This window comes from Nicotiana tabacum, chromosome 21 (genome assembly GCF_000715075.1).
Source record: "Nicotiana tabacum cultivar K326 chromosome 21, ASM71507v2, whole genome shotgun sequence".
Lineage (NCBI taxonomy): Eukaryota > Viridiplantae > Streptophyta > Magnoliopsida > Solanales > Solanaceae > Nicotiana > Nicotiana tabacum.
The window spans coordinates 57,116,977-57,189,065 of NC_134100.1; the positions used below are offsets into that span (position 1 = coordinate 57,116,977).

The 72,089-nt window shown below is 38.7% G+C and overlaps 2 long non-coding RNA genes across 3 annotated transcripts; both read left to right on the forward strand.

The window, feature by feature from the left end:
• Positions 1 to 32,684: 32,684 nt before the first annotated feature.
• On the forward strand, positions 32,685 to 36,967 carry LOC107781667 (uncharacterized). 2 transcript variants are annotated; one of them, XR_012704660.1, is made up of 3 exons: positions 32,685 to 33,383; positions 34,273 to 34,775; positions 34,870 to 36,967. It is a non-coding gene; the product is annotated as an uncharacterized LOC107781667 (long non-coding RNA). The 2 variants fall into 2 exon arrangements; XR_001647055.2 differs by having other exon boundaries at positions 34,273 to 34,523; positions 34,608 to 36,967.
• Positions 36,968 to 37,204: 237 nt separating this feature from the next.
• LOC107781672 (uncharacterized) lies at positions 37,205 to 39,198 on the forward strand. The gene is made up of 2 exons (XR_001647056.2): positions 37,205 to 37,526; positions 38,601 to 39,198. It is a non-coding gene; the product is annotated as an uncharacterized LOC107781672 (long non-coding RNA).
• The last annotated feature ends 32,891 nt before the right edge of the window (positions 39,199 to 72,089 follow it).

The following is a 72,089-nucleotide window of genomic DNA, read 5'->3' on the forward strand; positions in this document are numbered from 1 at the left end:
AAGTTTGTATTTGTTTTATTGTTTTAACTGGGCCTGTAATAATTTGTAAACAACAGTCGGGGTATTAATGGATAGGGGGTTGGGGTATTCTAATGTAACACCCCAGAAAATTTTGAAGTATTTCAGTGTATAGCCCCATAAATTTCACAAATGAATTAAAGGTTTCGTGGTGCCAGAGTAGGCTTACGTGTTTGAGAATGGTATAAAATCTTCGCGGCGAGCTTGTGAGCCGCGGTTCGGACCTTTTGGGTTGAACAATGCATCGGAAAGTAAAGGAAAATTTTTGGCAGAAAAGCGCGTTTATGAGGTCCATTATGCAACCGCATAATCACTCTGCGGGTCGCCTAACGGCCGCAGAAGTGAGCAGGAGAAGGGCCAGTCTGGGGGTAATTATGCGATCGGCTATGCGACCGCATAACTGTTATGCGGTGCATTATGCGATCGCATAACAGTTATGTGGACCGCATAGTGACCGCATACACAGACAAATTTTTGATCATTTTGGTCTGTAATTATGCGACTGATATGCGGTCCGAATATCTATTATGCGGTCGCATATACGACCGAAGAACCTGTTTCGGACTCTATTTTGGGTTTTTAAAACCCGACCCTACTTCGTTAAATACACGCTTTGGGTCATTTTTGAGCAAAATATTTGATGTTTTAGAGAGAAGGGAGAGTGTTTTAGAGAGAGAGGAAAATCATAGGCTAATTATTCATCAAGTCTTGCTCAAAGCTTGGAAGATTAACAAGGAAAACCCACAAGTTCTTCATCTAAGAGGTAAGGTTCCATACCCTAATTTTCAATTTCGAATTTGCATAGAAGATGGTTGTTTAGGAGTATGATTCATGGGTATGAGATTATTATTTATACATGCTTGTACTAATAAGGTTTGTGGGAAGATTGTTGAGCTCAAATAAGTAAAGATTGTGTTGTGGAGTGAAGGAAATCTTGTAGAAGAACCTTGTAGTTAGATTTGCACACCTAGTGTTTGATAAAATGCTCAAATGAGCTGAGATCATGAATATCTTCCTAATAATGCTTCAATTTTTGTTATGTCTCAAAATAGATTGGGATTGCTAGAATTTTCGGAACGTTGTAGTAATTTAAGGAAAAGCTCGATTGAGGTATGTTGGCTAAACTTTCTCTCTTGGAATTGAATTCCATAATGTTTCCGTAAGTTTCAAAGTATGGGTTGCGTATTAAAAGGTTATGGCTTTGAGTCGTGTTTCAATGAAAGATAGTATGCCAAATTGTGTGAGAAAATCTCAATATTCTTAAGACTCTTAATTGCTCATATGTGTACCTAAAGTCTTGATTTGGAAATGTCTTTTTGTTGATAATCTATAAAGATGGTTGGAAGTGAAATAAGTTAATTGGGGATATAGAGTGTGGCCAACGTGCCAAGAATTTAAGTTATGATTGTGTCTAGTAGTGCAAATGATTTGAGAAGATGCGATAAATAATGTGAAATGAGCCTCGACTCAATTGTTTAAAAATGACTTCGAAGATAGAATTGTCTAAAAGCTTTTGTACTAAATTCATGCCCATTAGTGGCTGCTTTAACTAATGCTTTGATTTATAAATATATCTAGTGTGATTCGAGTTCTATATACTCATGTGTTGAAATTGTACATTTTTATTTCTGGGGAAGAGTATTGCAAGAGTAAATGGTGTATTGATTGTTTATGATTTTTCATGTGTGTTTCTATTGTTTGTTGGTATGCCTTATTCTTTGGGAAGAAACCATTTGTGTTTGAAGTTTCCATTTCAAATGGATTTGAAGTATATGATTTCTGAAATATCTTATATGTTGATACTTGATGGTGATCTTTGAAATTAAAAGAGGTGAAAGTGTGGAATATGAAACACGACCATCGTGCTAGAAATAAAGAATCTTGTGAATGGCCTAATGAGCCAAGGAAATATTGTCGTTGTGAATGACTGAAAATACTAATGAGAATTCATACAATGTGAAAGATGTTGAGGTGAGTACAATTGTATTTATGATATTTCTGTTTGCAAATCAAATCAAAACTATTTTTGGGAGCATCATTAGCAATACCGAGGAAGGGTGGATCATAAGGCCCACACCTAAAACTACACGTGCCGGTGTAGGGGTGGATTGGAATTATTCCCCTTATTTGGGATAAAATTGGAACCTTTGGAAATTGTGATATTATTCCCCTTAATTGGGATGAAACTGGAACCTTTGTGGATTGGAAATGTCAACCCACACGGCATATGTGGGAAGGCGGTCTAGCTGATCGGGTGGAGATCAGACGCCATATTGCGCATATGGTGGTACTACTCTTGGTAACAACTTTCTTTCGCATCACATGTCAAACAACATTGTTCGTGGGGAGATGGCCTAGCCGATCGGGCGTGATCAGACTCCGTGCTAACAAAGACGGTGGTATATCGGTGCTAATAATCTCCCAACCAAAATTATATATGAAGTTCGTATTTTGAAAATTATTATGTTTATCTGGACGTTTGGATATTGTAGATTGTGACTTGTTGTTTCTATGTGTTTCCTTTTCTTATATGAGCATTCTATTTTGAAAGAGGATTTTTAGCTATACATACTAGTGCTATTCGACAGTACTAACGTCCATTTTGCCGGGGACGCTGCATCTTTAATGGATGCAAGTGGTTCCACAGCAGGAGGCATTGATCAGTGATAGCAGTACACTCTTTTCAGCTGATTTGGTGAGCCTCACTTCATTTCGGGGTCATGTATCTTTTGTTTCTCATGTACTGTGTTTTGAGGTATAGCCGGGGCCTTGTTGCCGGCATTTCAATATTACTCTTCTATTGTACTTAGAGGCTCCGTAGACAGGTTATGGGTTATGGTTGATGTTGGAAATTGAACTAGAAATGTTGGTACTTGGAAATTACGTTTTTCATTAATTCTATAAACTCGTAATGTTTTGAAAATTATGAATGGAGCTGCTAATGGGAATGATAAGGAAGTTGTTAATAAAATCTTTTCAGTGGTTGATTAATGGAGTACATCTCCTCTTTATTCATGGATGAGTTTGGGTAGAAGGAAGTCTAATAGGCTTGCTCGACCAGGTTCTCTCGGTTGAGCGCCGGTCGCGCTCCCTGAGTTTGGGGCGTGACATCTAATACTTGCATGAATGGGTAGAAAATATTCCTATAGGGTCTGCATGATCTATTTGCTATTTTATTCAATATGCCTATATGTTATTTTGTTTCATATGTCGTACACTGATAGAAATCATGTCTATAGGGGTCACGCACGCTGCGCTTAATTTGTCTGACACGGATACTTTTTTCAAAGCATGTTAGTTTAAGTAATTGCTGCATGTATTCCCGTATCTACTACTGAATGCTCCAGACAACATAGTGATCACACGCTTTGCTTAATAGACAACATGCATGTAGGACACTATAAAACATGCCTTTGGTATACTCATCTAGATACCATGACTATAGCCTATAAGGCTAACTAATTAATCAGCTACTTCTATTATTTTCCTTTATACTGCCTCATTTAGATGACATGCCTATAAGGATAAAGTGTTACAAAATCAAGTCGAATTGTCAACTATTAGAAATCCTATTTATAGGATACTGTAACCGCCTAGAAAGCATGCCTATAGGGATAAATCGTTTAAAATCAAGCCTACTTGTCAATCGTTAGAAAACCTGCCCATAGGATATTTATCGACGACTTCACTGCCTATTTACACAAACGATTAGATATCATGTCTATAGGACCTGTAACACTCTAATTTGCCTATACGTCAGAAATTACAGCACTGCCTATATAATACTGGAATCCAGAATCATAGAAATCATGCCTATAGGACTTAACAATTCCAACACGTCTTAATGCCATATACTGCCTAACCAGAAATCTGTCTGCGTGCTTTTCTTGCTTATGTGCGGTGGTTACTTGAGCCCCTTTTATTGTAATTATGTACAGTCCTATATGTTTTGATTGTCGCCAAGTTTTATCATTTTGAGCAGCTGAGTAGATTCTAGAACTACCAAATAGTAGGTCCAAAGCCTCCTGGACCCTAGGCATGGGATAAGTAACGCACGCATAGGGCACGACTTAGAATTGAATTAGAATGCTTTTAAGTAAACAACTTCAACATCGTGATCGGGTAGCAGGAGATGATAGTCTGTGCCCGCTGAATAATATTTGAGCAACTCCTACCTAAAGGAAGTTGCGAAGTATTATTTATGTTGCACTAGGTGATCTTTTAGGCTAAAAACTTAGGACCCTCCCCCCCCCCCCCTTTCCCTTATATGCTTGCTAAAGGATTTAGTCATTAAACATAGACTTACGCAGTTGTAATCCTTGTGATCTTTAAAACTTGTATCAATTATTCGTGTAGTTTAATGATATTTTTCCTTACACTGCTTTATGTCATAATAGGACTTTCAAATTTCATATCTTTCTTTACTTATATGCCTGCCTAGTTTAATCATATAATCCACATAGCGTAAAATTCGGCAGGGAACCACAATTTTGGATCTCGAAGAGTGCCTAACACCTTTTCTTTGAGGTAATTTGAGCCCTTACCCGATCTTTGGTGGCGTTGAGTAGTCAAATAGAGTTATTTTCAAATAGGCGCCCTAACTCACCTTAAAAATCATTAGGTGGCGACTCTTCTCTTTTAACACTCTCATTTAAAAGAGTTGTCACACGTCGAAACCCGTTTTCGCGAGAAAACGGGGCGCGACAATCATGACCACGATTTTTGCCGTCTATAACTTCTCTACTACTCATCAGTTTTACTTATTCACTTTCACTATTTTCACATCTCTTTCTCCTTCTCTGAATTTATTTAGAACTTTTCTACAACATTCAACTTTCTTAGTAAAAACTTCTTCATTGATCTTTATCACCATGTCTTCTTACAATGCTATCTTCGAAAACACTGTTCTTCTCTTCGGTGGAGGCCCGAAGAAAAACAAAACTAAAGAGGTTGACACCGAGTCTGAACCTCCAACCATAAATACCATCATTCCACTTCACCTTAGTACCGCGTCTGATCTCCAGGAGCAAAAAGCAGCTGCAAATCCCACAAGCAGGAGGTTTTGGCATGTTCGTAGGTACCCCTCCTTCATTCATACTTCTAGCATCCCCGTTGTGAGGAAGGACTGTAACTGCAAAAATATTGAAATCTTTGCCCCAAATGGGGTAGAACGAGTTACATACTCCAGAGCGGGATTCATGGATGTTTATACATACCCCTTCACTTTGGGGTCGGGTGAAGAAATTTACCCAATAATTTTAGAGTTCTACAGCCGGTACCAGTTCAGATGGCACAGGTAGGACCATCTATATAGAGTACAGTGGCTTGCCTTCGTCAGTTGAGCTTTGAGACCGGGGAAACTCTGACTCTTGCGCACATGATGAATCTTTACTCCCTTAAAAGTTTCTGCGGGGGTGTGCTGAAATTCAGCAAGCGTGATCACCACACCCTTCTCACTAGTGTTGATGACGACAACGACCGTGGGTGGATGGAATAGTTCGTCGTCATAGCTACCAGAGACATTATCTCGGCCACAACGCTAGCTGTTCCCGAATCATGGAACCTTTTTCTTATGTCTTTGTATATTCATTTTCTTTTCTTCGTGCAAAAACATTCTCCTTAACTAACATTTTATTTTCTTCGTTCCAGCTACCCATTGAGAACCACCATGGGTTGAGGGACTGGACCAATGTGTCCAAAAAATATTGGATATCATTACTCCAGAAACCCGGCGATGGAAAGAAATGGCTCCCAAATACGGGTGGAGAGCCAAGAACTATGGTAAGAAAAATTCTTCTTTTTTCGGGACCCATCGAATGCTTTCACGTTCATGCTCCCCATCCGTATTTTCGGTATACCTATGCCCAATATTTTCATAGTAGTCAAAGGGCATATGTTCAGACTCGGACCCACATCAATCAAAACTTGAGTAATGAACTTATCTTCATATTGTGCAGTGATGTGTAATGCTTTGTTATGACTCAACCCTTCCGGCGGCAACTCCTCTTCATGGAAAGTGATCTTGTGACTTTCAAGTACCCGTCCTACCATGGTTGCCATCTCTCCACTAGTGATACTTACATGTACATAAGCTTCACTTAACACCTTCATCAAGGTGTTCTTATGTGCATCCGAGTTTTTTAACAATAACAAGATGGAAATTTGAGCGGGAGTTTTGTTTAGGTGATCAACAAAAAAATACTCCCTCACATGTACCTTCCTCCAAAGGTCATCAATACCTGTCTCCACAACAAATAGTTTTGGTGAGGTCTCTTTACTTGTTCCCCCAAGGTTTTCTGACGTGTAGACTCTGCCTGTTCTAGTCATTCCCTGGGCGGCACATGTCTCTTCCATCTTGGATTTTCCTTTACTTCTTGTCTCTGCTACAAAATCTCACAGAACAACGTCATGTCTGTAAGATGGCGATGGAGATACCATCACAGTGAATGGCGGCCTGGGTGTGGCTACTTCAGCCTCTAATGGTGCCTTAGTTTGCACCACAATCGGCGAAAGTGTGACAGGAGATGTCATAGAAGTGTCTCCCTCTCAGATAAGATCGATGGATCCTTCCTGGTCCCATTCTTCATCAGTCTCGATCATATTTACTCCCTCACCCTTGTGATCAAGAAGGGGGTTATTGCGGATATTTGTCTTTCAAGATACGGCACTCCTCGATAGTGTGGCCCTTCATACCTGAATGATAGGTACAAATCTTGTTGGGATTGACTCACTTAGAAGGATTTTCAATAGCAGATGCAGGAATAGGAGTGACATAACCGACAACCTTCAGTCTCTCGTATAATTGGGATATGGGTTTAGTAATAGGGGTGTATTATCTAGGAGTTCTGTGGTCGAAGTTTGGTCGGGGTTTTGGATAGTTCTGATGGGAAGGTGGAGATGAGTGGTAGTATATTGGCTGGGTATTGTAGGTGTGGTAGTGGTGGCGGGGTAATGGTACTTTGGGGGTGAAGGCTGATATGCTGGTGGAGGTGTTTGATAGATGAGGGAAGACTTCGGATCTTGCGCTACCATCGCGACACCCACTTCCTTCTTTTTTGAAATACATCCGGACTATAAGGCTTTATTGGTAGCTTGCAGCGCTTCAAAGTTGGTAACCATACCACTCTTGATGCCCCCATCTATTCTTTCTCCCAACTTGATGATGTCAGAGAACTTGTGATTCTCTATAACCATCAATCTCTCTTAGTACCGTAGATCCTGAGCTCTAACGAAAAACTTATTCATTTGTTCCTCTTCTAGCGGCGGCCTCACCTTGGGCAGCCTTTGATCTCCAGCGGGTGGCATATTTACGGAATGTCTTTGTGGGCTTCTTCTTGAGGTTCTGGATATAGAAAAGATACGGTGCATTTTCTGTGTTGAACCCGAATCAGTCCATAAAGTCAGACGCCATACTTACCCAATTAGGCCACTTCTTGGGGTTCTGACTGATGTACTAGGATAAAGCATTTCCAGTGAGACTTCCCATGAACAGCTTCATGTGGATTTGCTCGTTCTTGCCTACTCTCATGAGTTATCACCGTAGGTCCTCAAATGCACCTTGGGGTCACCGGTGCCATCAAACATCTCAAACTTTAGAGGTTTGTAACCCTCCGGTAGCTCCACATCTGGCTGGATACACAAGTCTTCATAATTCAAACCTTTGAAACCTTTTCCTCCCTCAACGCTTTGGACTCTTCTAGAAAACTTTTTTAATTCTTCAGCCATATTCCGGATGAGCAGGTCTTTCTCGGTTGGTTCGGGTAGGTACAGTTGTTGTTGTAGGGTGTGTGGTAATGTTTCCACGTATATGGGGTTGCCTTGGTGTGTTCTTGGGATTTGAGTGTATGGATGATCATTGATTGAGGTCTGGGGTGGATCGGGTGTAGGTTGGGGCATGTTTTGGGGGGTGTGATAGGTGGTGATTTCCGGATACTAGGTCGTATTATACTGGTTATGAGGAGTTTATATTGGTGGAGGGTTAAGGTTTTTTTTTTGGGGGGGGGGGTGTGGTATTGATATGTTGCAGGGAGGTTTTGTGGAGCTGGGGGTGGCGGATTTTGAGGTTGTGGGTTCTGGGGTGATGTCCGATTTTGAGTGGTAGCATTCTGATGATTGATGTCACGAACATTCAAAGTAAGGGAGAGGTTGGTGAGATTTCGGACTTGCTCGAGTTCACCTTGTAACTCCAAAATCTTCTGCTATAACCGCGAAAACAATTCGTTTTCTGCGTTTGCCAGTAAGCTGTTTTAATTTCATGATTAAATCATGTTTTTTTAATTACTTGATTAGACCCTAAAAACTAAAATTGATTATAATATATAGTATAACCTTTCGTGATGGCTAGGTTTGTTTCTTAAGGCAATTTTATGGATCTGTTTACAAAGTAGACTATTTTACTCTCAGGCATGGATTCATAATGGTATGCGTCTTAAAGCCTCGGGTAACACTCTTTTTCATTTAGGGTGTCACAAAAAATATTTGTCGGAGGGTAATTAAAAACGGGGGAACGGTTGTGGGTCATTTTTCATTTGAGATCAACAACCAGGAATAGAGGAAAAGCAGGGCGGGTCGAAAAATTGGTCCCGACCGGGTTATGATTAAAAGGGGTCGTTTGGTTTGGGCCAGGGGAGATTGGGCTAAGGGTTTGGGATATCTAGGCCAGTGATTTGGGCCTATTTGGTCCGACAATTTGCTCAAAATTGGGCTGGAATTAAAAATAAATATAATTAAGGAAAAATAAATTAATAAAATAGCTAGATAAATATAAAAAATACCATTTATGCAATTTAATACTTTGAAATAGTGGCTCATGATTGTAAAAATACAAAAATACTATTTTGATATAAATAATATAGTAAATGCAATTATTATGAGAATATAAGCTATTATTGCAAATGATGTAAATAACGGGTAAAAATGCAAATATAAATATATATAAGGAAGTAAAATATTATAGAGTATGCATATGAGTATAAATAATTAACTTAAATCACTCAAAATAATTTGAAGGTATAATTAGTAAGTATTTGATAATTTAGAAAAATGCAAGAAATCAATTTTAAAAACTTTAAAAATCATAGAAATCACATGTATGACTTCTATAAATTGGGTAATAATGCAAAATAATATTTTGAAAGTATATGGAATACTTTATAAAAATATGAGAGCAAAATTGAGTATCAACAACGTTCTCCCCACCATGGGAACTTGGGAAATAATTACTCGGTGACTTTCCAAGATCCTCATGGAAGGCGAAGCGCTATTCTTTCGGTTTTGAAGGAGTGCCATATTCTCTCCAAGCCGGTGGAGTTTGCCAATTACCTAAAGCCAGCGAAAGATCGGAAGAAGATGGACTTCCTTTCGGGGGAGTGTCTCACTAATAACAACATGCATTGCTTGGCACAGGTAACAATCTCACAGTTTTTCACCTTCTTTCAATTTACGTTTCGAAGTCATAACCTTGGTTTTATCCCTTCTTCAGACCAACTTTCTTGCCTCTGAGGGCCTGCGGAGGTTGATTCTGGACAAGCAAGAGCTTGCTTCAGAACCAACTTTTGGCTGAAAGGAACCAGCTTGCTGAGCGCCTCCCGGTACTGGAGCCAAAGTTTCTCAAATGGATGAGCTCAAGGCCCCACTACATCAGTCCAAGCAAGACAGGATGACTCATAGTCAAGAAGCCGCTCAGCTACACGAAAACCTCAAGGAAGCGAAGACTAAATGGGCCGAGCTTCACGATATTGTGACTGTCGCTGTCGAGCGTGAGTCTGCCTTCATGGAATAAGTTAACAACTTGGAAGCTGGAATACATGCCAAAACCGAGGAGGCCACTGCTGCCAAGGAGATGTGGGTCAAAATGGAAGAGAGGCTTAAGAGAGTCACGGAGCAAAACCGGCTTCACTCAACCACCAATGTTGAGCTTGATTTCAGACTCACCACAATGAAGGCTGAAAATGAAGAGCTCTAGGCCAAAATTGACAAACTCCGAGCAAAACTCTAGAACCAAGAAGTCTCTCTTGTCTTCGAGAAAACCTACGCCATGTATGATATAAAGAGGAAGACTTTGGATGAGGCCAAAGAAGGTATTGCCAATATCGATGGCTGCATTGCCTAGGTCCGGGGACTGGAGTTGACTGCTCATGAGAATCTTCCTGCTTGTCCCACTGCAAGTGTCTCCTTGAATACTAGTTCTGAGTATTCGGGAATCGAAGGGGAGACCGAAGAGGATAAAGGCCCTGAACCGGCAGCGGAACAACCTTCTTCCTGTAATGACCTAACCGGTCGTTTTGAGCTTTAGTGTTCCATTCAGTAGTATGAGATTTGAGTAGCTTCATATTATGTATTATGCCTTGTGTGTATGGTTGGTTTCGATTTTCGAGAGGTTCGGGATTGATTTGGAAGAATGATTCTCGTTTTAGAAGCTTTAAGTTGGAAGAGTTGACCAAGGTTTGACTTTTGGGTAAACGGACTCAGAATCAAGTTTTGATTATTTCGATAGGTTCGTATGATGATTTTGGATCTATATGTATGTTAGGATTTTCTTTCGGAGGTTCCTAGAAAAATTCGACACTATTTGTCGAAAGTTGGCAATTTAAAAAACTTAAGAGTTCATAAGTTTGACCAAGAGTTGACTTTGATGTTATTAGAATCCAATTCGTGTTCCGAGACTTTGGATAGGTCTATATTATTGAATTGAACTTGTATGTAAAGTTTGAAAGTAATTCGAAGTGTTTAAATGTGATTCAGACACTCTTTTGAAAGAATGAAGATTTAACAACTAAAGAGAAATTCTATTTCGCTTGAGCCTCGATTCTTTATTGTGATTTGGATGATGTATTTGTACTTATTGGTATGATTGGATGAGGTCCCGAGAGGCTCGAATGTGTTTTGGATCATTGGTTGAGAAACTACTTAAGTTAAAGATTTGAAGTTTGACCATGGTCAATATCGGATCATGATGACCTCTTTTCGGTATTTTGAGTACGCGAGCAGGTTCGTAGAATGTTTTATGATTGAAATGTATATATGGTTTGTGTTCGGGAGGTTCCGAATGAGTTTTGGGTGCTAAAACGAAGATTTTCTTATTGCTGGATTTTTTTTTTCCTGGTGTAAGTAATTACAAAATTGCTATTCATATCCCTGGAATTTTTAGATTTCTATTAAAACTTCAAAACATCATATCTCCCTTATTTTAAGGTCAAATTAGGTGATTCAAGAGGCTATCTTGGGTGTAATCTCGCAAGGAGGATGATGAACCTATCAAACGTGAATTTCGTGCTCATCCAAGACCTGATTCGATCTGGGACAACTGCTGTAGTTTTTTGTTATTTCGGAATTTAGTTACTTTTTCTCACAAGGTTTTGGAGCTCGGTTTTGGGCGATTTTGGAGGAAATTTTTACTACTTGAATTGGGATATGTATTTTTGACTCGTATTTGTTATTATTTCATGATTCCAACCTTGATTTTAGTGTTTGATTAATGAATTAAATTGGAGAAATTGAGGATTTTAGTAAAAACTAACTAAAACATAAATTGATGGTTTGAAGGCCGATTTGAGATCGGAATTGAATGATTTTGTTATGGTTGGACTCGTATCAGAATGGGTGTTCGAAATTTGTGAGTTTTGTCGAGTTTTGAGGTGCGAGCCCGGGGTTGACTTTTTGATTTTAGTTAAAGAACAAATCTTTATTATCCGAAATTATTTCCCTTGACGTTTATTTATGATATTAAGTTATTTTGGCTGTATTCGAGCAGTCCGGAAGTGGATTTGCATGGGAAGGGCTTATTAGTAGATTGATTTAGCTTGTTTGAGGTAAGTATCTTGCCTAACTTTGTGTGGGAGAAACTCTCCCTTAGGATTCGGTTTGATTGAGCTATTTGATTATGTGAAAGACGTGTACATGAGGTGACGAGCGTGTATACGGGCTTATATGTGAAAATTGACTGAATGTAGACTCTTAGGTTATTTATAAGCATTTAATTGAAGTTGTTATTAATTGTTCTATATTTCGCTGTCAAGTTTATTCTTACGTGTTTTAATTGAAGTTGTTATTACATGGTCTAGTTTCCATTGTCGAGTTTTCCTTTATATGCATTGATTAATAGTTGTTGTTACATGCTATTATTTCCATAGTTGAGTTATTCTCATGCAATTGGTTGTAGTTTCTATTTCATGCTATCTCTTTCATTGTTAAGCTTATGTTATACATTAGAATTTGAAGTTTCTATTTCATGGAAATATCTTCCTTGTTGATCTATTGAGGTTGTGGTTGTTGAAGAGCTATTAACATGTTTGTGGTCGAAATTGTTGGTTATTGGAATAAATTTCCTTGTTGAGTTATTTCTCCTTCATTTGGTTGTTATTGAGATTATTTTACATATCGTGGTTGAGTCGTGGGCTATGTGTTGTGGTGATATTGGTATTGTTGATTTGGGCAATGTTGTGGCATATAGACACGTGTGATGTGAGTTGATTATTGTGTTGTGGTGCGAGTTGATTATTGTATTGTGGTATTAATACACATGCGGTGGTATAAGGGTGGGTATTGAAATGCATGCAGCGAGATAAGATGGGACTTATACGCGTGTTGCTAGTAAGGGAATTACTTGAAGCCATGCGGTGAGATAAGGGGGCTAAAACGCGAGTAGCTATTTCGGAAAAAATATTTTAAAAAAATAAATGCAAGGATCACGCGGTGATATAAGGAAGATTGTGATTTGTGAAATGTTAAAATGAGGTGTGGTACCTCGGTGTGATTTTGTTGTACATTCTATATTGGAAAGGCTTGTTGATTTGAATGGTTATTATTTTTTCGTGAATCATCTCACTTGTATTTTGATTGTATTTGGTTATTTATTTTTATTTTGTGTTGGAACGATTGTGACTTCTTATGTGAGTCATGCATTCTACATGATTTAATGTGATACTTTAATGTGCTAACATGTGCCTCCGTGTTACTTGGTGAATTGATTTTCAAGATAAATTTACTTGCGTGGAGTTATTATCTCATACTCTGATGAGTTGTTGGTAACATAACGGTTCTAAATAAAAGAATTATTAAGGTGATTTATTTATGTGACTTTCAAGATAAAACGCATACCTCATTCGGTGCTTTACTATTTTCTTCAATGGTTATCATACTTTGCATTAATTGATTCTCAAATTAAACTCATTACCTTATTGATTTTTTTACTTTACTTATAATTGATATCACGTTTTACTTTGACTAATTCTATATTTAATCCGTTAACTTATCTGATGCTTTATTTTATTAAAAAAAAATATTTTACTTTACCCTATTGATTTCTAAACTAAACTCATTTGATACTCTGTTTTGTATAAATTATATTTTATTTTACTTTATTTGGTTTTTAAAATAAACTCAGTTTCTCATTTGACGCCTTACTTTATTCAAGATTGTTATTATTCCTTATTATATTTACATAAATCTCATGAATATTTTATTTGGCATTTGACACGGATACAATGTACATGGTAGCACGTGGACTCTGCCATGTGAAGGTGATTGATAATATGGGCACGGGTGCCATGCGTGTAAGATTTGGAATTGTGGCATATGATTTGTGGTTATGAGGTGTGGTGCCTCGGGGTAATTTGTGTTGTAAGTCATGCGTTGGGAACGATTTGATTACTTGAATTGTCATCTGTTTCCTAATTTGAGTTCATTCATATTTCATATGTGTTCTTATTATGTTGCTACTTTATTACTCGTTTACTTCTTGTTGCCACTTGTGTTTCTATTAAACCTTCATTGGTTTTATATTAATAATCTTTACGTTGTTAGCCTTACATTGATGTTATTTCCATTGCTAGATTTATGTTAATATCTTGCACAGGTTTTATGTTTAGTGAGTGTCTCGACTTACCTCATCACTAATCCACCAAGGTTAGTCTTGACACTTACTAGGTACCACTATGGTGTACTCATGCTACGCTTCTGTATATTTTTGTATAGATCCAGGTACTTCTAGTCGTGTTGGTCTTGAGAGTTGTGTCTGCGCGGCTGGACACTTCAAGGTATACCTGCTTGACGTTCGCAGGCCTCGGAGTCACCTTCAGATGTTATATTTATTGCTGTTTATTTTTATTTCAAAACAGTATTATATTTAGAAATTCTAGTGCATGTCAGTAGAGCTTATAACTTTGTACTACCGTCTGGGGATTGTATAACATTTATTTAGTTTTATTTACGTTATTTCATTTATCAGTTTAAGTTTATATAGTTAAGTTGGTTATCTCTCATAGATCTCTTCATGTGTTAGGCTTATCTAGTCTTAGAGACTAGGTGTCATCACGATTCCTAAGGTGGGATTTTGGGTCGTGACAATTTCACCAGGGAGAATGAAGACCCTTCTCTCCCTTCGGATTCTGGCAGCTAAGAATAATGTATAAATTTTTCTTTTACCTTTTGTAATTATGCCAAAAAGTTTTACTAAGTTTGACACTTTAATAAAAGAACTTTTTGCTTAGTGTTTTCTTTTTACGTTTACTTGATAAAGCTTGAGAAACTCTTTTGCATCCGATAGCTTTTGATTCTGGGCATAAACACTTCCGAAATCTACCCTTTACTATGAGGATTTCATAAGAGAGGGCCCTTATGTTTACGGTGCTCTTGAAGAGGACGTTTCTTGTTCATTACGGCACAAGCATTTGAAGTTTTTGTTAACTCTCAAATGATAAAATAAATTAACTTATCATTTGGACAAGAAATAAGATAAGAATAAAAGAACTTTGATTTATTTCCTCTATCTTTAAAAGTACATTTACATAAACATTCATTTGCTTGAGTATATAAATCTGCCAATACATGTGGCTAACTTGTACAACTTATTTCTATGGGGCTGATAATGCAGTCCCCGGTCCTGATAAAATGTGAATCCCAATTCTAATAGTCTCTGGTCTGGGTGGCACTATTGGTGTCGTAAAATATATTACTTCCCCCCAATGTTCGAATGTTAAATATGAGAATTCGAACACTGGAAGTCTTGCATTCATCGAAGGCTTTTTCCTTCGTTTTATACTTTATACTACTGCTTCATCGGTGGAGACAATTTGTGAATAATTAAATAATCTATTTAAGTTTTGGGAGGCGAGGTTCACCATCGAACCAAAGATTATTTAACCATCCACAATTTGTTTACCACATGAGCTCATGGTCATCGATCCCATCGGTGGAAGAACTCTAGTGCTATGATATTTAAGGTCTTGCCTTTGCTGATGATCCTTCCTTTGTAGTATGCTTTACATTGCTTCTTTGTTAAAAACCTTGCCAGAAAAATCTGATTGGGACAAAAACTGGTCGAAGAAAAAAAAGTGCAGCACATGCATTCAGTACCAACAAGGATCTTCAGCAATAGTACCTTTTGAGGTCAGTAACATTCCAATTGCTCGGCAATTTGACTCCGTCTTGATTTTCTAATTCGTATGAGCCTTTACCGGTTATAACTGAAACCCGGTAAGGTCCTTCCCATGTTGGTCGCAGCTTCCTGGAGTTGACTTCTCTAGTGCTTTGAGTAACTTTTCTTAGAACCAGATCTCCAACTTTGAAATATCGGAGGTTTACCCTGCGATTGTAATACCTTTCCATCCTTTACTTTTGGGCTATCATCCTCATATATCCCAGATCCTGGTGTTCTTCAAGCAAGTCTAGCTTCACCAGCAACGCTTCATTGTTTGCTTCTTCGCTCGCCCAGGAAAACCTCAAGGTCAGATCCCCCACTTCCACCGGTATCAGTACCTTCGAGCCGTATACGAGCGAAAAGGGTGTTTCACCCGTGATCAACTTCGTAATTGTCCGGTATGCCCATTAAACTCCCAGTAGCTCATCCGGCCACTTGCCATTAGCATTTTCTAACTTCTTTTTAAGGTTTTGAATAATTACCTTGTTGGTTGACTCCGCCTGTCCATTATCACCCGGGTGGTATGGTGAAGACGTAATTTATTTGATCTTCAGCCCTTCCAAAAACTTTGTGACTCTTGAACCTACGAACTGTAGCCCGTTGTGACAAACAATCTCCTTTGGTATGCCGATTTGGCAAATTATATGGTCCAATATGAAGTCAACCACTTCACGTTCTCCAATAATTTGGTAAGCTTCAACCCATTTAGAAAAATAGTCAGTTAAAATTAAAAGAAATCTTACCTTTCCAGGCCCTTGTGGTAAAAGACCGACTATGTCCATCCCCCACTTCATAAACGGCTACGGTGACTCTACCGAATGTTGAAGTTCCACTGGTTGGTGCACTAATTGTGCATGGCGCTGACACTTATCGCACTTTTGAACGAATGTTGTTGCGTCATGTTCCATCCGGGGACAATAATAGCCAGCCCTGACTAACTTGAGAACTAACGAGTCTGCGCTAGAGTGGTTTCCACAGATTCCTTCGTGGATTTCTCTTATCACGTAGTTCGTCTCCAAGGCCCCTAGACACCGAGCCAGTGGTCCTTGGAACAATCTCCTGTATAACTATCTATCAACAAGACAGTAGCGAGTTGCTTTTGTCCGTAGTGCCGGGACACTTTTGGGTCTTTGAGTGATTTATTATGTCTATTATATTCAATAAACTCGTTCCTCCAGTCCCAAATTAAGGTTGTTGAATTTACTTCGCAGTAGCCGTCCACATCCAACACCGAATGCAACAATATGACGACCATACCGGAATCAAATAATTTCATCTCTATGGATGATCCCAAATTAGCCAATGCGTCTGCCTCCACATTTTCCTCCCTCGGAATATAGACTATTGACCCTTCTCTGAATCGTGCGAGTAATGTCTGAACCTTGTTCAAGTATTATTGCATGCGCTCCTCCTTGCTGTCGAAAATTTCGTATACTTGGTTTACCACTAGCTGGGAGTTGCACTTTATCTCGATGACCTCGGAACCTAGTCCTCGAGCTAGTTCAAGTCCTGCAACCAAAGCCTCATATGTCGCTTCATTATTAGTTAACGGTACAATTCTAGTGGCCTGTCTTAGGATTTCCCCCAAGGGCGTGATTAGAACTACCCCGAGACTGGACCCTTTTACGTTGGAGGCTCCATCCGTAAACAAGGTCCAAACTCCCGATGTCGTTCCCGACACCAGCACTGCTTTCTTAGCAGCCAAAGGCATTAATCCCAGACTGAAATCGGCCATGAAGTCGGCCAAAACTTGTGACTTGATTGCAGTTCTTGGTTTGTCCTCAATGTCGAACTCGCTCACTTCGACTGCCCATTTAGCAAACGACCCTAAAACTTAGGCTTATGAAGGACATTCCTTAAGAGAAAGGTTGTCCCCACGGCTATAGGGTGACACTAAAAATAAGGCCTAAGTTTTCGAGAGGCAACTACGAGAGCTAAGGTTAGCTTTTTGAGGTGCGGATAACGTGTCTTCGCTCCTCATAATATTTTACTAACATAATAAATAGGAAATTACGTACCTTCTTCTTCTCAGACCAAACGGCACTTATCACTACTTCCGACACTGCTAGATAAATTAGCAGTTGCTCGCCTTCCCCTAATTTTGACAACAACGGAGGGCTAGATATGTACCTTTTTAGGTCTTTCAGTGCCTGTATACATTTCAGAGTCCATGTGAAGTCGTTCTTCTTTTTTAGAAGTGAAAAGAAGTGGTGGCTTTTTTTCGAGGATCTTAAGATGAACTTGCTTAGAGCCGCCAATCTACTGGTCAACCTTTGTACTTCCTTTACACTAGTTAGCTGGTCTGGGATGTCTTCGATGGCTTTGATTTTGTCAGGATTTACCTCGATCCCTCTTTGCGAGACCAGAAATCCCAAGAGTTTACCGGAGCCAACCCCGAAGGCACACTTCTCCGGGTTAAGCTTCATGTTGTACTTTATCAGGATGTCGAACATCTCTTGGAGATGTTTCAGATGATCTCCTGTATTTAAGGACTTAACTAGCATGTCATTAATATATACTTCCATCGTCTTACCTATCTTCTTTTCAAACAACTTATTCATGAGCCTCTGATAAGTGGCTCCGGTGTTTTTTAAGCCCAAAAGGCATCACATCATAGATATATGTGCAGAAGTTCGTGATAAAAAAAGTTTTTTTCTTGATCTTCCGGGTTCATTCTGATAAAAAAAGTTTTTTTCTTGATCTTCTAGGTTCATTCTAGTTTGATTATACCCGGAATAAGCATCAAGAAAACTCATTAACTCGTGCCCGACAGTAGCATCAATCATTTGATCAATGTCCGGCAACGGGAATAAGTCTTTAGGGCATGCCATATTCAGATCTTTATAATCCACGCACATCCTAAATTTTTTATTCTTTTAGGCACTACTACTACATTAACTAACCATTACAGGTACTTTACCTCTCAGATCAAACCGATGTAAAGTAGTCGGGTTACCTCTTCCTTGATAAACTTGTTCATGACCTCTACTATCGGGCGTTTCTTTTGTCTTACCTGTAGGAAGTTTGGATCCAGACTTAGTTTGTGGACCGCTACCTCCAATCGAATACATGTCATATCCGAGTGCGATCGCGCAAAGCAGTCAACGTTAACTTTAAGAAAAATTTTAAATTCTAACCTAATTTCGAGTTTTAACCCCGTTCCCAAATAAAATTTCCTTTCCAAAATTTCCTTGAATAGGGCCACTTCGAGCTCTTCCACGGTTGATTTGGTCGCATATGTCTCCAACGATACCTGAAAATATCTTGGTACCTGATATAATTCCGACAACTCCTCCTTTTTGTCATCTTCGAGTGGGATGGGAGAAGGTATTGGTTCCTATAATTGTTATTTGTTGGATTCTCTATTCTTGCTACTGGAAATGGTTACAACGTTTATCTCCTTTGCCGCCGGTTGGTCTCCTATCTATTTGATCCCTTTCAGTGTCAGAAATTTCAACAATTGGTGATAGGTCGAGGGCACAACCTTCATCTAGTGTATCCACGGCCTTCCGAGGATCACGTTATAGCACATGTTGCCATCTACCGCTTCGAACAAAGTAGTCTTCGTTACTCATTCGGCATGCCTGTGCAGCAAAATTTTTCCTCGGGTTGTCACACATATTAGATTGAAGCCAACTAGAAGATTTATCGCCGGAATGATATTCCCGGTTAATTTAGCTTGCTCCAGAACTCTCCATTGTATGATGTTAGCTAAAGTTCCTGGATCGACCAAAACATGCTTAATTTGAAAATCTAAAACATTGAGAGAGATTACCAAAGTATCATTGTGTGGAAGAAGAAGTCCGTCAACATCCTCCTTCGTGAAGGTGATGTCATATTCCGAGACTTCTCGGACCCTCTTGCGGTGAGTCACCGATATATTTGTTTTATTTGTTGTTGTAAAGGCTACCCCATTGACCTTGCTCCCTCCAAAGATCATGTTGATTGTCATCCAAGGTGACCATGCTGCTGTCTTTGATGGCTTCATGTTGTCCCGGCTTCTACCATAATTGTTTTTGGTATGGTCACTTAAGAACTCTCTAAGATGGCCATTATTTAAAAACGTCGCCACCTCCTTGTGTAGATGTCGGCAGTCCCTAGTTCGATGACCGTGAGTCCCATGGAATTCACACCACAAATTATGATCCCTTTGGCTAGGATCCGATCGGATTAGTTTCGGAAACCGTGCTTCTTTGATATTCCATATTGCCAATACTAATTCTATCAGGCTGATGTTAAAGTTGTAATCTGATAACCTGGGATATACGGGATCTCGGGATCCTGGCACCTCCTTTTCTTGCAACGATCTATTATTTCGTCCACGATCCGTCCTTCTATTGAAAGCAAACCTATCCGATGACTGGAACCCTTTACTGCTATTCCCATTGGTCCTCTCATATGGTAGAAAATGACCCCTAGAAAACCTTTGATCTGCATCAAAGTCAATTTAAACTTTTCCTTATTTTTATCGCAACCTTGTCCCTTGAATGACACTGAAGAACCAAGTTGATCATCCTCTATCCTTATCTTCGACTCGTAGCGATTATGGACATCTTCCCATATGGTTGCCTAGAACTCAAGCAAGTTCTCCTTCAGTTTTCGGGAGGCAGCATCTGAACTTAGTTGATTTAGACCCTTCGTAAATGTCTCCACTGCCCACTCATTCGGAACCGCTGGTAGAAACAATCTTTCTTTCTAGAACCGGATTACGAATTCCCGCAATAGCTCCGATTCTCCTTGATAAATTCTGAATATATCTACCTTTCCGGCCTGGACCTTTCTTTCTCTAGAATGGGCAGAATGGGTTTTGATGAACGAATCTGCAAGCATTTCAAAGAATCGATTTAATGCTCAGGTAAAAGGGAATACCATGTTAGGTCCCCCTTCGTGAAGGTTTTGCCAAACTTCTTCAACAATACCGACTCGATCTCATGTTGAGCCAAGTCATTTCCTTTTACTTTCATGGTATAGGTGGTGATGTGCTCATGCGGATTCGAAGTTCCATCATACTTTGGTATGTCCGGCATCTTGAATCTCTTTGGGATTAACTCTGGTACCACACTAGGTTTAAACAGCAATTGCGTGTACTTTTTTGAATCTGGATCCTCTAACACCGGCGGCGCACCCGGAATCTAATCCATCCGAGCATGAAACTCCTTTGCATTCTGGCCCATTCATTCATTCATCTCTCTCATGAATTTATGGGCTCGGTTTTGAAAGGATCATTCAAGTTGTTGTTCTCCGATCCACTACCGGTCCCTCCGACTTCGTCGAAACCGACGTCATACTTTGGGATGTTGTTATCGGTTCTCTGAGACGTTTGATTTACGGGAACACTGGGAGGAATCGGGGCCCTTTCGTTGGCATTATTGGAAGCACCCGATAATGCTTGTTTTAACTCCGTCATCACCCGATCTTGCCATGAGAGGTGATTCATAATTGCTCTTTGCTGTTCTCTCAAGAGTTTGACAATTTCAACAACGTGTTCATCTTTCGCATCATTAGGAATTGGGCCCCGCACATGCTAAGGGTACTGGCCTTCACGAACGGGGATTGTTTCATCCCCTTCGTTGTGGGTCTCGCTGATCGAGTTATCACGCTGGGACACCTCTTTCCGTTCATCGCGTGGTCCAATGATGTGGGCGTTGTTGATATCATTAGCTTCCATATATGCCTTTTATTAAGGAAAAAGTTGAAACTTATTAGTAACAAACGAATAGATCAAAGCAATTACGCAGTTGTCTATGTCCCACGGTAGGCACCAAACTGTTTACTCATAAAACGGTACAGTTAAATTTGTAACGTGGTTTATAGACAAGCGAATCGATTTGATCCAAAAAATTATAAATAAATAGAAACGAAAATTAGATTAACGACTGAAATTAAAGGAGATAACAAGCTTCACTAAGGACTTAGCCTTTCCGATGACAAGAGCGATAATATTTCAAGTGTTTCAATTCAGTGTAATAAGAGAATAGATTATAGTTTTTGTGTGCAGAATGTCTTATGTCCTTATAATGGTCGTTAATCCTACTATTTATAGCCCTACGTAGGGAGACAAGATTCTAAAATCAAGCTCCTCTTGAATGAGAATAAAACGTCATTGATGGGTGCATAACAGCTGGCTTTGAATACAGATATTCTCTGTAACAGCTGCTCATTAAATGTTATCCGTTGTCAAACCTTTGAATCTTTATTATCGGCTATGTTTCCTTCGGGATCCATCCTGTACCGGTTACACACTATACACCCGGTGCTAGTTATTTGCTGACTCATCTTTTACCTGTTTTCGGTTCCACATGTCATCTAGCCATTCGACCATCTGTTATCAACCAATTTCACCCCATACAAAACTAGCACAACCTTATAAGGTGATCAATTTATGTTGAAGGAGTATAAAATTTTGTCAAATTCGGCATAGCTAGCATATATAATGTTTGGTTAGTTTCTTTCCTATTTTTTGTATATAATACCGTATAAGTTAATGAGAAAATTTCTATATTATTTTATGTAGGGTAAAATATGAAATAAGAATACACATATTAAATAATATCTGACTTAGAATAAAAAAATAAAAATAAAAATACCCTTTTCACTTTAAGATTAAAATCTCTTTCCTTTGTAAAATCATCTTACAATTTAATTTGTTGAGTGTAAGTTACATATTATGGTCGACCATACAGTAGAGATCACTTGACATGTTGTACTCCTAGGCATAGTAATCTGAACTATGTTTTTATCCCCATTACTATCAATACACAATAGACAGAAGTTAATTAGATTTGTGTGACATTGAATTTTTTTTATGAAAACTGTTCTTTGCAGACAAAATTATTCTAGAGAAGACTAACAAAATGCACAACTGACTACTAGGTTGCATATATATCGTGCCATTACTGCCTACCTAGTAATCTTTGAATGATTGCATGGTTATCAGGTCATACACTATTTTACTAACTTAATTCCTGCATAAATAAAAAATTTAAATAACTAATAGGTATATGCATAACTAATCTCTGTATTGTTTTTTGAATTTAATAACAATATAGTTCTTTGTACGTGGCAGTTAACTTCATTTACTTTTTTTCTTTTTTCTTTTTTCTTTTATGAATTCAACGATTATTTAGTAATAGTAGTGTATAGTGGTCAACTTAATTTATTTTTTTCTTTTGCAAATCCCTCTCTCAAAAACCCTAAACTCAACTTCTATCCGCCTCCATGATTAGAAAAAATGCAAACTCTTGTGCATGTAACATTCACTTCGGCAAAGTTATCGGAATCCGTCGACTGGGGACATAACCTATTTTAAAGATACTGATGCGCGCGATGCGCTCAATTCCTAGGCCTGCATCTGCTAATACCTGCAAAGATTAATCCTTGTATGACTTATCTCCAAATCAAACGATCTATCACAATTTTAAGCTTTATATATTAAGCTTTTCCATTTTGTTTCAAAGGTTTCATGGTATCGTGATAATATAACCTGACATATAATATTAGAATTAAATACAAAATAGATCATGAATCAAATATAGATTTATGGTCAATATTTGGTTCTAGTATGAAAATATACATGATATACAGACATTACCTTTACTATTGCCCGATAATTTGTTGTGCTGTGTTGCACATTTTAAAAAAAGAAAAAAGCTCAAATTTATCTTTGTACTAATTAAAATTGTTTAGCTTTACTCTCTTTTACACTTGGGTCTAATCATATTCTTATCGTTAGCAAATTTTCTCGTAATTTGTTATTACCGTAAAATTAATGGGCTCCACATATCCAAATTCTTCAAAGAAAAGGTCTAAATTTACCCCTTAATATTTTTACTCTAGTTTAAAATTACCAACATATTAGAGCTCTACTGGGGGTCAAGGGCAAAAAACGAGATTGTTTCCTAAAGGCGGAGGTTATAACAAACAAAAATTTTAATGGATGATTTATTTTCTTTTCAATTTAAATAATACAAGGGCAAATTTGACCCTTTCCATTTGAAAATAATTACTTATTGCGTGAAAAGGCAACTTTTAGGCCTTATTTGATATATATACAAAGGGGATTCACAACTTGTAATAAAATGCGAAAGAGTTTTGTTCTCCTATCTAAAAATATTATATGCGTTAACAACAATTTACACATTTTGACAATATTATTGAATTTTTTTCTTTTGAAAAAAGAAGTGCTAAAATCCAAAGTAATTGATGACATTGTTATGGAATAATATGAAATAAAGTAAAACAAGAGGGATTTAGAGAGAGATAATACTAGATCTTTTCTTGATGATGTTATACAAATGAGTAGAGAAGTCTCCTATTTATAAGAAAGTTAACAAATCTTGGTGACCAAGTAACTAGACTAGTGTATGACTAACTATCTTGTTCCAAGTAATTTTATAATATATGGACATTCACTCTTAATATTATTTATAACACTCCTCCTTGAATGTCCATTAGTAGATAATGTGACTCGTTAAAACCTGAAAAAACCCAGTAGAAAAAAGTTCTAGTGAAGAAAAAAGAGTACACATGTTTAATAATACACCTTTTGGTTGCCTCGTTAAAAATCTTACAAGAAAAACCCATTGGAAAAAAATCTTGTAAGGAAAAAAGAGTACAACGCGTATTAACTCCCCCCGATGAGAGCATCAATTCACATCTTTGAGCCTTCTCATCTCAATCTTGTACACTAGCTTCTTGAAAGTTGACGTCGGTAGAGATTTGGTGAACAAATCATCCATATTATCACTTGAACGAATCTGTTACACATTGATATCACCATTCTTTTGAAGCTCATGTGTGAAAAATAACTTTGATGAAATGTGTTTTGTCATATCTCCATTTATGAATCCTCATTTCAATTGGGCTATGCACGCTGCATTGTCTTCATACAAAATCGTGGGTAGTTTGTCACACTTCAAACCACATTTTTCTCGAATAAGATGTATTATAGACCTCAACCACATACATTCTCAACTTGCTTCATGAGTAGCAATTATCTCAACATGATTTATGAAGTAGCCACGATTGATTCCTTAGTCGATCGCCAAGATATGGCAGTACTTCCACATGTAAGCACATGGCATATTGAGATCGAGCCTTGTTTGGGTCAGATAAATACCCAGCATCAGCATAACCGACAAGATCGAGACTGCAATCATTGACATAAAATAAGCCCATATCGGTACTCCATTTTAGATACCTTAATATGTGTTTGATTCCATTCCAATATCTCCTTGTAGGAGCAGAGCTATATCTTGCTAAGACATTAGCTGAAAAAGTTATGCCACGCCTTGTAGTATTAGCAAGATACATTGGTGCACCAATTGCAGTAAGATATGGTACTTCAGGACCAAGAAACTCGTCATTTTTTTTTCTTGAGGTCGGAATAGATCCTTATTCATATCAAGTGATGGAACAACCATTGGAGTACTTAATGGATGTGCTCCATCCATGTAAAACTGTTTCAATACCTTTTCTATGTAGGCATATTGATGAACAAAAATCTCGTTTGCCGAATATTTAGTTTGCAAACCTAGACATAATTTTGTCTTTTCAAGATCTTTCATCTCGAATTCTTTATTTAAATAATCAATTGCCTTTTGGAGTTCTGTAGGAGTTCCAATAAGGTTTATGTCATCAACATATACGGCAAGTACAACAAACTCCGGTGTTATTTTTTTATTTATAAAAATACATGAACAAATGGCATCATTTATATAACCTTTCTTTAATAAATACTCACTAAGGTGGTTATACCACATTCGGCCTGATTGCTTTAGACCCTACAAAGATCTTTGTAATTTGATTGAAAATATTTCTCGGGACTTTGAATTATGTGCATCAGGCATTTTAAATCCTTCATGTATATCTCATTATCAAGTGAGCCATAAAGGTAGACTGTAATCACATCCATTAAATGCATGTCAAACTTTTCATGGATAGTAAAGCTAATGAGATAACGAAACGTTATTGCATCCATAACAGGTGAATATGTCTCTTCATAATCGACACCAGGCCTTTGTAGAAATTCTTGTGCAACAAGGCGTGCCTTATATCTTTGTACCTCAGTTTTCTCATTCTGCTTACGTACAAAGATCCATTTATAGCCAACAGGCTTAATACCACTAGGTGTTTGAACTACAGGCCTAAAAACTTCTCGTTTCACAAGTGAACTCAACTCTGATTGAATTGCTTCTTGCCATTTTAGCCAATCACGTCTTTGTTGACACTCTCCAATAGATTGAGGTTCAAAACCCTCACTATCTTGTATAATGCTTGATGCAACATTATATGCAAAGACATAATCCACCACTATATCCAATCAATTCAAATTTGTCTTAATATCGATTGGATTTATTGATAGTTCCCTATTTTCTTGAGTCTCAGGCTCAGTAATTTCCTTATGAGTCTCAAGATTGGTTAAATCATGAATTTCTTTATGAGACTCTTTCGTAGTTTCATCTTGATCATTTATTTTTTTCTAGGATTTCGATCCTTAGAACCCAATGGTCTGCCACGCTTTAGGCGTGCTTTTGACTCACTAGCTATGACACTACAAGATTGTCCAACAGGGACATCAATTTGGATTGGAATATTTTCTGCAGGGATATGTGATTTTTTTATCCTTTTCAGATCCATAAATGCATCTGGCATTTGATTTTCTATTTTCTGCAAATGATTAATTTTTTGCACCTCTTTTTTACAAATAGAGGCACATGGATCAAGATGAGACAATGATGGATTTTTTCACAAAATTTCCCATTTGGTTTCACCATTTTCTCCCTCTAATTTTGAGAAAAATGCCTCATCAAATCGACAATCTACAAATCGAGCAGTGAATAAATCTTTCATTAATGTTTTGAGGTAGCGAATAATGGAAGGTGATTCAAACCCAATATATATGCCTAACCTTCTTTGGGGGACCCATCTTGGTGCGATATGGGTGTACTACAAGCACATATACTGTGCATCCAAAAATTCTTAAATGGGATATATTAGGTTCATGACCCAAAATTAATTACAACGGAGAATATTTATGATAATTTATCGGTCTAAGATGAACTAGCATTGCTGCATGCAAAATGTCCTGACCCCAAATAGAAGTGGGCAACCTCGTTTACATGAGTAGCGATCTTGCTATCAATTGCAGACTTTTTATCAAAAGCTCTACAAGGCCATTTTGAGTGTGAACATGAGCTATAGGATGTTCCACTTTTATCCCAATTGATAAGCAATAATTATTAAATGCTTGAAATGAAAACTGAGCCGCATTATCAAGTCGAATAGACTTAATTGGATTATCGGAAAACTGTGCCTGTAATCGAATTATTTGTGCCGTTAATTTTGCAAATGCCAGGTTGCGAGATGACTATAGGCACACATGAGACCATATAGAAGATGCATCTATTAAGACCATAAAATATCTAAACGACCCACTAGGTGGGTAAATAGGTCCACAAATATCCCTTTGTATACGTTCCAAAAACACAGGGGAGTCAATCCCAACCTTTGTTGGTGATGGTCTAATAATCAACTTGCCTTGATAATAAGAAGTGCGAGAAATTTCATTATATAAAAGAATATTTAAATTCTTTAATGGATACCCATTTGAGTTTTCTATAATTTATCTCATCAAAATTGATCCAGGATATCCCAATTGATCATTTCAAAGTACAAAAATATTAGAATTAGTAACCTTTTGGATTACGATAGAATATGCCTCAATTTCACAAATTCTTGTCCAATACATGCCACAAGACAAAGATGTGAGCTTCTCAATAACCCTTTTCTGGCCAGAGACATTCTTAGTAACGATGAGATATTCAAGGTTATTCTTATCTATTATCTCAATATGATATCCATTTCGGCGGATATCTTTAAAACTTAACAAGTTCCTCCTAGACTTGGAGGAGAATATTACATTATCTATGATAAGTATTGTTCCCCTAGACAGGGTTATAGTAGCTCTTCCAGAGCCTTCAATTAAATTACTACTACCAAAAATTATAGTAACATATGCCTTACACATACTTAAATGAGAGAAATATTTCTTCTCTTTGAATGTTGTATGTGTCGTACATAAATCAATTAAATAAATATTTTACAATTGAACTTTGATCCAAGTTTGCTTTGTGAGATATTCATATTTGCTTAGTCTTCTCAAAGAGCTTCTTGAGATGGTATAGTCTCGTACTGATAACGTGTTATAAGATTAAATAAAGTAAAACAAGATGGATTTAGAGAGAGATAATACTAGATCTTTTCTTGAAGATGTTATACAAATGAGTAGAGAAGTCTCTTATTTATAAGAAAGTTGCTTGGTGACTAAGTAAAAAGTCTTGGTGGCCAAGTAACAAATATTGGTGACCAAGTAACCAATCTTAGTGACCAAATAACTAGACTGGTTCGTGGCTAACTGTAATGCTCCCAAGTAATTTTATAATACATGGACATACACTCTTAAAATTATTTATAACAGATCTTTTGTTTTTGAAAATTTGACAATAACTAGCTCATTTTGGTAGTCAATTTTAAGGTCAAAGGAAGGTTAATTTATCCTATTAAAAAGGTGAAAGGAATATAGTTTTTTCAATGCTCAAGCTTAATAAGTGAAATTTGCTCCATAAAATCGTTTAAAGTATTAGCAGGAGCAAAGCTTCAAGAGTTATTGCAATCCCAGATGGTTCCTCTAACGACCCGACCGGTCGTTTTGAACTCTAGCACGTCGTTCGACAGTTTGAGGCCTTGAGTAGCTTCACTTCATGTATTATGACTTGTACGTGTGGTCGGAATTGGATTTTGGGAAGTTCAGAGTTGATTTGGAAGGAAAATTCTAATTTCGAAACTTTAAATTGGAAGAATGGACTAAGGTTTGACTTTTGAGTAAATGACATCGGAATCGGGATTTGAAGGTTCCAAAAAGTTCATATGATGATTTCAGACTTGGGCTTATGTTCGGGTTGAGTATCGGGTGGTCCAGAAGTATTTCGGCGTTTATTATGAAAGATTGGCATTTTGAAGGTTTAAGAATTTTCTAGGTTTGGTTTGAAGTAGGATTTAGTGTTATCGATATTCGTTTGGGTTTTTTAGCCTTAGAATAGGTTCGTATCGTGATTTGTGACATGTACACAAAGTTTGGCGTCATTCCAGAATGTTTTGATATGATTCGGACGCATTCGTCAAAGTTTGGAAGTTTGAAAGTTGAAAGAAAAATTTTGATCGTCGATTCATGATTTTGATGATATTTGTGGCGGTTCGAGCCTTTGGATAAGTTTTTATAAGGTATTGTGACTTGTTGGTGTGATTTTATGGGGTCCAGGGTGCGAATCAGATTGAAAACGGATCGAGTTTGTACTTGGGAGAAGTGCTGAGGCAGCTGGGATCTAGTGCAATCGCACCTGCGTAAAAAAGGCCATAGGTGCGAGCCCGCAGGTGCGACGTTGTGGTCACAGAAGCGACATTTAGATTGAGCTGGGATGGCCGCAGATGCGAGGATATTTCTGCATCTTCAATCCCGCAGATGCGAAGAATGCTCTGCAGAGGCGGACAACGAGCTGGGCAGCTGGGGTCGCAGAAGCGGAAGGTCTCCGCACGTGCAAGAGTGCAAGAGCGTGGGGTGGACCGCAGAAGTGGTCGCGCAGGAGCAGAATTGGGTCCGTAGAACCGAATTTGCCTGGCTTGGAGAGAACCGCACCTGCGATGGTTTTTTCCACAGGTGCGGCAAGTGGTTTGCTGGTGCGAAGGTTGCTAGGCAGTGGTGCTTTTAAATCGAGACTTAGCTCTCATTTCTCTCATTTGTTTCTTGGGTTGGCCGAAGTTGAGGAGCTATTTTGAGGGGTTTTCATCGAGCAACATGAGGTAAGTGATTCCCATCTATTACAAGTTAAATACTTGGATTATATATGGATATTTACATGGAAATTCATGGAAATTGTGGGATTTTAACAGGAAAACCTAGAATTGATAATTTTGGATTTTGACCATGATTTTGAAAATGGAATTAGGAATAAATTGTATATTTGTGTTTATGGTGTTATGTGTAAAGTTTATCTTTGAAAATTTTCGAAATCCGAGCACGTGGGCCCGATAGTTGACTTTATTGACTTTTCGAGCGGAGTTGAGAATCATTATAAATTTTTAAATTTTAAGCATTGGAGTATATTTTGATTGATTTACACATTGTTTGACTAGTTTCAGGACGTTTGGCTTTGAGCCGAGGTGTTCGAGAGGCGTTGGAGCCGGTTATGAAATTTCAGAGCGAGGTAAGTCTCCTGTCTAACTTTGTGAGGGGGAAACTACCCCCTAGGTGATGTAATTGTTATTTGCTATTGTTGTGGGTGCTGCGTACGCACGAGATGACGAGAGTCCATACGTAGCTAAAGCATGTTTATGTTCGGGTAGACTTAGGACTTTATCATGTAATATTTGAAATATTTGAATTCACTCTGCTCGCTTAATTAATTGAAATTATAATTGAACTTGACCTAGAAATATTTACATATATATTAGGCTGAGCCTTAATACCTCGAGTTGTTGGCAAGTTATTTGAGAAACGGTAAAAGTTATACCCACCTTGTGTTTATATAATGTATTGTAAACTCGTGTCTCGTAATTCGATAATTCCTCTCATTTCTTGTGGAGCGGGCCGAATGCCTCGGCAAGATTATGTACCATACTCTCATGGGAGCGGGCCGTTCACCTCGGTAGTATAATAGATGCATCTATGGTTCGTACCGCTCAACCCTCGACAGTGTACACATTATGATGGGATTGGGCCGATCGCCTCGGCAGTATCATATTCTTTCTGAGATCTGGCCATATGACCTCGGCATAATCGTGCGTTATATCGCTATCAGTCTGAATATTCACGGAGTTCTTCCTTCCACTGATGCCTTGCATCTTATATGGTACTTCCTTATCCGTTTGATATTGGCACTTGATATTTCTGAGCAGTTGAAATAGAATACGAGATTGAGAAATTGATATTGTTAAAAGAAATTTTGGAAGATTGTGTTAGTTAAAGTTTTACCTTACTACTACTGTTGTGCTTCTTATCTGTTTATGATTTACCATGTTGATTTATTAGACCACTAGTAAGTGTCAACGTTGACCCCTTGTTACTTCTTCTCCGTGGTTAGGCTAGATACTTAGTGGGTACGCGTTGATTTACGTACTCATGCTGCACTTCTGCACTAAATATGTAGGATCTGACAGGTTCATTTAGTGATCATCTTGGCGCGTAGGCGCAGCTGTTGCGGAGACTTTATGTGAGCTGCATTCCAGGCTACGCATCGCAGTCCACAGAATCTCAATCGTACTATTTATTTTATCCTGTCTCATTTACATTCTAGACAGATGTTGTATTATGATTGTATTCCTTAGTAAATGTTCATGCACTTATGACATCGGGTTTTGGGATATACTAGTTGATGCTTACGGTTCTGTATATTATCATCGCCTTTTCATTTCTCTTATAAACTACAAATTTTGCACGTTACCGTGAATTTAAAAGTATAAATTTCCTTCCTTATTAAAAATTGATAATTTCAAAAGTAATAAAATGAGTAATTAAATTGATCAATCACCATTGGTTTGCCTGACGGCGGCGTTAGGCGCCATCACGACCTATAGTGGATTTTGGGTCGTGATTGTTCCTACTTTGGTTTCCAAAATGATGAACTATATCAATGCCATTTCTTTCTCTTAGAAAAAAATGAAAAATAAAAATGAAGCATTTGGCAAGGAGGGATCCTTTGAACTGGTAACTGTAAACTACAAGTAATAGTCCTACGTATGGGTGTACAAACCGAACTAAAAATTCGTACCAAACCGAAAAGTCAAACCAAACCGATTAAAAAATTCGATTAGGTTTGGTTTGATGCGGTTTGGTATTAAGTAAAAAAATTCGAACCAACCCGACATATAATTTTTATTTTATTTTTTTACTTTTAAGACTTTTTATAGAATTTTCTTTAAAAAATGTCTAAAAATATTTGCGATTCTTTTATGGGATGTAATATTTAGTTAAATATGAAGTGCTCCATATTTACTAACTTTAAATAATGGGTTGTATGATCACTTTCTTATCAAGTGTTAGTGAAATGCGTCAATCTCTTCGTTCTTCCATATTCATATGTCAAGATCTATTAAATTTTTATATCTTTTTCGAAATTTAAATAATATTGTGATAATTTAGAATTAAATAGTACATTTCATTATATAGGTTCATATTTATTTTTATGTTTAATTATTAAATTTGGTTAACTTTGAAAGTGTATATCAACGTAAACTTATTATTAGACGATATAAAAATAGCTATCATGTGTTACTAAGAAAATTCTTCCATAAGAATATTTTAATAGATCATATATTTGTCAATTATTTTAATTTTTACTAAACATATATTTACTTTCAAAAAATTTAACAAAGTAAGATTTAAATAATATTCATATAACAAAAAATCCGAAAAACCCGACAAAAGCGAACCAATCTAAACCAATATAGTTGGTTTGGTTTAATTTTGATAAAAATCGAACAAACCCGGTCCATGTACACCCCCACATATGAACTATTCGATGAAAAGAAAAATTCCTAAATATGAACTACACTAATTATTAAATTTGTATTAATAATGTACTCTACTTAAAAAAAACTAATTATAAATTTGAATTTTGTTATTAATTTTAGTTTAATAATGCCGACTCTTTTAACCTTGTATTACTTGATCGGTAGTAAATAATGTGATATATTATAATATTTTATTTCCGGTTTCAGTTAAATATTATAAGTACGTCTTGGATACGGCCTAACGTCTGTTATACTATTTGTCTATGCTAATAGGAGCAGATTTTTGTTGATTACGGTGGCTTGAATTACTAATTGAATATGAAAACCAATCTGGTAATTAAGTCCAAAATTGATCGTCGGATGCCGGTCACGGTCTTTTATTTTGGGATCGCAACAAAAATTAAGTAGTGGTTTATGATTCTTACTCAACTCTTCATTATTTTTCCCTTATCCAGGATCACCAAAAAAATAAAAAATGCTGGGAATATTTGGTTTAGAAGGATAAATAAGTTAGTTGAGCAATCAGCGTCATTTGGAAACAAGGAAGCGATCGAGTACTAGGACTAAAACTAGAGGTACAAGGAAGCAGCACATTCTTAGTATTAGTGAGCTCATGTCCAATCTTGGCCTATATATATTGGTTGAATACATACACAAGCTCCTTAAATGTTTTTCACTTAGACACATCACATACACGTGTCTTGTTCAAATTGTGTCAATTGGACACATATTTTACTACTATTCTAAACTAAGTTTAGATGCGTACGTGACTGCCACGCACTTGTCAAAGCAAAAAATAACCACGTCATAGATGAAAAAATCAAAGAAGATCTCCGGCGTAAAAAAAAACACTACCGGCCGGAATACATTTTCTTTGTTACCAAATTAATGGGAGCTATACTTATATTTATCTTTCTTGACATTTCATCTATCGATTGCAAACTAAAACTTAGCTGACCCGAAACTTTGTCCAAAAGTGGGTTAAAAATCGGATTTGGGTTGAAAGAAGAAAAAGGATGCATGACCGGCCATTGTCCAAAGAATGGCAGCTGTACTGCCGAAACGAATAAAAAGAAGCAACTCTACCTTGATTTTGGAGAAGGAGAGGCGACGGTGGTCGGATCTGAAAAAAAGATGGATGCAAAAAATTTATCACCGGAAAAATATTTTTATTTTTCGGTGAGACACGCTATGTTTAAAGTTTGATACATCGTTCAGGTGTTCAACAAGAACAAGCCTCAATATAAGTGTTTAAATTAAGAATCGAACAATTTTAAAAGGCCACATTCCTACTATATAGAAGAGCGCAGAAGCAGCTCTCCGTCGGCATCCCTGCTTGCCGACGGATGGCAATTTGGTATTTGCAATGCTCCTATATTAGGTAAAATTACTGTTGTGTCTATGCACTAGCTGATTTGTGTTATTTAGATAAAGACTATTTACGTAATTTTTCACCACTTAGTTTTGCTCTCTTTTACCACAATACGGTAATTTTGCTCTACTTCACCCTCTTGCTTTCTGCAAATTTCGCGCATTTTCCCTTCTTCGTCGCTTAGTGCTTTTTGCTTTCATGCACTTAATATCAATTTCTGAAATATAAAGTGACATTTTAACATGAGATTGAGGTTTTTGTTGAGTTTTTTGCGATTCACACTTACTCCACTAAGATAATCACATGGTTGAAAGATTAGTTTTGCTGTTCTATTTCTTCTCCTTTATATGGGTGACTTTAATTATTTTTTTTCACGGTTTTTGTTGGTTTTTTGTTCTAGTTTTTGTTGTTTGTGAAACTCAAATAAAAGCTTGAAAAGAAACTAGGGTTTCCGCCAATTTTCCATCTTTATTTGTATTTGAATGTTTTGTCATTTTCTAAATTGGAGATTTCAGAATGGATGAACCTTCTGATTTTCTCGTATTTGAGCCACAATTCTAAATATGCTTTTGATTTATTTCAATTTGTTTCTTTGCGTTTACATGGATAGAAGTGAAGATGTTTTTTCCAGCTCACTTCATCTTAATAATGTCTAAGGGGTCGTTTTGGTTGAAGTATTGGAATAATTAATCGCAACAGAAATTTTTGCATAAGATAATACAATGTTTGGCCTCAGAACAAAAAAATAATTGGCGCGTACCTATGATGCAATATTTTGTTTGCGTCATTAAATAATACACATATCAAATTTTGTGGGAATTTATGTATTATTTTATGCGGAATTGAATGTAAAATAACAAACTACATTTGGTGACTAATTGTATATCTTTTCTGGCAGAATCTTGTTCACATTGTGGACTTTTGAGCCATGATTGCTGAAAGAAGTGAGATGGAGGAGAAATGAGCGACGTCTAAGCTATATCAGACACCGCTAATGGTGCAACAATTATTAAAAAGACGATATTGCATCAACAAAGGATTTGACCTTAGTAGATGCACTGTCTCTTTTTTAACAATGGTTATATGCTATCAAAGAATTGGTTTATCTGCTGATCAGTATTGTTTAAATAATGTTGAATTTAATATATGGTTTGTGTGTTCTAAACTTTGGTTTTCAATAGTGATAATGCTCCAGAGATAATGCATTTAATATTTTTATTTTATCAATTTCAGATGTTAAGCTTACAAGAGTTGGCGGATTAATTGACGCTAGAACTGTACGTTGTTGAACTTTGTAATGTGTAGTCCACTCATACAAGTCACTTGCTTCAAAACGTACTCTTTCCCAAGGGCACTTTTTAGCTATAACAAGTACATAGTTGAGTTTGATGAATTTGTGAGGTTGTGGTGCATTGTCTTTGGTAGATATGATCTGACTTTAGAATATCATTGATATATGACAAGACACTCAATTGCTATAAACTACTCTTTGCAGATAAGCAGGTCGATTAAAGCTTTCCAGGCGCTGGTCTGGCTAAGATATTGATTTGTTATATTTTCAGGTGTAGACGAGTTGATGTACAACTGTCGAATTGGTGTGGCAGCAAAGGATAACCCAATTTGGAACTTAAGAATAAAAAAGTTGAAATATGCTCTTGAGCTACTTGTAAAATTATTTTGCTTAAAAGATTTTGTGCTTTTCTTAGCTTGAGTTTTATGAGTACATTAGTAGTATGTGAAATATCTAGCTTTTTAATAGTACAACAATAGAAGTCATTTATTGTGCAGCCACGACACTATTTGCTCTCAAATCTAGCTGGAATAACTTGCCACCAAATTGGGAGGGTTCAGATCCTTGCGGTAGAAGCTGGGAAGGAATTGTCTGTAAAGATTCACACATAACCTCAATGAATATCCTTGATATTTGAAATTTCTGACTGTTCTGTAGTTGGCTCTACCTTCCGTTCCTCATTATTTTCTTTAATTTTTCATCCATATATAGTTATCAGGCATGGGCTTGAAAGGCAACCAGTTTAGACATCTTTCATCACTAACTACATTGGAAATTTTGTATGTTTTTGTTTATATTTTTTCTATCTTGACTCTTCAGATATTGATGATAAGATTCTGAAATCATCTTTAGTTTACCTATAATTCTTTCTCCAACCCTCATCTGAGGCACAATTGTAGTTTCAAATAAAAATCATTAAGAATGCCGTAAACAGTGCTAAAAAATAAACAAGTTCAATATTCATGTCTTTCTCTTTGCTATTGTTTAATTCTGGCCTCATCCGTTCCTCATCCCAAACTGATTTTTAGAAGTATTTTTAAGGAGTATACACATCATCATATATGAAAGATAAATCTTTTTTCTCAACTAAAAGGAATAAGTTCTGTCATTTGGATTAGAAGATATCCGCTGCTTGAACATCTTTAATTAGTTTCTAACACTCCTCTTACCCAAAGTTATATATTCAAACGGTTTATCACTTTACTTTATTTTATTGTAACGAATTTGGAGTAGGGATTTCTCGAATAATGTTGGACCGAAAGGAACTCTTCCATCATCAATTAGAAATTTGAAGCATTTAACCTTGTAAGAGAATTTAAATGGTGATCAAGTATACAGAATTTGTAGTGTCAATTCTGACTTCAGAAGCTAGTCATTTTATGCAGAATCTTAGTTGGTTGCAGCTTCTTTGGTCCAATTCCAAAATCAATTGGTTCTCTGCAACAGCTGGTCTTTATGTAAGGATTTACATTTACACTTTATCCATTTGTTCACCTGAAGTTTATCATTAATTGCTTCCTTTTTATTCATCTGGATTTCAATAGTACATTTCTTCTAAGTCAGACTTTCGCAACTGAGTTATTATTCATGCAGTTAAGAACAACTTTGGTCACAAACCTCTTTTTATTTTTTGCTTTTCCTATCATTGTTGATATACTTTTGCCCAAAACATATTAGGTTCCATTCATGAAAAAGGTGAATTGAACCTTATTGAGATTGGCTTTACTTCAATAACAAAAAGTTACCTATCAATGGTGGGTTATAGAGCAGAGATTAATACAAATACTATACTGCAATATTTGACATTCTTTAATATGCCTTCGGGTGCCTTGTGAAAATAAACTTTTAAGATAAAAACAAGTATGCTATTAATATCATGTCTTCGTAAAACTCAAAGGAGTAAATCTTCCACTCCTAATCAAAGGTATTGAAAATCGAGTACTCAATATTATATTTTAAAATTTTAAATTTTCACAAACAATTGTATGTTTGATAATACGTTATGGTGTTTATATGTCTTTGAAGGTATCATAAAACCTCTCTTATGTTGTTTGTTGCTTGCTTTTGTTTCTGGTATAACAAGAGTGACTACTGAGTTGGGCACTGTAGGTGATACTCAAAAGGGAAGACATGTTGCTTTGCTTGAAGATACACATTTTCTTTATTTTTGGGGTATTGCATCAATAATACCTGGTTGTAATCACTACTTATGGTTGACTGGATAGCAGTAGCGTTGTAGATTCTATTTATTTCATCTGTTGCAGATATTGTACGTTCATGTATCGAAAAGCCTACTGATCATGATAGTCCAGTTTCTTATTTATAAATGGAGAACTATTCCATTGGCATCAGAACACTTAGAAAATAAATAAACAGAATGCTTAATATATTGGGCTCGTGTGATAGCACGGGCAATCTTCATCTAGTATATATCTATTTGGTCATTCACTTTAATTTCTCCTACTAATATGATGCATGCAAGTAGAGACGCCGATTAACGAGTACATGATGCAATAAATTATCTCTGCAACTTGGATGTATCTTTAAATATATTAATGATGTTCATGAAATATTAAAAAAAATTGCAAATTACTACTTTGCTTTACTTATTACTACTATTATAGAAGCGGCTAAGAGAGGAGCTTCGGGTAGTAAGGGTATTATGGGAATTTCAATTATTTTGGCTCTCTAGACGTGTTATCTTTGATTTCTCAATCTCTGCCACGTCCATATATGAAACTCAAATCACACTGAAAGTTCATACTCATCTTTCTCCAGATTTTCATGACTTTGTCAACTCTTCTTCAATTTTCCTTTGTCTCTTCTGGTCTTATCTCTTGCCGCTCTGAAATAGTTATCAGGTTAGTTATGTTTTGCCTAGATTTTTGCTTCCTTCACCCCAACTTCTGTGTATTTCCTTAAAAATAAGGGCCTTTGTTGTATTTGTGTTTGGGAAAAATTCTTCAATGAATCAGACTTTCTACTCGATTTCTAATATTATCTTCGGATTTACTTTCTTGGTGCGCTTGGGCGAAGAATAATCTGATAATTTTGATTTTGGATAATTTAGATGGCGTTCTATTTCCATCTCTCTGTAATTTATTTTGCTTCTTCAAGTTTGCCCACAAGTTTAATTGGTACAAATCCTTGATAAGTCTCACTTACCTTAAATCATCCGAAGTTTTGTCCTCTCTTGAATCTTCTTATTTTTTCTTCAAGTTGTTCCTGAAAGAAATTTAAAGAAAGGAATTTCAGAAGACATGATATTATAGTTGGTGATAATTTAAAAGCATACAATAAAGGAAAACGGAGCAAAAGTTTAGCACTAAGTGAGATGCACCTGTTGAAACCTTTGTAACTATAATTGTGAGAATGAAGGAAAATAGCAAACAAGAAGCCGTTATATGGATGGTCTGAAGTGGTCGATGTACTAAACTGCGACCCTTTATCTTCATTAAGTGTGCTTTGAACAAAAAAAACTTGAGAAAGAACATCGTATCTACTTCTAAAGTTTCTTTTCCCCTAAATATTGGTATATACTTTCAATTAAAAGTCAGTCAATCTTTGTAACTATAAAGATATCGTATCTACTTCTGAAGTTTCTTTTCCCCTAAATATTGGTACATACTTTCAATTAAAAATCATTCAATCTTTGTAACTATAAAGATTTCGCCAAAAGAAATCGTGGTATATATACATTCAAAGTTCAAGGTCAAATCTATCACTTTATAGATGATTTATATCCTGCAGAGAGAAGGCCCAAATATTTGCTGTTGTACTTTTATGATAACGATAATGAGATTACAAATAGAATGGCTTGCTATGATAAAATAGATGAATTAATAGTGAGGGAATTGATATACATACTAAAAGATAATCCATATTGTATATTTTTACAAACTTTATCTGAGATTTCGAACTTACAAAACTATCAGATCGCACTTAAATGTAACTCTGGATTGGATCAACGAATATTTAACTTGCCCAGTACTATTGAGGTTGCAGCAATATGGGATGATGAAAATGATGTTGGTGATATTCATGTACCGCACGTTCAAATTTATACTCACAATAATAGAACGCAAAGAGTGAACTACTCTTTTGGGGTGCTATGATCCTTTACAGTATCCTTTTCTATTTCCATATGGCCAAAGTGGGTGGCATTGTGATATTAGAAAGTTTCACGGGAAAGAAAATATGCCTAAAAATTATGCTTTGTCTGATTTGGAACAATTACCAAATACAAACAATTTTACCTCTGTTGACGTATATTTTGATATGGAAGTTCAAGTTATGTAAAAAGGAAAACGAAAGAGAGATACAGTTTCAGTTCGTGAATACCACAGTTACAAGATCCATATGAGAAACCATGATGAAGATGAACTTCTACATACAGGGAGATTACTTCAACAATATTCGGTTGATGAATATATAAAATTGGTGACTCAAAGATTGGATTTTATTTTCTTCAATCAATATTTGTTCGGAATAGATATGTTAAAAGGACTTCTTGAAATTTTAAGACTTGGTGAACGAGATGCTTCTAATGTTGAAAATCAATATTTCTGTCAAATTTATTTATAAGAGGGCCTAGAGATATGCGTCAGCGTTATATGAACGCTATTGCGTTAGTGAAGTATTTTGGAAAGCCTGATCTATTTATAACGATGACATGTAACCCATCTTGGCTAGAAAATTGAGGAACATTTAGCACCCAACGACGAGGCACAAAATAGACCCGATTTGATTAGTCGCATTTTTAGGGCCAAAATAGAAGAGCTGAAGACGGATATTCTAAAACGAAATATCTTTGAAAAAGTTGTTGCTTTTATGTACACCGTTGAGTTTCAAAAACGAGGTTTACCTCATGCTCATTTTCTTATTATATTACAGAATGACTATAAACTGTAGACAGCTGAAGCATACGATGAAATAATTAGAGTAGAATTACCAGACGCCAATGCAGACTTAGATTTGCGTAAGCTTGTTCTAAAGCATATTATGCACGGTTCAGGTGGTAGTTTAGACCCAAAAAATTCCTGTATGAAGAAAAAAATGGGTTCTTGCAAGTTCAAATATCCGAAAATGTTTGTTGATCAAACATCAAAAGGAAATGATTCTTATCCAATTTATAAAAGACGAAATACACGTGAAGTTGTGAAAGTAAGAGGTCATTATTTAGATAACTCTTGGGTCATTCCATACAATTCGTATTTACTCGGTAAATTCAACTATCACATAAATATTGAAGTTTGCTCTGACATCAAAATTGTGAAGTACCTTTATAACTACATCTATAAAGGAATGACAAAAGTGCATTTTCTGTACAGAATAATTATGTGAATATAGAAATAGATGAGGTAAATGAATATCGGTCTGATAGATGGGTATCACCTCCGGAAGCTATATGGCGTCTCTTTCGTTTTCCTATTAGCGAAATGTCTCCGAATGTTTATCGTCTTCAGCTGCATCTTGATGGACAACAACTTGTTTCTTTCAAGAAAAATATGAATGTAAATACGATTGTAAATAATACCATGATTAAAAAAACTATGCTGACCGAGTTCTTCTATATGAACAAAGCAGATAAGAATGCCACGAAGCTGAACTTACTGTACATAGAATTTCCTGAATACTTTGTGTGGTCCTCCAGCAACAAATTTTGGACACTTCGACAGCGTTGTTGTGTTGTTGGTCGGTTTGTAACATGTCATCTGATAGAAGGAGAATAATATTATCTTAAATTATTATTGATGCATGTGCGTGGGCCGACATCGTACGGGGATCTTCTTATGGTAAATAGAGAACCTTGTAGTACATTTAGAGAATCTGTGGAGAAAAGAGGATTATTACAGTGTGATTAACGGAATGCATGTCTGAAGCAGCAAGTTATCAGATGCCATATAGTTTAAGACGTTTATTTTCTATATTATTGGTACAATGCAACCCTACCAATCCAAGAGAACTATGGGAGCAATTTGAAGAGTATGTCTGAAGATTATAAAGTGTTACGGACTATTGAAACAAAAGAAGTCCGATATCAAGTTCTGAACCATATCAATGATATTTTGCATTCTATGGGTCATAATGTAAATGAATATGAACTCATCCCACAAACTATTAGGCCTTCCGCAGCAGCGAAAGAAGCAAAAGAGATTCACTTTGAAAGAACTATTACTGTCAGTGAAGACGAGGTACTATTGCATAAGAGACTAAACAAAAATCAACTGACAACATATGATGTAATTGTCAATGGAGTATTTTCCAACAAAGCGGGCGCATTTTTCATTGACGGTCCAGGAGGAACTGGAAAAACTTTCTTATACCGTGCTTTACTAGCAACTGTACGGTCTATGGAATATATCGCTTTGGCAACTGCGACTTCTAGTGTCGCTGCTTCTACTCTCCCTGTAACAATACACTTGTGCATTTCATAGACCGTTCATAGGGTTTCATAACATAATATACCTATGCGTTTTATAGACCTTCCACAGAATTTTATAACACAATATACCTATGCGTGTCATAGACCGTCCATAGGGTTTCATAACACAATATACCTATGCATTTTATAGATCGTCTACCAGATTTCATAATATAATATACCTATGCGTTTCATAGACCGTCCATAGGGTTTCATAACATTTAACGTCGTAATTACTCACATCATTGGAATACTTCATGTTCATGCTTATCATGGAGAAACACAATTCATTATATTAACACATGCATGGTAAATCAATAAGTCGATTTCAATGTCACATGGGCCCAATTCCTTTTCTTAAGGTTCATCGTCATTTAACAAAGGACATCTCCCTTCCATCCCATTATTCACTCCCTTTACCTCTTGAGGTAATTATCTAGGTTCATGACTCTTGGGGACTTAACAATCAAAATCATTTACATATATTATTTCAGAAGCATACAACTATAGTTGAAACCATTGGGACATACAACATTTCGAAATTCTCATTTAGGGAACGATCACATTTCATGTTCATACTATCACTTACTTGTACTTGCCATGGGTGATCATAGAACATTAAGAGAATTTAGAACATTTAGGAACATCATAGCCTTTACTCGCAAGAACGTAGGGGCTTATAACACATTGGAAATAAAGGTACAAATACGTACATCTCATAACCTTTCACACCCTATATAACGTAATCCGTACTTTCAACCACTTACAACATTATTATTTCATTGGCTCTCTTGGACATACATATGATTCTTCTTTCATGGCACAATGGCCGTATTTCATATTCTACACTTTCATATCTTTCCTTTCATGGATCATCATCCTAAATATCAACATAAACAATATCCCGGAAATCACAACTTTAGGTTCATTAGTAATGAAGACTTTAAACACAATGGATTTCTTCTTGAATTACTTTTTTCCCAAAAAGGACAATACACAATTTTCACTCACGAATATGTAAGAATGCAAAACACATTGAAAATACTCACTAATCATATCATTAGCTAAAACAACCACATATGGGCATCACTTAAGTTCATAAGCTTTTAGGCAATTCTATTTTCAAAGTCAATTTTTGAATAGTTGAATCAAAACTCATTTCATAATCTTTCTCACACCATCTCATTTCATGGGCACCATTGGCCACAAGTATAACTTTCTTTCTTGGCACGTTGGTCACACTTTATATCCCCAATTCACTTATTTCACTTCCAACCATCTTTATAGGTTATCAACAATAAGACATTTTCAATCAATACTTTAGGTACACATATGAGCAATTAAGAGTCTTAAGAATATTGAGATTCTCTCACACAATTTGGCATACCATCTTTCATTGAAATACAACTCAAAGCCATAACATTTTAATACGCAACCCATACTTTGAAACTTACGGGAACATTATGAAATTCAATTCCAAGAGAGAAAGTTTAGCGAACATACCTTGATGGAGCTCTTTAGTGCTACTAAAACCACCTACTACTCTTACAACTTCAATCTACATCAACATAATTTAATTGGACCAATATTAGTAACACATTCCATAATTTAGGCCATTTAGGCATTTTATCAAACACCAAGTAGGCATGAATCTTTACATCTCTTACCCATAGAATTAGTTCATCCAACTACTACCATTTACCAATAATTTATTCCACCGTCATTCTTAAACAATTCATAACTTCCAACATCACATACATGACCATCCATCCACACTCAGCCAATAAAATTCTATCAAATAATCACCTTTCAATCTCTACAATGGATATGTATTTAAATTGGGAACTTGTGGCTTCCAATCACCATACCATAAGTTCCAATACTTAATTCATACTCATATTCCCATAATATATCCATACATGTAAGTCTAAGGGTGTAGGATTACCTTTTGGAAGAAATCTTGCAAAACCCTCCTTTGAGTTCTTGAAGAACTTTCTTGAAGATCTATGTATTTTACGGAGGATTGAGTTAGTTTTAGGGTGGAATTGATGGAATGAAACATAAAATTAGTAGGGATTACTTACCTTGAAGATGGGGGGAGTTGAAGGTCTTGTGAGAATGGAGAAAAACCCCAAAGTTCGGCCAAGAAAAATGGGGTAAAATGAACCCTGGAATGAATATATAGCGTTTCGGGCGCCACAGGTGGCGCCGGGGGCTGCCTGTGGCGCTAGTTCCAGTAGCTGTAAGAAACCCCAGCACCAGGGACAGCGCCCCGCGCTACCCTAGACGCTGGCGACGGGAAATAATTTTTTTCTGACACGGGAATGGGCATAACTCTCTCATACGATGTCCGAATTCGACGATTCTTTTTTATATGGCTTCGTAATTTCAATACGGATCTAATGCTTCAATAAAAACTGAATTGGGAGATTATTTGCTTTATATGATACCACTTATACTCGAAGAAACGACATCATTGAAACACTTTTGATGTCAAAATAATGCGGTTCCACCCCATAGGGTTCCTTTGATACTCGAATACGTTATTCCTGAATACCATTGTCGCACTTTAAAATCTTAAATCATTAGAAAATTCTAATGGGGACTTACACCGGGTTGGCCGCGGGGCTTCATATTGGTCAAGTAGAGGAGAAAGTGATCCAACAGTTCCTGAGACACTATCATATAAATTGATCTCAAACCTGTGCTTGATTTCAGAAATTCATGTATAACCATTTCAAGGTCGCACCTCAAGTTCTATCTTCTATGATGTTAGGGATTTGTTCATTCGGCTTATTTGTTTTGTTTCCACATTAACCAGAAACATTATGATCTTGTAACAACACATTTTCAGCTTGGCTTTCCCCTTTATTCAACAAAAGCTGTAAGATTCAGAGTGGGACATCCTAATATTAAAATAGATGTAGAAAGTGACGACGGACACGAATCTGCGGCTGCTCAAGGATCTTTATTGGACAAAATCGTATGGACATATAACTCTGTATACGGTCAAAATAGATTTTGGCCTTTGTATGCCTGATCGAGTTCGAAAGATAATCGATCGAAGTAAGACCTCGAGATGGGTTCCAAAGATGGTACAAACAAGCTTCGAACCCGAGGGGGTGATCAATGTCGAGTTCGATATCATTATCAAGCTCGGATCCAAATCGAACTATGATGCAAAGTAAGGCTATCAAGCTTATCATCCAGAGACCGACCAACGTTGACCCCGAATCAATTCGAGAGCTCGAGTCAGAATTGAGCTCCAGCCAAGATCGAGAGCTCAATTCAGAATCGAGCTCAAGCCAAGATCGAGAGCTCGAGTCAAGATCGAGCTCACAGACAAAAGCCGTTGCAATCCCACCGGAGGAGAGAATCTTGGCAGGAATTGTGGAAAAGCCAGTTTATCCTGGGTCTCCCATTGAGTATTTTTAATTATATTTAAAGCAATATCCCTCTACTATAAAGGGCATGGTTATCATTTCTGTAAAGGAAAGTTTTTTCTAACATTGTAATTCAAGCATTATATTCTCCTATAGTGAAGAGTTGTTCTTTCAAGCATCTTAATTTGATTCCACTTGTTTAGCCCAAAATTTCATCTTCTTTACGACCTTGTCTACTTGGCATTCTTTGCAATCTATACTTGATATTTTTATTTATCCTCACGATTTATAGTAAGCTACACCACATATTCTTAGAACTACGTACAATTCAACTCTATCCATTTTTTGTGTAAACAAACTCACCAGCATTTTCGATGGCTCAGGTGAGAAACAATAACAATATTTCAGTTTCTTTTGTTCTGGATAGTTCTCATCCGTGAAGCGATCAAATGGATACTTTACACTGACATCTTTTCTTTTGTTACACTGGCATCTTTTCTTGGATTTCGGATTAGAAACGACTAACTACCAATCAAATGGCTTCACCAATCGACAACGGAGCCGGTCTTCAAGATGAGAACAATAACTTAACAACCAGTACCGAAAGGCCACTTGTAAATACCGTTGGAGCTCGAATCGGAGCACCAATAGATATCAATTCGCATGTAGCCATTGAGGCGAACCTGCATGCTGAACCCGAGAATAGCATCCATGGTGGCACTCGGTCTGCAGTTCGAGATACCTATAATGTCGAGGAAAACAGCGTTATCTTGCGTATGATTTTCGAAAGGTTGTAAGACCAACAGGCAGCAATAGCTCAGTTGTAGAGCCAAACCCAGCTACAAAGCAGGCCGGAGCCCAATCCATCTCGAGAAATCACCCACAGAACGGAGCCAGCTATAGTGAAGTCAAATGAGAAAGAATCAGAGACTACTCCCGAAATTGCTAAATTTCTCGAGGAATTCACAAAGCGAGTCGAAGCCAATGATAAAAAAGTAAAAACTTATAACTGTAGGGTTTATCAGATCCCGGGAGCTCGACAAATGATAAAAGGGTTGGATTCGAAAAAATTCTTGCATAAACCTTTTCCCTCGAGCGCAGCCCCGAAACCAATCCCCAAAAAATTCCGTATGCCCGAAATTCCCAAATATAATGGAACGACCGATCCCAACGAGCACATCACTTCTTACACGTGTGCCATCAAGGGCAATGATTTAGAATACAATGAAATCGAATCTGTGTTGTTAAAAATATTCGGAGAGACCCTCTCGAAGGGGGCAATGATTTGGTATCACAACCTACCACCAAATTCCATCGACTCGTTCGTCATGTTAGCAGATTCTTTTGTGAAAGCACATGCCGGCTCCATAAAAGTCGCAACAAGGAAATTGGACCTATTCAAGGTAAGACAAAAGGATAACGAGATGCTCAGGGAGTTTGTATCTCGTTTTCAAATGGAACGAATGGACTTGCCACCAGTCACAGATGATTGGACTATTCAGGCTTTTACTCAAGGCTTGAACGAATGAAGTTTTATGGCTTCATGGCGGTTAAAGCATAACCTGATCGAATACCCAGCCATCACATGGGCCGACGTGCACAATCGGTACCAATCAAAAATTATGGTCGAAGATGATCAATTGGGGTCTGAACCCGTTGTTCGAAGGGATAGTAATCGAGAACGAGGTCCGATCGGGAATCGATACCAATCGTACAACGGAAGCCACAGAGTCATTGAATCGAGACATAACCTCGGGCAAAATAACAAAAGAAGTTATCGAGGTCAAGGGTCCCGGGATAGGCCTACCGGATCTAAGGTAGCACCTCGGTTATCGGAATATAACTTCAGCATTGATGCATCCGCCATCGTTTCGGCTATCAGACGCATCAAGGACGCTAAATGGCCTTGACCCATGCAAAACGATCCTGCCCTAAGGAATCCCAATCAAATGTGCGAATATCATGGCACCCATGGCCACAGAACAGAAGATTGCAGGCAACTAAGAGAGGAAGTAGCCCGGTTATTCAACAAAGGGCACCTTCGAGAATTTTTAAGCGATAGGGCGAAGAACCATTTTAAAAATAGGGATTTCGGCATGCAAAACGAACAAGAAGAACCGTAACATGTCATTCACATGATCATCAGCGGTGCCGATACCCCTCAGGGACCAGTGCTTTAACGCACTAAGACATCGATTGTGAGAGAAAAGCGATCTCGAACTCAAGATTACACACCCATAGGAACTTTGTCCTTCAATGATGAAGATGCAGAAGGAGTCATACAACCTCATGACGATGCACTGGTAATATCCGTACTCATGAATAAAACTAAAGTTAAGCGTGTGTTAGTTGATCCAGGTAGCTCGGCCAACATCATCAGATTGAAGGTTGTAGAACAGCTCGGCCTGCAGGACCAGATCGTACACGCAACCCTGGTTCTAAATGGATTCAATATGGCATGTGAAACCACCAAAGGTGAGATAATTCTACCAATAAACGTGGCCGGAACCATCCAGGAAACGAAGTTCCACGTGATCGAAGGCAACATGAGATACAACGCCCTTTTCGGAAGGCCATGGATCCACAACATGAGAGTTGTACCTTCGACCCTACACCAGGTCCTCAAATTCCCAACATTTAGAGGATTCAAAACAGTGTACGGAGAACAACCAGCTGCAAGAGAAATGTTCGCCGCCGAGGAAGCGAAACCAATATCCTCGCCTTCACCAGTAAAGGGATTAGGCTCAGAAGGGGAACGAGATACCAAATAGCAATCACAGACATTGGCTTTGACCCAACCTGATAACCAGAGTATCGAAGAAGATGATGATTAGAGGATCCCTCGATCCTTCGTGACTCTCGATGACTCCGACGCCACCAAATGAACGATTGAGGAACTGGAGCAAGTCACACTAATCGAGCACTGGCCCGAACAGAAGGTGTACCTGGGAACGGGGTTGAGCCCCGAACTCACAAAGAAACTTATTCAATTTTTTATCGATAACATTGATTGCTTTGCCTGTTCCCATTTAGATATAACAGGGATCCCACCGGACATAACGATGCATCGGCTAAGCTTGGACCCTAGGTTCAGACCGGTGAAGCAAAAGAGAAGACCCCAGTCCGAGGTAAAGCAAACATTCATAAAGGAAGAGGTAACCAAACTTCTCAAGATAGGGTCCGTTCGGGAGGTGAAATATCCTGAATGGTTAGCCAATGTAGTTGTAGTGCCTAAAAAAGGGAACAAACTTAGAATGTGTGTGGATTATAAGGATTTGAACAAAGCATGACCCAAAGACTCCTTTCCGCTGCCCAATATCGATCGCATGATCGATGCCACGGCCGGCCACGAGATCCTCACTTTTCTCGATGCCTATTTCGGGTATAATCAAATTCAGATGAACTCGGAGGACCAGTAAAATACTTCATTTGTCACCAAATATGGAACATATTGTTATAATGTGATGCCCTTCGGGCTAAAAAATACAGGGGCTACTTACCAACTCCTAGTAAATAAAATGTTCGAAGAACAAATAGGTAAATCAATGGAAGTTTATATTGATGACATGCTAGTTAAGTCCCTGCGCGCATAGGACCATTTGACCCATTTACAGGAAACGTTCGAGATTTTGAGGAATTACGACATGAAGCTCAACCCCAAAAAATGTGCTTTCAGGGTCGGGTCGGGCAAGTTCCTCGGCTTCATGGTGTCAAATCGGGGAATCGAGATTAACCCCGATAAAATCAAGGCTATCGAAGACATCACCATCGTGGACAACGAGAAAGATGTACAGAGGCTAACGGGACGGATAGTAGCCTTAGGCCGATTCATTTCGAGATCATCAGATCGAAGTCACAAATTTTTCTCTCTACTAAAAAAGAAGAACGATTTCGCTTGGACCCTCGAATGCCAACAGGCATTAGAGGAACTAAAACGATATCTATCAAGCCCACCACTACTTCATACTCCAAAAACAGAGGAAAAACTTTGCTTGTACTTGGCATTATCGGAAATCGCAGTAAGCGGTGTCCTAGTTCGAGAAGAGCAAGGTACGCAATTTCCCGTTTATTATATAAGTCGGACCTTAGGAAAAGCAAAACCTAGATATCCGCACCTAGAAAAATATGCACTTGCACTAATAAGTGCCTCTAGAAAGTTAAGAAGGTACTTTTAATGTCACCCCATATGCGTATTAACCACTTACCCGCTTCGTAATATTTTTCACAAGCCCGAACTATCAGCCGGATTGGCCAAATGGGTTGTCGAACTCAGTGGGTACGATATCGAATATCAACCCCGTACGACCATCAAGTCTCAAATTTTAGTAGATTTCGTGGCCGATTTCACGCCAACCCTCGTACCTGAGGTCGAAAAAGAACTCCTGTTGAAATCGGGTACGTCATCGGGGGTATGGACCCTTTTTACGAATGGAGCTTCGAACGTGAAGGGGTCCGGGCTAGACATAGTTTTAAAGCCACCCACGGGTAATACTATTAGGCAATCTATCAAAACTACCAAGTTGACTAATAACGAGGCCGAGTATGAGGCCGTGATTGCAGGTCTCGAGCTAGCTAAAAGCTTGGGAGAAGAAGTCATTGAAGCCAAGTGTGACTCTTTGCTGGTGGTAAATCAAGTAAACAAAACCTTCGAAGTTCGAGAAGATAGAATGCAAAGGTATTTGGACAAACTACATGTCACTTTGCACCATTTTTAACAATGGACTTTACAACATGTTCCACGAGAGCAAAACAGCGAGGCTGATGCACTTACGAAATTGGGATCATCGGTCGAGGAAGATGAGTTATGCTCGGGGACTGTCGTTCAACTCTCAAGATCCATGATCGAAGAAGGTCATGCCAAGATAAATTCTACAAGCTTAACCTGGGATTGGAGAAATAAGTATATTAGATATCTAAAGAACGGAAAGCTCACATCGGACCCTAAAGATTTAAGGGCTCTACCAACCAAAGCTACTCGATTCACGTTGGCTTCAGATGGAACGCTATACCAAAGGACATTCGATGGACCATTGGCAGTATGCTTAGGTCCGGGAGATACCGATTACATCCTACGTGAAGTGCACAAGGGTACTTGTGGGAATCACTCCGGTGCCGATTCATTAGTCTGAAAAATAATCAGGGTAGGGTATTATTGGATCGATATGGGCAAAGATGCAAAGGAATTTGTTCGAAAATGTGACAAATGTCAAAGGTTTTCACCAATGATCCATCAAACCGAAGAGCAACTTTATTCAGTCCTATCCCATGGCCATTCATGAAATGGGGAATAGATATCGTCGGCCCTCTGCCATCGACCCCGGGTAAAGCTAAATTTATTTTATTTATGACTTACTATTTCTCTAAATGGCTTGAAGCACAGGCGTTCGAGAAAATAAGAGAGAAAGAGGTTATAGACTTTATCTGTGATCATATCGTATGTCGATTCGGGATACCCGTCGAAGTAGTGTGTGACAATGGAAAATAATTTGTCGGCAGCAAAGTGACGAAATTCTTCGAAGACCACAAAATAAGAAGGATATTATCAACACCGTATCACCCCAGTGGGAAAGGATAGGCTAAATCAACAAACAAAACTATCATTCAAAACCTAAAGAAGAGGCTGAACGACGCTAAAGGAAAATGGAGAGAAATCCTACCCGAAGTCCTTTGGGCATATCGAACAACATCAAAATCTAGTATGGAGGCAACCCCGTTCTCCTTAGTATATGGCTCTGAAGCCTTGATACCAGTTGAAGTCAGCGAACCCAATGCCAGATTTCGATATGCAACAGAAGAATCAAATAACGAGGCTATGAACACTAGCCTCGAATTATCGGACAAAAAACGAGAAGCCGCCCTCGTCCAATTGGCCGCCCAAAAGCAACGAATCGAAAGATACTATAATCGAAGAACCAAGCTCCGCCATTTTAAGCCCGGGGACTTAGTTCTAAAGAAAGTCACCCTTAATACCCGAAATCCAAACGAAGGAAAACTAGGACCGAACTGGGAAGGACCATATCAGGTTCTCGAAAACGTCGGAAAGGGATCATACAAGCTCGGCATTATAAACGACAAACAATTATCAAGCAATTGGAATGTGTCGCATCTAAAATGATACTATGCTAAGGTACGACCCTCCCATATTCGTTTGCATTTCAAAACTAACCCCTGCAGAAGTCCGATCAGGAGCTAAGATAAACCCTTCAATACGAAGCCTTAGGTCTGAAAGCACGCGTTGCACTCTTTTTCCCTTAGACCAGTTTTATCCCAAATGGGTTTTTCGACAAGGTTTTTAACGAGGCAACCATTGATCGTGCTAACTTAGAATAATTCAACAGTATCCGAGGCCTCTTTACAATCAACCTCGAATACTGGGGGGGCATTGGGCATTACCCCTCAAACATATCAAGCTCGATGCAAGAAAGTTACTTCATAAACAACATAGTTCTGATAGGAAAATTTGTAAGAGCCAAATGGTCAAAACGAACCATGCTCATGTAGTTCGCCCGAGCCCTGACACAAAACATGAACACATGTATAATGACTTACAAAGAAAACTTTCTTCTTTACCCACATCTTATATCCAAGAAAACGTTCCTCTATTTTGAGATTTATTATGCAAACAAGCTTAAGGGCCGACCGCTATCCCTTAAATCGGGGACTGCCAACCGAAAATCAACGAAGCCCAAGGGCTACACCGACTCGAGTTCGAGCAAGCACTCACTAGACCATTATGCCTACGGGCTACATTATTTCGAGTTCGAATCATTCACTCGACCATTACGCCTACGGGCTACATTATTTCAAGTTCGAATCATTCACTCGACTACTAAGCCTACGGGCTACTTTTAATTCGAGTTCGAGCAAGCACTCACTCGACCATTAAGCCTACGGGCTACTTTTATTTCGAGTTCGAGCAAGCGCTCACTCGACCATTATGCCTACGGGCTATATTATTTCGAGTTCGAATCATTCACTCGACTAATAAGCCTGTGGGCTACTTTTATTTCGAGTTCGATCAAGAACTCATTGACCATTATGCCTACGGGCTACATTATTTCGAGTTCGAATCATTCACTCGACTACTAATACTATGAGCTACTTTTATTTCGAGTTCGAGCAAGCGCTCACTCTACCATTACGCCTACGGGATACATTATTTCGAGTTCAAATCATTCACTCGACTACTAAGCCTACGGGCTACTTTTAATTCGAGTTCGAGCAAGCACTCACTCATCCATTAAGCCTACGGGCTATTTTTATTTCAAGTTCGATCAAGCACTCACTCGACCATTACGCTTATGGGCTATATTTCTTCGAGCTCGAATCACTGACTCAACTAATAAGCCTAAGGGCTACATCACTTCAAGTTTGAGTAAGCGCTCGCTCGGTTATGGAGGCAACGAGGTCCAAATTTGATTAAGGCGTGAACAAAGTCTTCACAAGACAGGAAACAAAATAGAAGCAAGTCGGCAAAAAAGGGGATATTTTTATATACAAAATTGTTTACATGATTGATTACAACGTAAAAACTAAGGACTAAGCTTCCTGGTCATCCCCAGGAGCGGTGTCTTCTCTATCGGGCTCCCCCCCATTTTTGGATCCGCTCTTACTCCCATCGTCATCATCATCGTCATTGGAAACCAAGGCTTCAACATCGGCTTTGAGTTCTTTGGCCCTTTTTATCTCTTCAGTGAGGTCGAAACCTCGAGCATGGATCTCCTCGAGGGTCTCCCTCCGAGATCGGCACTTAGCAAGTTCAGCGACCCAATGAGCTCGAGTATCGGCGGTCTCGGCTGCCTTTCTTGCTTGGACCTGGGCAGCTTCAACATCGGCCCGATAGACGGTCACGAGTGCATCAGCATCGGCCTTTGCCTTTTCGGTGTCAGATTCAGCCTTGGCAAGTACAGAGGCCAACCGAGCCTCGAGCTCCTCTATTCCTCTTGCTTGGACCGAGCTTTTCTCCTTCATTTTTTGAAGTTGGTTTTTGGCCGATGAAAATTGGGCTCGAGCAGTTTCTTTCTCTGCAACAAAGTGGTCCATTCCTTCTTTCCACTTCAAAGACTCCGCTCTTATCACATCAACTTCTTCACGGAGTTTTCCAATCATCTCGATTTTCTGCTGCAGCTATGAGACCGAAAGATTAGCCATCATTCCGGTATCAAGCCCATAGGCTTTTAAAAGCATTATTACCTGCTCGGATAGATCGATCTGATCTTGGTGAGCCCTGGCCAACTCAGCTTGGAGGTCTTTTATTTCCTCTCCCCTTTGGCCCAAAAAGAGCTTTAAGGAGTTCCTCTCCTACGTAACCTGTTGAAGCTCAGCCTCGTATCGACGTAGCTCGGTTCGGGACCAAGAACATGATTTTGATGAACTGCCACGGCCTGCAAAGAAAGAAGAAATGAAGTAAAAAAAGAAAAGCAAACTTAAAGGTAATGCCATATGATTTAAGGCCTACCTGATTCAAAGCCTGCTGCACTCTGTGAAAAAGATCTGATGCGTCACTTGAACCGGCAGTGTCTTCGACGCCGATAAACAGGCCACGAAAAGGATCCTTTCCATCATGAGGCCTATCTAGTTTGAGAGACCCCAAAGCTTGGGCTTCCCGAATTGCCCCTACGAAAAAGGCAGGGAAGGTGGGCGAGCCTTCGATTGCTACTGCCCCAAATGCGTTATTTGGGGCATTCTCTTCGGTTCGAAAAGATTCGGGAAGAGCCCCTTCAGACATATCCCCCATCCGTCGGCTTCGATGGAAAATATCTTCGATCTCCAGCAACTCGGGGACTCGACCCGAATCTCTCTCTGATATATCCTCAGTTCGAGGCGGAACCTTATGAACCACCATCGATCCAGCTGCCTGTGGAGCGTCGGTGGTCTTCTTTGTTCGGGCCACCAGAGCAGACCCATCGTTCTCTTCTTCTTCCTCTTCTTCATCCCTCAGACGCAGAACTGATTCTACGGTCAAAGGAATGACATTCTTGTTCGGCTTACGAGCCGTCCTCTTCTTCAGTTTTGGATCTTCGGGAACAGAAGCTCTTTTCCTTTTATTTTCCTTCACCGGCTTTGGGACAGAGGCCAAAGTTTCTTCCTCGATGGACATGGGCCTCAAAACCGCATCTTTGCCCAAACCTGCATATGGAAAATTTTATTAATATTTGGAAGGCATCTCCTTCGAATTATTAAAGAGTATGAGAAAGGGGATTACCGTGATTTTTGGCCTCCCACCGACCCTTTGACAAATCACGCCATGAGCACTCGGTGTATGTGGAAGTTGAAACAAGAGCTTGTACCCAGTTCTTGAGATTGGGAACTGCTCCGGGCATCCAGGGAACCGCTACATCACAAAAAGAAGGGTATCGATGAGAAAAGAAATGAAAGAAAAAAATAGAAGGAAGTAACAGCAGGATCACACTTACGTTTCATATTCCACTCCTCGGGAAAGGGCATCTTTTCGGTCGGAATCAGGTCCGAAGTTCTCACTAGAACAAACCTGCCCATCCAACCCCGATCCCTGTCCCCGTCAATGCTCGAGAATAGAGCCTTGGTAGCCCGACGCTGAAGTTTTATTAACCCTCCTCGATAAAGTCGAGGACGGTACAATCGGATAAGATTGTCGAGGGTGAACGGCATCCCCTCGATTTTGTTCATAAAGTATCGGATCAAGATAACTATCCACTAAAAAGAAGGATGGACCTAGCCTAGGGTTATTTGGTATTGACGACAGAAATCAATAATAACGGAATCGAGGGGACCTAACGTGAAAGGGTAAGTATATATATATATTCAAAAACCATTTCACATAAGTGGTGATATCTTCGTCAGAAGTAGGAATTATTACTTCTTTTTTATCCCAATTGCAATCTTTCTTTAGCTGTTTGAGGTGCTTCTCAGTTATCGAACACATGTACCTCGATACAGGCTCACATCGGCCAGGGACCGATGAGCCTTTATCGACCTTAAATTCAGAAGTGAGAACACACGCCCCGGGAACGCACTCCTCAGGCCGTGGTTCTGCCGGTGTCTCATCGGCGGTACACTGTGAAGATGAAGCATTCTCTTTCTGAGGAATGGTTTGTGATGTTTTCGCCATTTTCGAATTTAAAGGTGAGGAATAGAAGAAAGTGACAAAGATTTGGTAAAATTGAAGAGGGGCTTTTTGCAAAGAGAAATCACATATTTGCGGGTAAGCCGGAGAATACGAAAAGGGACTTGAGAAATTTGGAAGATTGAAGATGTAAAAGTGGTAAATGATAAAAGGAAGGGTTATTTATAGGTTTAAGCAATGGCGGTTCAGTATCAGCGGTAGCCGACCACTGTTTGACATGCATAAAATGCCTTGAAAGACTAAATCGACGAAAAAACTATCACGTGCGTCATGATCGAGCCCGATGGAAACGTCAGCTTATAATCCGATCGAGCCATTGAAAAATCATATCGTTTCTCACCACATTTTTCCTGAGAAATGAGGGGACTATCTGTATACGGTCGAAATAGATATCGGCCTTCGTACGCCTGATCGGGTTCGAAAGATAATCGATCGAAGTAAGACCTGGAGATGGGTTCCGAAGATAGTACAAACAAGCTTCGAACCCGAGGGGACGATCAATGTTGAGTTCGATATCATTATCAAGCTCGGATCCAAATCGAACTATAATGTAAAGTAAAGCTATCAAGCTTATGATCCAGTGACCGACCAACGTTGACCCCGAATCAATTCGAGAGCTCCAGTCAGAATCGAGCTCAAGCCAAGATCGAGAGCTCGAGTCAAGATCGAGCTCACAGACAAAAGCCGTTGCAATCCCTCTAGAGGAGAGAATCTTGGTAGGAATTGTGGAAAAGCCGGTTTATCTTGGGTCTCCCACTGAGTATTTTTAATTATATTTAAAGCAAGATCCCTCTACTATAAAGGGCATGGTTATCATTTCTGTAAAGGCAAGTTTTTGCTAACATTGTAATTCAAACATCATATTCTCCTATAGTGAAGAGTTGTTCTTTCAAGCTTCTTAATTTGATTCCACTTGTTTAGCCCAAAATTTCATCTTCTTTACGACCTTGTCTACTTGGCATTCTTTGCAATCTATACTTGATATTTCTATTTATCCTCACGATTTATAGTAAGCTACACCGCATATCCTTAGAACTACGTACAAATTCAACTCTATCCGTTTTTCGTGTAAACAAACTCACCGGCGTTTCCGATGGCTCAGGTGAGAAACAGTAACAATATTTCAGTTTCTTTTGTTCCGGATAGTTCTCATACATGAAGCGATCAAATGGATATTTTACACTGACATCTTTTCTTGGATAATAACTACTTTCCAAGTAATAATAGTGGTTTCCACTAACTAAGTCTATTCCTGGTCTTACTTGTGTCGGAACATGTACTTGGCGGAAGTATATCATTCATTTTAACACAGCTGTGAGGTGATCATTCATGAACTAATCTTCTTCTTTGTTGACGAAAGCAAGCAATTTAAAATCTACTTCAGCTGCAGCTCAGTTTTGGTTAAGATTTCTTTTTTTATGTGTCTCGACTTTGGAACAGCTAAGTTTTCTTGTCATGGGCACAGGAGAACAGCTTGTAGAGGCTTAGGCTGCCAAAACATGTTCTTTCCATTGGTGGAATCCTACAAGTGGAGCTCTTACGCAGAGTTCAAAGACAAGAAATGGATGGTCTATATTATATATGTGTATACGGTTAAAACCGATCCTCGATCATGAAGATCAATCGAGGATGGCATCTCAGTCAAGGGGTATCTTCATGGAGAACCCGAACGAATTCCGAGACGGGGGCGTCGAGCTTGGGGCGTCTCGACCGATACAGGTCCCGAACATAGATGCCCGAAAGTGATCACCAAGCTCGAAACCAAGGCCGAGGTTCCGATCCGACACCGAGCTCGAGTCGGTATCGAGCTCACAGACAAAAAGTTGTTACAACCGCACCAAAGGAGAGAATCTTGGCGGGAATTAAGGAGGAGACATACCATCATGGGTCCTCCACTAGCAATATTATTTCATTATGTTTCTATAGATAAAGTAGTGATCCTTGGCTATAAAAGGCAAGATAGATTGTAATAGAAGACATCTTCCCTGGGATTAAGAATTCATTGTGTTTATTTTTCTAAAGCTCACTAAGTATCTTTGTTCATCATTTCCTATTTTACATCATAAATACGTGTATTGTTATCTTCAGATCAAAGGAATCTACTTACCCTTAGAACCATACATAAATTTAATGTTATCCGATTTTTCGGGTAAACAGTTTGGCGCCCATCGTGGGGCTAAAAATAACAAGTGATAATTTGATACAAATATACAGTACACTCCAGCTTGCAACTTCATACCAGCAATGGCTCTGCCAATCGACCTCGAAGCCGGCCTTCAGGATGAAACCAACAACTTGGTGCCCGTGGCCGAAAGGCTACCCAACAACGGTAATGAGGCTCGAATCGAGGAACCCGAAATTCAAGCCGAAGTACCAGTAGATATCAATTCACGAATGGCTCTAGAAGTGAATCAACGTTCCGAGCAGGAAAGAAGCGTTCAGGGTGGCGCTCGACCTATAGCCCGAGACACCCACAGCACGGGGAAAATCGGCGTCAGCTTGCGTATGATTTTCGAAATGCTACAAGCCCAACAAGTAGCGATAGCTCAGTTGCAGAGCCAAACTCATATGCAAAGTAATCCAAACTCCAATCCACTTCTTCCAGAAGTAACCCCCAGAACGGAGCCCGACACAGTGAAATCGAACGAGCGAGAATCAGGAACCGCTCCTAAAATTGCTAAACTGCTCGAGGAACTCACAAAACGAGTCGAATCCAACGACAAAAAATTCGAAACATATGATGCTAGGATCGATCAGATCCCGGGGGCTCCGCCCATGATGAAAGGGCTGGATTTGAAGAAGTTCATACAAAAACTTTTCCATCGAGCGCGGCCCCAAAACCGATCCCAAAAAAGTTCCGTATGCCCGTAATTCCCAAATATAACGGTACGACCGATCCTAACGAACATCTCACCTCCTATACATGTGCCATCAAAGGCAACGATTTGGAAGACGATGAGATCGAGTCCGTATTATTGAAAAAGTTCGGAGAGACCCTCGCAAAAGGAGCAATGATCTGGTATCACAACTTGCCACCAAATTCTATCGATTTTTTTGCCATGTTAGCAGATTCGTTTGTAAAAGCACATGCTGGTGCCATAAAGGTCGCAACGAGGAAATCAGATCTATTCAAAGTAAAACAAAGGGGTGACGAAATACTGAGGGAATTTGTATACCGGTTTCAAATGGAACGCATGAATTTGCCACCAGTCACAGACGACTGGGCCGTACAAGCTTTCACCCAAGGGTTGAACGGACTGAGTTCGACAGCGTCACGTCGGCTGAAACAAAGCTTGATCGAATACCCTGCAATAACCTGGGCGGATATACACAATCGGTATCAATCAAAAATCAGGGTCGAAGATGATCAATTGGGATTTCCGTATGAACCCACGCGTCAGAACCACTCAACCCCTAAAATTCTGAAGGAAACCAACAGAGAACAAAGGTCAAACAGAGACCGATACCAGCCGTACGTCACAGATCGGGTGAACCACGGTTCGGCACATGAGACAGTTAGGAATAACCGCAGGTATGATCCAGGGCAAAATTCTCGGGGACTTATGAGCAAGAGAGGCTTTGATAAATATGCCGATCCTATAGAAGTTCCTCGATTATCGAAATATAACTTCAACATCGATGCATCCGCATCATATCGGCTATCGGCTATCGGATGCATCAAAGATACCAGATGGCCTCGACCCATGCAGACCGATCCAGCCCAAAGGAATCCCAATCAAATATGCGAGTATCATGGCACCCATGGTCACAAAACGGAAGAATGCAGACAATTAAGAGAGGAAGTAGCCCTCTTGTTCAACAAAGGGCACCTTAGGGAATTTTTGAGTGATAGGGCGAAGAACCATTTTAAAAACAAGGACTTCGGCAAGCAAAACGAAGAAGAAGAACCACATCACATCATTCACATGATCATCGGCGGCGTCGATACCCCTCAGGGACTTATGCTCAAACGCACTAAAACGTCGATTGTGAGGGAAAAGCGATCTCGAATTCAAGATTACATTCCCTCAGGGACTTTATCGTTCAATGATGAAGATGCAGAGGGAATCATCCAACCCCATAACGATGCACTGGTAATATCCGTACTCATGAATAAAATTAAAATTAAGCGTGTGTTAATTGATCCAGGTAGCTCGGCCAATATCATCAGATCGAGGGTCGTAAAACAGCTCGTCCTACAAAACCGGGTCGTGTCCGTAACTTTGGTTTTAAACGGATTCAATATGGCATGCGAAACCACCAAAGGCGAGATAACCCTACCGATAAACGTCGCCGGAACAATTCAGGAAATAATGTTTCACGTGATCAAAGGCGATATGAGATATAACGCCCTTTTCGGAAGGCCGTGGATCCACAACATGAGAGCTGTACCATCGACCCTACACCAGGTCCTCAAATTCCCAACACCGACAGGTGTCAAAATAGTGTACGGAGAACAACCAGCCGCAAAGGAAATGTTCTCCGTCGAGGAGGCAAAACCAACATCTTCGTCTTCGCCGGTGAATGGATCAGGTTCAAAAGGAGGCACAGTCGAAGACCAGAATTCCAAATAGCAACCAAAGACATCGGCCTCGACCCAGCCAGATAAGCAGAGCATCGAAGAAGATAATGATCAGTGGATCCCTCGATCCTTCGTGACCCCCGATGACTCCGATGCCACCAAATCAACTATTGAGGAATTGGAGCAAATCATTTTGATCGAATACTGGCCCGAACGAAAGGTATACCTGGGAAGGGGTTTGAGCCCCGAACTCAGGAAGAAAATCATTCAATTTCTTATCGATAACATCGATTGCTTTGCTTGGTCCTATTTAGATATAACAGGAATCCCGCCGGACATAACGACATATCGACTAAGTGTGTCCCCTAGATTCAGACCGGTGAAGCAAAAAATAAGACCCCAATCAGAGGTGAAGCACGCATTCATAAAAGATGAGGTAACTAACCTGCTCAAAATAGGATCCATTAGAGAGGTAAAATACCCCGAATTGTTGTCCAATGTGGTCTTAGTGCCTAAAAAGGGACACAAACTTAGAATGTGTATAGACTACAAGGACTTGAACAAAGCATGCCCCAAAGATTCTTATCCACTTTCCAACATCGATCACTTGATCGATGCCACGGCCGGCCACGAGATCCTCACTTTTCTCGATGCCTATTCCGGGTATAATCAAATCCAGATGAACCTGGAAGACCAGGAAAAGACTTCGTTTGTGACCAGATATGGAACATATTGTTATAACGTAATGCCCTTCGGGCTAAAAAATGCAGGAGCTACTTATCAATGCCTAGTAAATAGAATGTTCGAAGAACAAATAGGTAAATCAATGGAAGTCTATATTGATGACATGCTAGTCAAGTCCCTACGCGCACAGAACCATTTGACCCATTTGCAGGAAACATTCGATATTCTGAGGAAATACAACATGAGGCTCAACCCCGAAAAATGTGCTTTCGGAGTCGGCTCGGGTAAGTTCCTCGGCTTCATGGTGTCAAATAAGGGAATCGAGATTAACCCAGACAAAATCAAGGCCATTAAAGACATCACCATAGTGAACAGCGTGAAAGCTGTACAAAGGTTAACAGGAAGAATAGCAGCCTTAGGCCGATTCATTTCGAGATCATCAGATCGAAGCCACAAATTTTTCTCTCTCCTAAAAAAAAAAGAACGACTTCGCTTGGACACCGGAATGCCAACTAGCGTTACAAGAACTGAAATGATATCTATCGAACCCACCACTGCTGCACACTCTAAAAACCGACGAAAAACTTTACCTGTACTTAGCAGTATCAGAAGTCGCCATAAGCAGTGTCCTGGTTCGAGAAGAGGAAGGTACGCAATTTCCTGTTTACTACGTAAGTCGGACCTTAGGGGAAGCGAAAACTAGATATTCGCACTTGGAAAAATTGGCGCTTGCGCTGATTAGCGCCTCTAGGAAGTTACGACCGTACTTCCAATGCCACCCCATAAGCGTATTAACCACCTGCCCACTTCGTAATATTTTACATAGGCCTGAACTATCGGGCCGATTGGCCAAATGGGCCATCGAACTCAGCGGGTATGATATCGAATATCGACCTCGAATGGCCATCAAGTCTCAAATTTTAGCAGACTTCATGGCAGATTTCACGCCGACCCTCGTACCCGAAGTTGAAAAAGAACTACTGTTAAAATCAAATTTATCGACGAGGGCGTGGATCCTCTTTACGGACGGAGCTTCGAACGTAAAGGGGTCCGGGCTAGGCATAGTTCTAAAATCTCCCACGGGTAACATTATTAGGCAAGCTATTAAAACTATCTGGTTAACTAACAACGAGGCCGAGTATGAAGCCATAATTGCAGGTCTCGAGCTAGCTAGAAATTTGGGAGCGGAGGTCATTGAGGCCAATTACGACTCTTTGCTGGTGGTGAGTCAAGTAAACAAAACCTTCGAAGTCCGAGAAGGCAGAATGCAAAGGTATTTGGACAAACTGCTTATCACTTTGAACCATTTCAAACAATGGAGTCTACGACATGTTCCACGAGAACAGAATAACGAGGCCGATGCGCTTGCTAATTTGGGATCATCGGTCGAGGTGAATGATTTGAACTCGGAAACTGTCGTTCAACTTTCAAGATCTATAATCGAAGAAGGGCACGCCAAATAAATTCTACTAGCTTAACCTGGGATTGAATACTTAAAAAACGGAAAGCTCCCTTCAGACCACAAAGAGTCCAGGACCCTTCGAACTAAAGCTGCTCGAGTTACTTTGACTACGGACGGAACGTTATATCGAAGAACATTCGATGGACCGATGGCGGTATGCATAGGTCGGGGAGATACCAATTACATCCTCCGGGAAGTACACGAGGGCACTTGTGGAAATCACTCCGGTGCCGACATGTTAGTTTGAAAAGTGATCAGAGCAGGGTATTATTGGATCAATATGGGAAAATACGCAAAAGAATTTGTTCGTAAATGCGATAAATGTCAAAGGTTTGCTCCAATGATCCATCAGCCCAGAGAACAACTTCACTCGGTCCTATCCCCATGGCTATTCATGAAATGGGGAATGGACATCGTCGGCCCCCTACCATCGACCCCAGGTAAAGCCAGATTTATTTTGTTTATGACTGACTATTTTTCTAAATGGGTTGAAGCGCAGGCGTTCGAGAAACTAAGAGAAAAAGAGGTTATCGACTTTTTGTGGGATCATATCATATGCCGATTCGGGATACCATCCGAAATAGTATGTGATAATGGGAAGCAATTCATTGGCAACAAAATCACAAAATTCTTCGAAGATCACAAAATAAGAAGGATACTAGCAACCCCGCACCACCCCAGCGGAAACGGACAAGCCGAATCAACAAACAAAACTATTCTTCAAAACCTGAAGAAGAGATTGAACGACGCTAAGGGAAGATGGAGAGAAATCCTGCCCGAAGTCCTTTGGGCATACCGAACAACATCGAAATCCAGTACAGGGGCGACCCCATTCTCCTTAGTATATGGCTCCGAGGCATTGATACCACTCGAAGTCGGAGAGCCTAGTCCCAGATTTCGATGCACGACGGAAGAATCAAATAATGAGGCTATGAACACTAGCCTTGAATTATCGGATGAAGGACGAGAAGCTGCCCTCATCCGGTTGGCCGCACAAAAGCAACGAATAGAAAGGTATTACAATCGAAGAACTAAACTTCGCCACTTCAAGCCAGGGGACTTGGTGTTAAGGAAAGTCACTATCAATACTCGGAATCCAAACGAAGGAAAACTAGGACCAAATTGGGAAGGACCGTACCAGGTGCTCGAGAACTTTGGGAAAGGATCGTACAGGCTCGGCATCATAAACGGCAAACAGCTATCAAGCAGTTGGAATGTATCACATCTAAAACGGTACTACTGCTAAAGTCCGACCTTTCCCATATTTATTCAACTGTCCCGCACAGAAGTTCGAACAAAGAACAGAAGTATTCTTTTACTCAAAAGCACATGTTGCACTCTTTTTTCCTTAGACCGATTTTTTTCCAAATGGGTTTTTACGGCAAGGTTTTTAACGAGGCAACCATCGATCGTGCTGCGCTTTTAAAACAGTATCCGAGGCTTTCGACCCTTAGCCCGAACGGCCTCGAATACCGGGGGGGCACCAGGCCCTCAAATACATCGAGTTCAGATGCAACAAAGTCTTATCACAACAATAGAGGAAAAATTTTAAAAGCCAAAATGGTCAAAATGAACCATGCTAATATAGATTGCGCCAAAACATATGTACAATGACTTGAGATTTATTATGCAACCAGCCTGCGGGCATATCGAGTTATCTCGAGTTCGAAATAAACACTCGAATATTAAGCCTACGGGCTACTTCTATATCGAGTTCGAAATACTCAGTCTACCGTTGAGCCTACGGGCTACTTCAACATTGAGTTCGAAATAATCACTCGAATATTAAGCCTACGGGCTTCCACATTATCTCAAGTTTGAAATAATCACTCGAATATTAAGCCTACAGGCTACCACATTATCTCGAGTTCGAAATAAACACTCGAATATTAAGCCCACGGGCTACTTCTATATCGAGTTCGAAATAAACACTCAAATGTTAAAGCCTACGGGCTGCCGAGTTCGAACAAGGACCCAATCGAGTTTGAAACATTGAAAAAGCTACGTTTACTCAGAGTTTACGTTAACCACCACATTATCATCAACTCAACAAGCAAAACGTCACTCCAAATCTGATCGATCAAAATCGACCTTGTTATATATATACAAAATTGCCTACGTAATTAATTTACAGATATGGAGAGTTAGACTCTAAGCTTCTGGGTCAGGGTCTTCCCCACCCTCGGACCCGCTTTTGCTACCATCATCGTCATCATCATCAGAAGCCAAGGCTTCAGCTTCCGCTTCAAGCTCTTTTGCCTTTCTTACCTCTTCGGTAAGGTCGAAACCTCGAGCATGTATCTCCTCGAGGGTCTCCCTCCGAGATCTACACTTAACAAGTTCGGCAACCCAATGAGCTCGAGCATCGGCAATCTTCGCCGCTTCCCGGGCCTCCACCTGAGCGGCCTCAGCATCAGCTCGATATACAGCAATAGACTTATCCGCCAAAACTTTCGACGACTAAACCTCCGCCTTAGCCTCATCAAGTCGTATCTCAAGCTCATCGATTTTCTTAGCCTGAACCGACACCTTTTGCTTGACGTTTCGAAGCTGAACGTCGGCTGATAATAACTTTGTTAAGATGGTTTATTTCTCCGCTGCCAGGCAGTCAATAGTCTCCTTCCACTAGTTGCATTCGGCCCAGATTTGATCGACCTCCTCTCGAAGTAGCCCGATCTTCTCGATCTTTTGCTGCAACTGAGACAACGAAGGGTTAACTTCCACAGTCGAGTCGAATCCATACTTTAATAGAACGAGGCTCACCTGCTGATCGAGCTCGACCCTTTCTTCACATGAACCTTAGCCAAATCCGCTTGAAGATCCTTTATAGCCTCCTCATTTTTGCTACATAGAAGCCGAAGGTCATCTCTTTCACCTAGGACCTTCCAGAGTTCGGCCTCACACTGGCTAAGATCAACTCGAAACCTACCGATGGCCTGCATAGTTAGAAACTGTCATCAACACCAATAAAACAAAGAAGGATCACCGATATCGGAACCATCAAGTATGGAAAAGAACAAAGAAGCCAAGTATGGAAGAATCATTACCCGAGTAATAAAATGCTGAGCTTCCTCTAACAAAAGAGAAGCATCACCAATATCGGAACTGTCATCAACACCAGTAAAACAATCTTTAAAAGGATCCGCTGCACCTGAGTCAGCACCAATATCGGGAGTCTTCAGCTCTCGAGCCTCCTTCAACGCCTCCTCAGAAAAAGATGGAAGAGAAGGTGAATGACCCATTGACATTGCCTCGAGCAAATCACTCGGAGTACTCCGATCGAGAATTAGGTCTTCGGAACCAACCCCGATGGGTACGGCCGCTATCGGCTCAGCAGCTCTAGCAACCTCGACTGCCTCCGTAGGTCAAACTACCAAAGCGGAGGAGCTATCTTCTTTTTCTTCTTCCTCCCTCAGTCGTTGGACCGAGTCGATCGAAAGGGCAATGATTTTTCTCCTCACCTTTCGAGTTTTGGGCTTAGGGTCCTCCGGCCGAGAGAAAGCCCTTCGTTTCTTTTCATTTCCCTGTTCCAAGACCGGGGACTTGTTTCCTTCATCACCGCTCGAAGGCCTCAAAAGGGCATCCCTAGTTACACCTATATACAAAGGAAAAATCGGTAACGAAATGAACGCAGAATATACCTCGAGGGAAACAGGAACCAAACCTCACCATGATTCTTAGCCTCCCATCTACCTTTAGCCAAATCACGCCAAGCGCGCTTGGCATAGGATGAAGTTGAGGCTAACTTTCGAACCCAATCCTCGAGATCAGGCACAGCTTGTGGCATCCAAGGTGCAGCTGGACATCAGAAAATAATATTAACAAAAACGAAAAAAGACACGAAAAGCAAACAAGAATCACTTACGGTCGAAATTCCATTTTTCAGGAAACAACATTTTTTCCTCCGGGATAAGATCACGAGTCCTCACTCGAATATATCGACCCATCCAACCTCGATCCTTATCTTCATCGATGCTCGACATCAAAGCCTTCGATGCTCGATGATGTAGCCTAATTAGTCCCCGATAAATCTGAGGCCGATACAGTCGTATAAGGTGGTTCAGAGAAAAATCCAACCCTCCGGCTTTGGTAGAGAAGAAACGCAATAAGATGACTATACGCCATAAGGAAGGATGAATTTGGCCGAGGGTGACCTGATATCTCCTGCAGAAATCAAAAATCACGGGATCGACAGCTCCCAACGTAAAGGGATAGGTGTAAACACTTAAAAATCCCTCCACGTAGGTAGTGACGCTCTCATCGGAGGATGGGATTTGTAACACAATCTCAGAACCCCAGCCGCAGTCTTTTTTGACGGCCTCGAGGTGAACCTCCGCTATAGAGCACGTATACATCGATACGTGCTCACACCGACCCGAAACGGACGAAGGGTTCTCCACCCTAAAATCAGTTTTTAAAATACATGGGCCGGGAATATAATCTTGAACGGACGGCTCGGTCGGCGCCTTATCGTCACACGGCCGTGAGGAGGAAGCTTTCTCCTTGTGAGGTACGATTTTTGAAGTTTTCGCCATCAATATGAGAAGAAAAGTCGCAAAGGAAGGTGAAAGAGGGGACAGCACCAAAACTCTGGTATAAGCGGCACTAAAGCAACGAAGTAGAGAAAATAATCAAAGGGAATTTGGGAAAAGAGGAAGCACAAAAGTGGAAAACATTACATGAGAAAACTATTTATAAGGCATGGCGATTCGTTTCTAGTGGTGGCCGACCACCGACTGACACACATTAAATACCTCGATAAAACCAAATCGATGGGACAGCTATCGCGCACGTCATAGTCAAAGTCGATAGAAACGTCATCGTTGATTCGGTCGAACCTTAGGGAAATCACATCGTTTCTCGTCATCTCCTTTCCAAGAAACGAGGGGGCTATCTGTATACGGTTAAAACCGATCCTCGATCATGAAGATCGATCGAGGATGGCATCTCAGTCAAGGGGTATCTTCATGGAGAACCCGAACGAATTTCGAGACGGTGGCGTCGAGCTTGGGGCGTCCGAATCGACCGAGGTAACATCGACCGATACAGGTCCCGAACATCGATGCCCGAAAGTGATCACCAAGCTCGAAACCAAGGCGGAGGTTCCGATCCGACACCGAGCTCGAGTCGGTATCGAGCTCACAGACAAAAAGCTGTTACAACCGCACCAAAGGAGAGAATCTTGGCGAGAATTAAGGAGGAGACACACCATCATGGGTCCTCCACTAGCAATATTATTCCATTATGTTGCTATAGATAAAGTAGTGATCCTTGGCTATAAAAGGCAAGATAGATTGTAATAGAAGACATCTTCCCTGAGATTAAGAATTCATTATGTTTATTTTTCTAAAGCTCACTAAGTATCTTTTTTTCATCATTTCCTATTTTACATCATAAATACGTGTATTGTTATCTTCAGATCAAAGGAATCTACTTACCCTTAAAACCATACATAAATTCAACGTTATCCGATTTTTCGGGTAAACAATATGGTCAGTTCCCTTTTGGTTTATTGGCCTCCAAAAATGAATTCTATTTCCTGCTATTACTGCAGTCATAGTCTACCATATGGTAGTCGTATATCTAAATGAGGATGTGAGTTCAAAAGGGCATTAATATATGATTTCTGTCACAAGTTTATCCACAGCTCTCTCAGTTGTTAATAATTATTGCACGTAGTTTTTGTGGGTGTTGGATATCACTGAGTTTATTTGAGCAGATTATACTCTCTGATGTGAATCAGTAACACGCTTAATTCATCTTCATAACAAAGTAGAAGATACTCAGCTGACTGATAAACTGCTTGAGGCCACTTTAGTGCCTGCAACAGTACCAACATGCTTGATGGTTGGTCCAACATAATAAAAAAGCTGGATGGATAGGTGACGATAGTGACCATGTTGCTAAATACGGTTAAAATCATATTTTTGTATATAGTATAGTTATGACTGTTAAATATAGTCTTTCTTTAGCCTGTAGTACTTTGCTTTATAAGGCATCCTAACAAAACCTTTTAGTATACAAAAACATATTCCATAACATGTTTTTTTTTCTATGCCCCAGGATATATAGATTTAAGTACCTATATATAGCTCTATTAACAAAAATACTGCTCCCTCCGTTCCAATTTATGTGAACTTATTTGACTGGGCACGAAGTTTAAGAAAAAATGAAGACTTTTGGAATTTTGTGGTCCTAAACAATTCAAAAAATGGCCCAGAGTATTTGTGTGGTTATAAAAGCTTCTCATTAAGGGTAGAATTGTAAGTTTAAGTAAAATTATTTCCAAATTTAGAAAGGGGTCATTCTTTTTAAAACGGACCAAAAAAAATAGGTTCACATAAACTAGAACGAAGGAAAGAAATAGTTGTTGGGCCCGGACATACCCTCACTAGTATAAGGAGAAACTAGAAAGAAACGAATGAAAACATGCATGCATGCATGAGAATAGAATTAAAAATGGTGAAAAGTGGACAAATGGATGGTATGTCATGTGGTCCAACCTTTTGATTCAATGAATTCCATCCAAGATATTTGTACCAATTACCAAAGAATTTTAGATACTTCTTCCTCGTATAACCTAGCTACTTTGTTCAAAGTAAACTGGAACCCCTCTTTTCTTTTTCTTCATTATTATCACCTTTTTTCTAATTTTTTCCCTTATATTCTAAAAAGGTTTTCTTGATCACATATTCTCACTAAGTTGCGTTTTGAAAACTTCTTGCACGACTGCTCCAGCTTCCTCGTTAAACCTTCAAATAGAAGCAAATTAGTTTGTAATTATACAACTTGCAAGTCATTTAGAATTCAAACTTGCAACTCATATTGCATTTTTAACTTTTACTTCTCTGAAACGAAAATGATAAGTTCATGTTTCTAATCATAACATAGGGGCAGACATAAAGTCACGGGCGCCCGACGGATTTTGTGGCCTAAGGCCAAAATTTTATGAGGGGCCTTAATTATTTTTTTAAATTATTATTTTTTTAATTTGAAGTCTATTTTTTTAGTTTTTTTATATGCAAAGTTATTAATAAATTTTTTATAATCATTTTTTTCTAATAATTTTTTTCTCAATTGACAATATAATTAATTTATTTAACTTCTCTTCAGACATTATTGAGCTTAGTTAAGATTTTATCAATTTTAATTTTGAAAAACTTCTTTCTGCTGAAGTAACGGTAACAGGTGTTATTAACATTATTCTATAAGCAATATAGGCATTTGGAAAAGAATCAAATCTTTTTATTTGACTGAGTATATCAATTAAATTGTTATCTTCTAATTGTATTATTTTTCTTAACACTTTTAATTCAGAAAATAAATCTAAATCATCAATATCGGATTGATTATTATGCTTTAAGGAACACTCAAGATTAATGCAGTATTTTTCCAAATTTTCATTATCTAGTGATCTCAGTTTTTTACGCTAAATAGAAAACAAAAAATATTTTCATATGTTTCGAATTGTTCAAACCTATTTTGAAGTAAAAAAATAGTCTTGTCTACTATGTATAAATAGTAATTAACTCTGAAGAACTCTTCAAGAGATTTCAATATCAATATTCTCGTCAAATTATTTTTTTCTATATATCACACGTTACTTACAAAGTTCGTGTTTGATTTTCATTTCAGATGCAATTTTCTTGGCAGAAATCATACCAGTTATAAATCTTTTTACCCCTTAAGCTTTTAATACACAAGTTTTAAAAGTCTTTTTTTTTCTTAAACCCCATGACGAGTCAAACAACCTCATCTAAATTGAAACATAGAGATTATATAATATAATAGGTATAATAAAAAATGGGTCTTTCACAAATGTGGGGTGTAAAACAGTTGTTTTACCTGCTTTAGGGTAGGGCCGCTCCCGCATAAAGTACACCACAATTGTCACTATGTTGGAGCACTGTATTGGGTTTGAACTATTTCACACAGCTGATTAATTAGTTATTTTACCAAATTAGTTCTATTAAGAATGAGTTGTACACTTGTACTCCTTTTTAGTTACTATTGTGATAGAATCTTTTTTTCTAATTGATAAGAGCAAAAATATTCTATAAATTCGAAATATATATAGTTAGTCTTTATTTACTACTCCCTTCAGTCCATTTAAGTGATTTGTTAGCCTTTTTTTTTGTGATCCATAAAATTTGATTTTTTCAAATATAAAAAAAAAAATTAAATTTTTTTTTCCAAAGTTACCCTTGGAGTAAAGAGCCTAGGAGTATTTGTTATATTTCCAATAAACAAATTAAGGTTAATATGGTTAATTATATTATCATTTAATATTAAAAGGTAAATTCTTTAATATGTATGAAAACAGTCAAAAATCAGTTAAAGGGAAGGTCTCTGCCTGTCTCCAAAGTAAAAACTTTATTAATATGAGAAAATCTAGTGGACATTTTTAATATTTGTTAACTAAGGGCGGATCGCAAAACAATTGGCTGCTGAAAGCAGGCCACTTGAATTATTTGTCTTTCTGTCTCTCTTTCTACTTATTAAGATAACATTAAACTTAGAAAATAGTGAAATTAACACTTTGACTACGAATATACACTTCCAAAAGCACATTACTTTAATGCTATAATATATTGCTTAGGCCATCAAAGTCAAAATATTCTTGGCCCATTTGCTTAATGCTTGACACTTGGTTCTTTGCATGGAATCATTACATTACGTGCTTCGTCCACTTTTCCCAAGTCAATCTTAATTTGTATGAACAAAAAAGACAGTGGTCTGGAGCAAATATTCAAAAGGAGATTGAAAAAAAGAAAGAAATATATACTTTTAAATCGTTAAAGAAGAAAAATACTTTCGCTTTAAGTTTTTTTAGAAAATTTGACGGGTATAATTAAGGCTGCACAAACATTTTGGGGTAGTTGCTATCGGCAACTCCCTAATTCCTCCTTTGATAAAAGAAGATTTTGGTTCTCCCTAGATCACAAAATATTTTTCTGTTTAACTCTTTAAAGTCAAATAAATCTTGATAAAATGTACTTTTTGAAAAGCTTTCAGAGAAATTTTAGAAAATTGTGAACTCTGTAAATGGTTTATTCATGTTCTCTATCATTTTCGCTGTTTGGCAGAAATAAAGTTTAAGATTTAGCTAGAGAAAACATAATTAATCTCCTCAAAAGTGTCCAATTTGACCATATAAAGCCAATTATAAACAAACAAATAAAGAAAAAAGTTAGAACAGAGGGAAGCCACCAATATCCAACTTGCAAGTCACCACCATGTCAATATTATCCTCAAAAAAACGGAAACCAAAACTAGGGGCTGGTTTTTAGATGGAAATTGAAGCTAGAGGAATTTGCCTAAGAAATACCACCACTTGCCAATTGCACATGCATGCCAATTCCTTCTTGTCACTTGCTTCTTTCCATCACCTTATGTATAAATTGCATAATCTTCAAAAAGAAAAAAAAAACTTTTACTCCCCATTATCATAACCATAAATATTACTGCCAAAGATTCTAATAGAGTGGTAAATATTCTTTCATCTTTAACATGAAATTTTTGGTTTGAGCTTTAGGTATAAAATCGTCTTTGGTAGAGATCATTTACCCATAAAGTGGGACTTTTTAGCGGGATCTAAATTAGTCATATCCTCAAACGAGTACAAGATATTATTTATCCGTAAAATGGTAAATTTGAATTTATAGCGTTGTTTATAGACAAGTGAATCGATCTGACCCAAAAATAATAAATAAATAGGAACAGAAATGAGATAATCAAATGAAATTAAAGAAGATTGCAAGCCTGACTACGAACTTAGCATTTCCGATGACGAGAGTGAGCGCAATATTCAAGAACTAAGACTGAGCGTAATATGAAAATAGATTATTGCTTTTTTGTGTGCAGAGTATCTCGTGTCTACAATGGATGCTAATCCTTCTATTTATAGTCTTATTTAGGGAGACAAGATCCCCAAATCAAGTTCCTCTTGAATGAGAATAAAACCGTCATTGATGGTTGCATAACGGATGGCTATAAATGCATATATTCTCTGTAATGGCTACTCATTGAATGTTATCCGATGACAATGCTTTGAATCTTTGTTACCGGCTAATCTGTATCCAGGATTCGTTCAGCGCTGATGGCATGCTTTCATCCAGTGCCGGTTGTTTGTTGACTCATGTCCCATATGTCTTTAGTTCCACATGTCATTCCTCCATTCGCCCAGCTATTATTAACCAATATTATCCCATACAGATAGTCCCCCTACATTCCGGTGACGCAACTTAGTGTTACTGGGAAATCGATACGAGTTCCTTTCTTGGCGGAAAAGTTCCTGAACGGCCTTTGACACTTGAAAGGACGCACGTCTTCTCGCATTAATTATCCGAACACGTGTTGCTCCATGATTCAGCAAATATTTCCGCCAGTTTTTGAGGTAATCATGACCATGATTTTTGTCGTCTATAACTTTTCCACTACTCCTTGTTTTAACTCTTTATTTTCACAAATCTTTCTCCTTATTTGAATCTTCATAGAGCCTTTTTGCAACATTCAACTCTTTCAGTAAAATGTTTCTCCATAAACTTCTCATCGTCATGTCTTCTAACGTTGCTTCCTTCGGAAATTTTGGCCTTCTCTTCGGTGGAGGTCCAAAGAAGAACAGAATCTAAGAGGTTGATGTCGAGTCTGAACCTCCAATCGTAAACACCATTATATCACTTCACCTTAGCACAACATCTGATCATCAAGAACAAAAGGCATCTCCAAATTCTAGAAGTGATAGATTTTGGCCTGTTCGTAGATACCCTTCTTTCTTTCGTCCTCCTAGTATCTATGTTGTGAAGGAGGAATGTAATTGGGACAACGCCTAAATCCTCACCCCA